Source organism: Sceloporus occidentalis, unplaced genomic scaffold (genome assembly GCF_023333645.1).
Source record: "Sceloporus occidentalis isolate IW3139 unplaced genomic scaffold, rSceOcc1.0.p SCAF_2, whole genome shotgun sequence".
NCBI lineage: Eukaryota > Metazoa > Chordata > Lepidosauria > Squamata > Phrynosomatidae > Sceloporus > Sceloporus occidentalis.
Window position 1 is genome coordinate 245,012,311 of NW_028316982.1, and position 72,089 is coordinate 245,084,399.

Genomic DNA, 72,089 nt, shown 5'->3' on the forward strand with positions numbered 1-72,089 from the left:
ACAAGACAGCTTGCAGTTGGGAGGCAACTGCCCTCTCGATCACTTTGCCCAGGAATGGTAAAAGGGAGACCGGTCTGTAATTGTTTCTTACCAGGGGGTCCAGGGAGGGTATTTTTAAAAAGCGGTCTCACTATTGCTTGTTTTAATTTGGGTGGAAATATTCCCTCCTGAAAGGATGCATTAATTATGAGTTGTAATGTTTTCATTGCATCCCCTCCCTGGGTGGTCAACCACAATGGGCAAGGATTGAGAGGGCAGGTCATCCTCCTTACACTTACAAGAAGCTTGTCCACTTCATTGGTATTTACCAACTCAAACTGATCCAGTTTAATACAGTCCACGGAGTCACTGGACACCTCTCTTACTGTCGTACTGCTGGCATTCAGATCAACCCTTATCTCAGAGGTTTTATCTGCGAAAAAGTCATTGAAAGCATCACAGCAGGCCTTAATTGGTTCCAATAAAAAGTTCAGGGTGGGAGGCAGTTGAGTTAGCTCTCTAAGCACCCTGAACAGCTCTGCTGGAAGAGACTCTGCAGACGCAATAGGTGTGGCATAGAAATATTTCTATAGTGTCTATAGCCCTGCAAATGTAAGACCTTCAAGAAATATGTAGGACATGGCCAAATAAATGCACACCAAATTAGGAGGAGGAGCTAATAGCCCAGAGGACAGGATTAAAATTCAAAATGATCTGAATAGACTAGAAAAGTGGGCCAAAGCTAGCAAAAAGAAATTCAATACGGAAAAATGTAAGATACTGTATTTAGGGTGGAGAAACAAAATGCACAGATATAGGATGGGGGACACTGGGCTGAATGAAACTATGTGTGAAAGGGATCTAGGAATCCAAGTTGAACATGAGTCAACAGTGTGATGTGGCGGCTAAAAAGGCCAATGCGATTTTAGGCTGCATCAATAGAAGTATAGTATCAAGATCAAGAGAAGTAATAGCGCCAGTCTATTCTGCTTTGCTCAGGCCCCACCTGGAATACTGTGTCCAGTTCTGGACAACACAATTTAAAAAGGATGTGGAGAAACTGGAGCATATCCAAAGGAGGGCAGGTAAAATGGTGAAGGGTCTGGAAACCATCCCCTATGAGGAACGACTCAGGGAGCTGGGGATGTTTAGCCTGGAGAAGAGAAGGTTGAGAGGTGATATGATAGCCCTGTTTAAATACTTGAAGGGATGTCATATTGAGGAGGGAGCAAGCTTGTTTTCTGTTGCTCCAGAGAACAGGACCCAGCGCAATGGATGCAAGATGCAGGAAAAGAGATTCCACCTCAACATTAGGAGGAACTTCCTGACAATAAGGGCTGTTTGACAGGGGAAACAAAGTCCCTTGGAGTGTAGTGGAGTCTCCTTCCTTAGAGGTCTTTAAACAGAGGCTGGATGGCCATCTGTCTGGGATGCTTTGATTGAGAGTTCCTGCATGGCAGAATGGGGTTGGACTGGATGGCCCTTGTGGTCTCTTTCCAACTCTATGAAATGGAAATTCAGGCTTAGTTGTGCTCAGAATGTAGGACATTTGGGAACTCCTCCTGGACAGAAGGTGGAAATAGAGGACACATGCCAGAAAAGGAGAACAGGGCACTGCAAAATGTAAGGTCTTAAGGAAAAATCTTGGACATGACTAAATAAATGCTAAAAACACTCCTAGAAATCTAAATTGAGGCTTCTTAGTTGTGCTCAAAATGTAGGATGCTGTGGAATTCTTCCTGGATAGAAGGCTTAAGTGTAGGACATGTCCTGGAAAAGGAGGACAGGGCACTGAAAAATGCAGGACATTCAAGAAAAATGTAGGACATGACCAAATAAATGCTAAAAACACTCATAGAAAGCTAAATTAAGACTTCTTATGCCCAAAACACACTGCAGAAATCATCCAGTTTGAGACCGCTACAACTGCCCTGGCTCAGTCCTAGGGAATCCTGGGAATTGTAGTTTACTGTGACACCAGAGCTCTCTCTGTCTCTCTCTGACAGAAAGCTAAATGTCTCACAAAACTACAGTTCTCAGAATTCCCTAGCATTTGCCAGGGCAGTTAAAGCGGTATCAAATGGGATTATTTCTGCAGTCTGCTTTGGATCACAGATTGTGTGACTTTTTATAACTCCTAGCTGTTCTTTTAAACCTCAGGGGTTTGTTAGGTTTTAATTCCCCCAGTTTCACCTCAAAATATCTACAACTCCCATCAAGCCCAGTCAGCACCATCTGGGACCCTCTTGGTCCCTCATCCCTGAGCCAGAGACAGACCTAATGGGTTGGGCTTCAGTCTTGGCAAACTAAGGCTGCCAACTTCTTTCTTTCAGGGTGCTCAAAGGTGCTACAGGATCTCTACATTATTGTCATTATCATATCCAACTGCATCTGAGGAAGAAGACTGAAGCCCAGGAGAGCTCAGGCTGCCAACTTCTTTCTTTCAGGGTGCTCAAAGGTGCTACAAGGTCTCTCTGCGTTGTAGTCAAAACACTCTGCACATGCCCAGAGGCACCCTTGTTGCTGGTGCCTCACAAAACACCTCAGTTGAAAAGAGGTCCAAAAAAAAACCCCAACCCAGCCTCAAGCCCTGCCTGAAACCTGCTCCACATCAACCTCTCAGGGGCTGCCTCCGCACTGCAGGAACATAATCCGGTTTGACACCGCTTTAACTGCCGTGGCTGAGTCAGTGCCATAGGATCCTGTGGGCTGTAGTTTTGTTGTGGCACCAACAGAGAAAGCCACACAAAAGTAGTGCAATCACAAAACCCACAGCATGGAGGTATCTATGGCAGTTAAAGCTGGTTTCACAATGGATTATTCCTATTGCTATTATCTCTGCAGTGTGTTTTGTACCTTAAAATGGAGGATAGGTCTGGAAATAGGAAAGATATATAGGTCCACCTCTTCCCTACACTTCCCAATGCACCCCGGGGGAACCTAATAAGTGTGACACACAGCCCACGTCCTGTCTAAGCCCCACCTCTTCCTCTCAGTCCTCCCCTTTTTCTTCCCATCATCCACAGTGGAGTAGTTATGATTCCTGCCAGGGGCAGGTAGGTTGGCAGAGAGCTTTGACTGGGTTGCATCCGCACTGCAGGAGTAACCCTACTTTGACACCACTTTAACTGCCATAGATAGCTCCATGCTGATGGCATTCTAGGGATTGAGCTTTTGTGTGGATTTCTCTGTTGGTGCCACAACAAAAACTGCAGCCCCCCAGAATTCTGTAGCACTCAGCCATGGCATTTCAAGCGGTTCCAAACCGGATTATACTTGCAGTGCGGAGGTTGCTAAGGTGCATGTTTCAGGCAGGACTTGAGGTTGGGTTGGACTTCCTTTCAGGTGAGGCATTGTGTGATGCTCCAGCAAAAAAAAAGTGACTCTGGGCATGTGCAGATTGTTTTGACTGTTGATATATATATTATTAAATAATAATAATAATAATGTAGAGGGATCTTGGAGCTTTTTTGAGACTCCCTGAAAGAAAGAAGTTGGCAGCTTGAGCTTGCCTAGGCTTCAGTTTCCTTCCTCAGATGCAGTTGGATAGAATAGTGATTTAGATCCATGTCAAAGACCCATATACTTGCAAGGCAGCTTGGATTTTATTGAATTGCAAGGCATGCAGTTGAAAAGTATAATAAGGAGATGTATGTACATAATGAGTATATAGAAGCGCTTGAGTAAGGAACATCGGTCAGAATTAAGTATATGAGAAGCAAATTTCATGCTTGGTGTAATTTCCTTTTACAACCAATATGCTTTCTTCATTTAAAAACAAAAAAATTAAATTGAGCCATGTGAATGTTGCATTCATTTCATGTTGTGGGTACAGATGCAGCAGAAATTAACAACAGTGCAGTTTGGGAAAGTGAGGTTGTAGTTGCATATTACATGTATGAACTCCTTGTGGTCCCTGTGAACAGTATACACAACGACTTGTGGATGAAGCGACGCATGCACTCATGCCATTCATTCTGTGTTCCCACAATGTGGCACAGCTTTCCAAGACGAATGAGGGAGGAAGAGTTCGGCCTTTTGAGACCCTTCCTATTTCCAAATGTAACACATCTGTATTTTGATAGCTACTTTCTACTGGGGCACAATGAGAGTACTACCGTACAGTTTGATAAATGTATAAATTCTTAAGGAAGGAAAATTTGAAAGTTAAAGCGAGTCATCCTCACAATGACTTTTTCGTCTTGTTTATGCTCCTTTTATTTTCTGAAATGACTGGGTTCTTCTGACTTTTTTCTCCAATTCTCCCAGAATGGCTTTCTTGTGCTTAAAGAAACTGATAGATCAGACCAGAAGGAATCAAGTGAACTATATCAGCAGATACCTTGCCAGTTTCGGGGTGCACCCTCTGAAAAGGATGGCACCCTCTCAGACATGGCTGGTGACTGAGCATGCTAAAAAAGGACTTCTTCCTTTTCCCTCACAAGCATTCTGTACTCATGAAGCTGCTGAGGAAAAACCAAAACCAAAGAAAATGAATCCAAACGCCAAAAAGTCTATTGAAAGTGTTGGAAAGAAAATTCCACATCGAATTATTCAGTTAATTGATGAGAACGGCAAGAACGAGGGACCAATGCACAGAGCCGATGTGATTCGAATCATGGATGAAAGGGGGCTGAGGCTTGTTCTACTTACAGAGAAGGCAGACCCTCCAGTATATAGACTGATGTCAGGACAGCAGATTCATGAAGAACGCCTCAAACTTAAAGAAAAGCAGAAAGTTAACCCACCAAAGGGTGTGTATAGCTCTCATTAAAAGTTTTGTGATTCTGAAAAGTCTTTTTTCAAAAACGATTGAGACACATCCCATGGTGTTTTATCTCCCGTACATATAGAACAGAAGCACTGACTTTCGATTTCTGTTATTTTAGTGGCAGAGAACTCTAGGTACTTAAAAAAAAGCCGGTTTAACCGGAAGCCTATAAACTAAATTCTTGTCCATTCTAATAGATTATCAGATACCTATTCATATGGAGTGGAAATCTGCAGTTACTAGCTGTTCCATGATACCATACATGATTGTACAATCTTCTCAGGTTTAGCTCAAACGGTTGATTAGCTTTGTTTGCAGTTCAAATAGTGGAGGGAAGTAGCTAAGTGGGCTTTCTAGCAATCACTAGTTAGGATATTCTTTCAATGTCTTTCATATTCCTTTGCTTTTTATCATAGTCTGAATATACTGTGCAAATATGCACATTTTCATATTTGAGGTAACAGTATTTTGGATTTTCTTAGTGTCAAAGTCTATTTATTTAAGGGATATGCAGTACATCATAATCTGGCAGGTCATATGAACCCCTCTTAGCTGTCCAATATGAAGCCAGCCTGCATGGATTGCCTGTCTGCCTTAGGGTGGTTTAGCTCATGCAATAGTGTTGTGCGATGCCTAAAAAATTATTTGACAAGATTGGGTATTCTCTGGCTTGTAAGGGCTTTTGTACGCTGCCTCTTTGCCAAAACGAACCTAAAAAAACTATATAAAGAAAAAAGAATTGTATCTTTGGATAAATCCAATTGTAGTCCCTTGCAGACTAGACTCATGGAATCAACATGATCTTGAATCAATGGGTCTACTGCAGCTGGGACTGTGAATTGGATTTAGGGACACTTCTGGTCATTTCCAGCTTTATAAGAAACCTAAAGTGCAGCCAGCTGGAATATGGCAGTTAGGAAATAGGTTGCATATAACCTTAGAGCCTCAGGTGCAAGTCAACCTGCTCTGTTGCAACCACAGTGGCTGCTATCAAAGAACCTGAAAGAAAATATAGTGTGACCATGAATCACAAGAACTAGAAACTCCCAAATCTAAAATTTTATTTGCTACAGATGTACCATCGTATGTTGGTTATCTTGCTAGAAGTTTGTTTTTGTTTTTTCTGGTTTTTCTTGTAACTTTTAATTCTATTGTTTAAAATTACACTTTTAATTTTTTAAAATGGTTTTTAGATCTGTATCTGTTTTAACATTTGTAAGTTGCCTTTAGTTGCAGACTGAGGGGAAAAAATCAAGATATAATAATTAATCAAGCTTATTGACCAAATGGAATTATTCCCCTTTCACCAATTTGATAGAACAGTTAAACAGTTGAGTAAACTTTTAAAATGATTATCCTTCCCAAAGATGGGAGATTTGTGTATCTGTACACAGGAATGCCTTTTTCAAGTCAACAATGTTCAGTAATTTAAATAAGACATATGTCTTATTTATACCTACATTAACATGTCTTATTTGCATCTAGTTAGTAATTTATGTTGGGGAAAGTCATTCTGCTAAGAGAAAAATCTTAAGAAAGAAGGGGTGATGGAGTTGTGTTTATGCTTTTAACACAAAAAAGATGTTTACGAAGTTTTATAAATGAGTAGAGCATTTGGGACAAGCTACAATACAAAACTTTGTAGCCTCTTTGCTCTTGAGTCACATGGGCTGAGCAACCTCCCCACATCCCAGCAAGCCTGCCCATGAGCATCTAAGTAGGAGACTAGCTTTCCCCTTTCTGTGCCCCTAAAGCAAAGGCTCCCCAGCTCTACATGATACTCGGGTGTTCTTGTTTTTCTGCAAAAACATGACCACCACACTTTCTGTAAACAGATGCCACATGGGGCGTGGTGATTGTGCACCTCGTGTTGCAGGATGAAGTGTAGCCTATTCTGTCCAAAATGCTGGCTTTGAGAGTCTTACCTGGACACATCTGTATGGTTGATTTTCTTTTGCTCATAATCCAGCCATACCACAACAACCCATATTGTAATTTGCTCAAGAGAACTTAAGAGTGCGGATATATAACGGGATTGTTTCTTCCTTTCATCAGAACAGACGAGATCCTACAGTAATACAGCCTGAACTTCCAGTAGCTACATGAAAGCTTTGTGGCTCTCATTATATGAAGCTTATACATCCATGTGATAGATGTTGGGGTGGTGGGTTTTGGCTGTCACTCACTTCTCTGTAGCTTTAGTCTTGTGTATGGTCAGATAAGTGCCAGAAAACACAGCTTCTGATTCTCAGACTTGAACAGGACTGCCACTTTCTCCTTTCACCACAGTGCTGAAATACTCACCTGTTCATCATGATAATTTATTTCAGTGATTTCTATGTTGTCACCTTTCCGATCATAGAAATGAAAGGAACCAAGTTGGGGTAAAATTGCTGAATAAAAAAACTTAAAATCTGCTTCCTTTATTTTTCATAGGGCCTGTTCAACAGAAGGAGATAACACTTTCCCCAACTATAGCACAGCATGATTTAGAGACAAAGATAAAACAAATACAGCAATGGATTGACAAGAAGCATCACGTGAGGGTAACAGTGCAGCAGAAGAGGGGTGCTGCTGGGCCAAAAGATGCAGTAAGTTGATAAAAAGGTTTTAAAGTATGGTCTTTCATTGATGGCTTGCATAACTAATGGCACCTTAAGTACTAGTTTTAGTCAACAGTGAAAACCAAGTTTAAGCATCTTATTTATTTTAGATACTGTAATAAGCTTATGTATAGCTATCTCTTCCATACCTAGAAGTTTAGTTTATAAAGCAGGAGTGAGCAGAACGTTTCTTGTAGGCTGTATGAAATCGAATGCCTTTTTCTTTTTTGCCAACTTCCCAATGCCTATCCTCTCAGCTCTTTTTCAAAAATAGGGCTTGCAGTGCTTTAAGGTTTAAATGGAGAAGATCCCTTCTCCAAATTAAACTAGAGATGGCCTTCCAGTCACTTCTGGATTCTTTCTTTTTTCCAGAATTTTGTTGGGGGGGGGGATTTAAGGGGATGGTGTGAGTCCTCAGGCCCAAAATTTGGTGCTCAGATTGAAAGAAATTGCTGACCCTTGGTTTAAAGTGTCTTGAATGTTACACTTTGTTGAATTTTAAGTTGTCCTTTTTATGGTTTTAATTTTTGTTTTAACACTCTGCAGTAATGTTACTTGAAGGAAGGCTCAATACAGTCAGGGATAATATATACTAACTTTATTACACACTACAAATACAAGAGAACAGAAACAGAAGATCTCCAAGTCCAATCCAGCCCACTGAGGACGCAATAAGTGGCATTTCTAGCAACAGAATTTGCCAGAAAGAGAATCATAATATAATCATTGGCAATGGGCAAGTCTTTAACTCCAGTCACTGTCACTGAAATAATCCTAAAGTACTATAAATGTTGGTCAGATGTAAGTGTCATCCTGCAGTATCTTTTACACACTGATTTAAAATTTATCATATTATTCCTGTCCTTGATTTGTTGTATTTTAGTCGAATTCTTCTGCTAAACCTCAAAAAACAAAACAAAACAAAACAAAACCACAAACCCAAGTAATACATTTGTAACATCAGACTTTCTTTTCATTTTTTAGCTAGCATTATTTGGTCAGATTTTGGATGCAATATCTGAAAAAGCAACATACCTTTCAGAACCCCGCATTGTTAAAGAAGGAAGGAGTACATGTGTGTTGAGACACATGTCAGACAAAGAAATCCGTGAACACAAGACAATGGAGAAAAGCAAAGGAGTTCAGGGGAGCACTGGGAAGCCCAGTAATGATTTGGATGTTCTCAAACAGTGATTGTAAAAAGTGGAGGGACTGAAATTGCTTCATTGGGGTTTTGATTATCTGTACAGACTCATAAACTTGCTGACAATGATCAATCCATAAAGACTCCTCCTGTTTCATGCTCACAAAACTATTGTTCAGGGTCATCTGAAAATCTAGCCAAGGGTCAGTGTTTCCACTGCCAGCACTGTATTGTTCATTGCAGGTTCAGTCAAACTATCATTGGTGGACAATATGTTTCTTTGGTGTGATTTCAATGGGATGTATCCACTGAGGTGAGAGGCTAGGCTCCGCTTAGGTCGTGGTTTTTTAACCTTAGGAGACAAGACAAACAGAATTCCAATTGATAACTGTCATATAAAAAGAAAGCTTAGTCTGTTTATATTATTGTTGCGAATATGTGAGCAACATTCTTAAGAGCTAGCTTGTGGGAACTGAAAAAATACTGGTTTGGACTCTGCATTTCCTCAGCATGAGAGTTTAGTTTGAGTTAGGAAACACTAGATGCTTATGCTGTTTTCCTACAATGTGCTATATTTAAGATATGCAAAGAAACATAAGCAAATGCAAACAGGCATTCCCACAAGCAAGGAGAGCTACTATTTCACATCTTTCCAAAGAGGGAATCTGTACTTTCACCATTTCCCCCACCTGCTTCCTATCCCTTGCATTTTCAATTTTTGATTGACCTGCCTAATAGAATCACTGAAAGACATGCTCCCAAATTAGTTTAATTTTTCATGTAGCCTAGGGCAGTGGGAGTCTCCAGAAATGGTTAGACAACTACTCCTAGTATCCCTCACCACTAGCTATGCTGACTGGGGTTGGTGGAAGCTGTAGTCCAAGAATACCTGGACAGCCACAAGTCAACTATCTTGATTTTAACTTCACTGGTCTCTCCTCGTGCACTGGGGTTAGGGATGAAGGACTCCTGTGAATGTGGGAAAATTGTAAATTAAAAAAACCCACTATTCTTTTTATCTAGAACATCTTTCTAGGACTACCCAAGTCCTCCAGTACAACTCTATGGTCAACAACTGCCAGAAGTTGATTATTGAATCATGCTGGAAGAAATGCTGAGAGAAGTGTTTCCTTTAGGCTCTTTAGGTTGTGATCTAGGTTCTCCAGCACAACTCTGTGGTCAACATCTGGCAGAGTTGTGCTGGAGGACCTAGATTCCTAGAGAGAACATACTAAAAATCAAAGCCACAAATGTACAGTGCCAACTGTATATGAACTACCATCAATTTTTACATGAGTGGATTGTTACTTCAGTTGTATCCAAATATTCATCCTGTATATATTATTGTTAAAAGTATGGCTGGGGGAAGAGTACATGCATGCAAAGCCCAGTCACAGTGAGATCTGAATATCTTTGAGCACTGGCCATTCAAGTTGGCAATTTGCTATCAAATCAACATACAGTATATACACACTTCCCTTTGACTGGGAAGCCTGATAAGACAGGGAAAGCTTTTTAATTGCAGGAAATGGAGTATATCTCAGGGTGTTAGTTCTTTGGGGGGAAATATGAAGACTGGATGTGTTGGGGAACAGTCGCCCTCAGTAGATGTAATGTGTGTCAGTCTTCAGTACTTCCCTGGTTGAGACTGACTGAACTAAAAAAAAACAAGCAGGCAGCATCACGTTTACAAACTAAAGAACTTTACTAATTGCTTTTAGCATGTACATACACTTGAAGTCCCTACATCCTAACTAACTAATGAAAAGATTAGGTAAAAGGAAGAGCACCACTGAGTTTAAAATTTTAACTTGTCATCTTGAAGCTGAGGTCAAAGGATGGAGAAAAGAACAAAGAGAAAGTTGATAGAGAAGGGGGAGTTTTTATATGACCACCAGCCCTAGAATTTTCTCAGGTAACATGATTGGGTTACTTAGATAAATTATGACCATGCATTGCAATATATATATATATATATAAATAAATGGGAAAACGTGAGCTAAAGATTCAGGATGAGTATAGGCATGCAGGAGGGGTCCTAAACTATCTAAAATCCCCAACTGCTCTAACAGCAATGAAGGGGTGAGAGAGAGAGAGTGCTTGACTTTCCAGTTCCCCTTCTCATTCTCTTGCACACAATTCAGCAACTTGCATCTCTTCTCATAGTTTCTGGAAACACTCTTTTGAGAGAGGTCTGGTAAAGATATCAGCTATCATAATTTTAGTGTTGCAGTATAGTAACTGAACAAGTCCACTTTGATGTATTCTTTGCACCTTGTGAAGGGCAATGTCAATATTCTTCCTGAGTGTGTTGTTACTCAGAAATTTTGATGCAGCTTTGTATCAAAGTGGTTAGCTTGGATTCTGTTATTCCATAGTACCGAAGTAATATATGCAGCCACTGTATTTGAGTACACACTCCTTTGTGGATATACACTCAGCACCAGTGAAAAAAATTTGCAACTGTAGATTGTTTCTTACTTGCCCAACTTATTGCTCCTCCACCATAAAACATCAGCGACTGGCAAATGTGAAATCTTGGTTGCCTTTGCTCATTCAATACATCTTTCATTGTTAGAGCACATTTCAAAATTAAAGTCTCTTGCAAGTTCATGACTGGCCATGCCCCAATCTGTGCTGCCCAAATTCAAACAATCTTCATGATTGTACTGAGTCACACTGTTTGCAAATGAAACAACAATTTCCACCTCATTGCATTTATTCCTTAAGACTCCTTTGTTAAATCTTTGCCATGAAAATCAAAACAGGACTCCTTCCTGAATAGCATTTGATTACCTCTTGTTGTGGTGGTACGTACACTATACAGAGTCTCTATTCTGTTAGTGCCAAGTCTCACAAAAAGACTGTGTCTATTCCTTGTGTATTATCTGCCACTTGTGAAATAAATTGAAAGTTTTACATTCCTATGAAGGTGTATAAAGAACTCTTTTTGATTGAAGTAGTGTTTACTGGTTCCACTGTCTATAATAACTGCACTGAGACTGTGATTCTCAGTAATTTGGAGTATTTTTGTCTTTAAACAGACCAACATTAATTTGACATTTGTCTTTAAAGTTAAAGGCTGTTTTCTCATAGTTGCTTTTGCAGCTGGCTTAAAATATGGCCTCTGATACCTTTGAATTGTTACATTTTCTCCCCATTATTCTAGAAGTCTTTAATATGCAAATTCTTTTCAACTAAATGGGCTAATTCCTCTCCTGTAATTTTTATTTCACAAGTTATATTCTATAAAATTTTGTTTGTTTGGTATTCTACCTGTTCAGGTATCGCCTTTTGTAAAGTCACACTTTCTTTAATTTGCAAAGCCATAATTACTGGAATGTAATATTTTGGAGGGCTAGCCAAAAATAATCCAAGTTTCATGGGTTCTGGCATAAATTCTCCAGGAATATCCACACACAGTGTGGATATAAATTTATTAATGTGTTCATCAAAAAACTGAAGAACAACTTTGTATTCACAAGCCTCATGATAGGAGTAGCCTAATTAGTGCTACTTGGAGAATCAAATAAATCCTGTAGTTTACCCCACATTTCTTTATTTGTCAAATCTTGGGTGTGATAAACTATACTTGTATCCACTGCCAGGCAAATATAAACTGCTACCTTCCATCATTTATATCAAAAGGTTTTTGGTGAGCATCTGTTTTTTCACAGCATTAAATAGGCCCATCATAGTGAAATGCATCTGCTTATTCCACAACCAGGACTTACATTTACTCCCCTTTAGTTTTCATTGCCAAGAACTGGGTCAGAATTAGCTGTGGTCATTGTTGCTTAATCTTCTATTGTTTAAGCAGCAAAGCAGGAACCCTCAGTGAGGTTTTGTAAAACAGCAGCTGTGTAGTCTCAAAAAAAATCACTAAGAGATTGAGACTGGGCCCGTGAACCCAAAAATGTAGGAAAAGCAGTATATCCCAGGGTTTTAGTCCTTTTGGGAAAAATGAAGACTGGCTTTGTTTGGAAACAGTCTCCCTCAGCAGAGTTTAGCCGAAGTAATCTTCCTCAATCTTCAGTACCACTCTGGTTGGAACTGACTTAAGTAAAGAAACAAGCAAGCAGCATCAAGTTACAAACTAAAGAACTTTACTAATTGCTTTTAGAATGTACATATACTCAAAGTCCCTGCATCCTAACTAATGAAAATATTAAACTCACCATCTTAAAGCTGAGGATAAAGAAGGGAGAAAAGAACAAAGAGGAAGTTGATAGAGAAGGGGGAGTTTTATATGATCACTAACACAGATTACATGGTCTGATTGCAAGATATACAAAGTATGTATGACCATGCATTGAAATAGATAGGTGAGCAAAAAGGGAAACTTCCCCCTTGTTTCTTCTTTTTATGTTGGAAGAGACTAATATGGCTACCTCTTTGAAAATTATCAGGAAGGGTATGCATGAGGCAGGGTGTGTGTGTTAAAGCATTTAACACTAGGGCGCGTTACAGACCGCCGAAAAGCGGTGGCCTGCACCTGCCCCTTTCCCCGCCGGATCGGGGCCTCAGCCGCTGAGGCCCCGATCCGCTGCTTTCCAGGCTGCGGCGGCAGGGAGGAGGAGAAAGGGGCGGCTTGGCCACTTTCTCCTTTGCGTCACTGGGCGCAGCCATCTAAAGGCTGCACCAGCGACGCAAAACCAGGAAGGAGCTCAGTTTCGGAGCTCCTTCCTGCACCCACAAAAGGGTGCACTAAGCGCCGTCACGCCATCATGGCGGCCCCCATGTAGATGGGGCACCGCCATCTTGTACGTCCTCAGGACGTATTAGGCTTGGGGGCGTCAAGAAGTGATGCCCCTTTTTAAACCTAGGATGTCCTGTGGATGTCCCTTATGGCGGTCTGTAACACGCCTAAGTTTCTCTAGCAGCAATGAAAGGTGTGAGTATGAGAGAGAATGCTTCATTTCCCAACATTAAGAATACTGAGTCAAACATACTTATAGTGTAAATCCTTCCTTAGCACCAGACATGAAGCACCTACTACGGAAAGAAGTCTGGGGCAGGGCCTTCCACCCCTATCACAAAAAGCAATTTCAGTAATTCCTCCAAAATATTTTGTCAGAATAAGAACTGAAATTTCACTTCAAGACTTGCTTTTCAGGCATAATTTAGTGTCAACTTTAAGACTTTTAGGCTACAGCTGGACAGGCTGACTGGGAGATTCAGGAAGATGTAAAAGGAAACTTATCCAAGTTCTGATATAAATATTTTGCTAATTATTGTCCTCCATCAGACAGAAAAGCTCATTTTTAACTGAATCTGTGTAAATAAAGAATACATTTGAATATTTCTCAAATATCAATATTTACACTATACCTACCAAGCACAGAAATTTCCTTATGAAAATTGTTCTTGTAGTTTTCCCAATAACATTTGGACCTTCCTTTAGTATTACTTGTCAGTATTTCATAACTACTTCAGTTTTGTGAAGGTGGAGCTGGAACAAGGCAAAAGGAAGACTAAACTGTCCACTGTATTGGCCCCTATATGCCTATACTTCACTTCACAAATTGTCATGGCCGTTGACTGCAAGATCAATACTTTGTAAAAATAGTTTAGAGACATTACCTCTATGGGTTAGAAAAAGGAAAGGTTGCAACACAGTGTGACAAAGCGATGCAAGTTCTGGTAGCACTAATGAGAGTGCAGATAACATGCTGTTTAGCAGCATAATAATCTAATTTATTAGATTTGCATTACCATTTTGAAACATAAATTAGGAGCAGTAGAAAGATAGATTGTATTTTTAATCTAAGTATTCTTATCCCATACCATTGTTTGAAACTAATCCTACTTAGCTCTTTCAATCTGCATTTCTCTTACCACATTGTTGAGTTATATAGTCTAACATGACCACCACCACCCCACCCAGAAACAGTTTAGCAAGTCACCACTAGACATTAGTGATTCACAGAAACCTTTGTTTTGTTCCTAAAAAAAGAAAAGAAAAGAAAAGGGAAGACAGTGTAACTTACTTTGGCGTTTCTCCTTTCAGGATCATGTACCACAGTGTGCCTCATGAGACTTTGCTGTGAAATAACAAAATTTCTCTTTATGTAAAAACCCCAAAGAAGGATGAACAATGTGAGTTTGACAGTAACTTAAAAGCAAATGCAATTTATTCATGATAACCATATATGGGTTATAGCCATCAAACCATAATCTTTAGATATTATAGAACCAATTGTGGTTTTAAAAGTTTTATAATTTTGTAAGATTGTAATTTGATGGCTATAACTTGTATATGGTGTTATGAATAAATTGTACAGTGGGCCCTTGCCTTATGCGGGGGATCCGTTCTGGACCCCCCGCATAAGGCTAGTTCCACATATGCTTGAGCCCCATTCAAAATAATGGACTTGTGCATGCAGGGCTGCGCTGTGCATGCGCCATGGGCATACGTGCCATTTCCTTTATGTCACCTGGCTTTCAGCATAAGCTGAAAGCTGCATATGGGGCGCTCGCCTATGACGCGGGCCCACTGTACTTGTATTGTACCTATAATTTAAAAGCACCTACTTTCATTGCAAAGTCTCTTCCACAGCCAGGATGGTCACATCGGAATGGTCTTTTTGCCTCATGAAATGAGAAAATATGGCTCTTGAGATTGAACACTGTGGTATATGTTCGTTCACAATTCTCCCTTGGACATTTTAGTACTTCTCTGTTGGCAGCATGAATTTTTTGGTGGCTTCTCAGGTAATCCTTGCGTGTGAATACTTTGGAACACACCTTACAGATCACTGGTTCTAGATAAGGAAACAATAAGGAAGAGAAACTGTGTGTATGTGCCTTCAAATCGCTTATCAACGTAGGGTGACCACCCATTAATTCCATAGGTTTTCTTGGGCATGGAATACCTAGAGGTGGTTTTGCCAGTTTCCCATCCAAGTACTAACTAGGACTAATCCTGCCAAGATCAGATGGAATCTGACACCTTTAGAGTATTCAGGCAGCTTGAAGAGAAACTGCCTGAATACTCTAAAGGTGAAATTTGACAGCAAACACTCTAATTTATCTCACAGCGCAGAGCAATTAACTTCAGAGTATTAATTCTACTTCTACACTTATCAAGTTTCATAGCCTTTTTATACTGATTTCTACTTTACATTCACAATATTTGAATACTGGTCAGTAAAGATGAATTGGGAATACGACAGACAGAAAGAGAGACTTTGAGGTGAGCAACTGTGGGAGGCTAGGGGGCTGCATTAGCCTGCCTGGTGACCTTGGAGGGATGAACCTTGCACAACATTTCTTTTGCCCCCAAATGCCTTCTAGGGGATGAGAGAAACATTTTCATCATGGAATCACATAATCTTATAGTTGGAAAATTCCCCAAGGGACATCCAGTCCAAACCCCTGCCATGCAGGAACACAGAATCAAAGCACTCCTCACAGATGGGCATCCACCCTCTGTTTAAAACCTCCAAAGAAAGAGACTCCATCATACTCCAAGGCAGAGTACTCCCCTGTCAAACAGCCCTTACCATCAGGAAGGTCTTCCTAATGTTCAGGTGCAATCTCTTTTCCTATACTTTTGACTCATGAATCACTGGTTAGGGACATTTTAGACTTCGGACTTCTTTAACAAGAGGAAGTGAGTCCAAGTCATTTCCTGACGATACTCCTAATTAAAATACAAATCCTGGGCCTAAAACAGCCCAGGAGGGCAAAAAAGTGGTGAAAATGGGGGCAAATTCCTTTTGATCTTTGGGGGTCCTAGGGGCCCACTGGCCCATGAGCTGCCCATTTCCCACCAGCTTCCTAGAATAAAGCACACATTTGCATGGTCCTACATCTTTCTCCAACCCCTCCAGTGGTTATCAAGTGTCAGGAGGGCTTTTTAATGGGGAGGGAGGCAATTCAGACTATGAAATAGCAGCTGCACTAAGCTGGGGTGGGGGGATGAGACTGTGTTCACAGAGTCGTCCTTTCCCTTTCCCTGGAGCAGCTGTATCTTCATGGTCTAAATTGGATCCCCCCCCCCCCCAACTTCCAACTGGTTAAGTAGCAGCCGCAACAGCAGACCTTCCCAGGGACTTCCCCCAGCTCTCTTTTTAACAAGGATAGGCTTATTATCCTGATACTTTTGCTATGTACACAGCCTTATATAGTATTCACCAGTGATTTCTACTTTATTTGCTCAATTTGTCTTCACTGTAATCCTGCTCTGCTGACCAATAAGGTATATGGCAGATGGTGGGGCTGGAGTTGTGAGGTTTCAGGAAAGAAAAAAAAAGCTCCTTGCAACCCATCCAAAAAGGGACACACAAGCTGACTGATGATGTGAGCTCCTATCACTAGTCCCAGCTTCTGCCAACCTAGCTACTGTATTTGAAAGCATGCAAATGCAAATAGATAAATAGGTACCACTTCAGTGGGAAGGTAAACAGCATTCTGTGCAGTCATGCTGGTCACATGATCCACAGAGTAGTCTCTGACAATGCTGGCAACACACGACTTAATAAACTTGTCAATCGGGAAAACCTTTACCTTTACTTTTAAGCTACTTATATATGTGCATGCCACTAGGATGGCAGCCCACAAACTACAGTATAACTAAACAGCGGAATTTGCTGCATGAGACATACTAATGGTCCACATTTTTAAATATGGGATTAGTCAAATTTACTTCTACGTATGGCTACTAGTTAAAATAATTATATACTACTTTCAGAATCCAAAGCAGCATTTCTTCAAATGTCAGTTGCTAAGGAACAACAAAAATAGCGAGCTATTATTCGTATATTCTGCTTGTAGCATTCCCAAAGGAAACTGCTTGTCCATCGTAGGAAGCAGGGGGCTGAATGAGGTAGGTCTTTGATCTCACCAGGTCTCTTCTTACATTCATAAAATACAAAACACACGCTTCTTCCACCCAGGATGCAAAAGCTAATGTATTATGAACAGTCTCTGCTGTGAAACAAATAGTGTCTAGTTCAAACCTCATCTCTGCAGTGAACTCAGTAGATGGACAGATATATCAGACCCTTCACCTATAAATTGAGCAATAATATTGATCTAAATTACATTATTGTAGGACTACAGAGAACATATGTGGTGCACTTGTAGTGTTCTAAAGAACTGCATAAGCTGTCAGTGAATAAACACCCATGCTTATAAATATACACTAAATCTTAAAAGACTCATTACCCAAACATGGTATATAGAACAATATCCATTGCCCTGCAATTGTTACTGCAAACAAAGAGGCAAGAGCAGATAAGTAGAAGAAATTATAATTCTTCAACATACAGTAGACCAGTATAGATGAGAGCCAGCACACTGTAGCGGCTTTAAGTACTGAACCAGGAGACCAGGGTTAAAATCCCTGCCCAGCCATATAAATCCAATGGTTGCTCAAGCTAGTCACATTTTCTCAGCCATAGAGGAAGGTAATGGCAAACCTCCTTGGAATAAATCTTGCTAAGAATAAGAGTTGACTTGAAGGCATATAGGGACAAGTCAGTATAAGATTGCTAAAAAAAAACTTGAATCACTTACCCGTATGACAATATCTCATATGTTTCAGAAGCTCTGACCAGGTTTTTGCAACATATGAACAGTTATCTTTTCTGCATGTATAACCTAGTTTTAAAAATCAACAACACCAAATAAAGTTTGGAATTTTACAAACTAAAATAAAAAATGCACATTCATTTGTATAGGGGACCCCCTCTCCAACCTATAGAGAGTAAATAAATTGCCTGGGCTTTCAGGTTACCTATCCCTTATCAGAAATGCTTGGAGCCAGAAGAGTTTTGGATTTTGGAATCTTGACTATTGGTATATACATGAGATATCTTGGAGATGAGACCCAAGTCCAAACACAAAATTCATTTATGTTTCATATACACCTTATACACATAGCCTGAAGTTAATTTTATATACTATTTTTAATAATTTTGTGCTCAAATCAAAGTTTGTGTACACTGAACATCAGTCATTATCTCAGGCCCCCATGAAAAAAGTTTTGGATTTTGGAGCATTTTAGATTTCAGATTTTTGGATAAGTGATACTCAACCTGCCACAGTCATGATTTGTACATTATTCCTCAAAACAACATTTGCTCAGCAAGTACTATTGTTTTATGTGCCTTCTTCAAAATTATCATAATGAAAGTCAGCAAACTTCTACAGAAGACAATCTTACACTTAAATAATGTTGGTTTAAGAAGACTTTAGCATACCCTTGTCCCTACGCCACTGAAATTAACAAATGCTCCCTTGTCATATGACTGAGTCAGATTTTCATTAAACCAACAAATGCATTGCTTCTAGCCTAGCCCTTATATCTGAAGCCAACATTAGATTTGTCAGTCACTTATAACACTCTTCCAGCCTAGCCTTCTGAAGAAAAATTGCTATATTTGAGTCTCCCATTCTTCCACTCAGACTGCACCGTTCGTCCTGTGCTACAAATCTGCCAGTCTTCTACATTTTGTTGGTTTGGCACAGCTGAAGCAAGAAAACTATTTACCTTCGTGAGTTTTCCCATGACGTTTTAGGTGAGTGAGTGTAGCAAAACGCTTTCCACATCCTTCGTAGGTACATCTATGTGGCAAACATACACATATATTCACTCAAAAACTACAATTAAAATCACGGCTTACAAACTATGAGGCAGCAATTTTTCAAGTGGACTGTTCTTTTCACTACTATCATCATAACACAATGCTGTAAGGATACCGTACACACTGCCTTCATAGAATTCTCCACAAGGAGAATCAAACCCATGTTTGTTTTTTGTCTGATACATTTAACCTACATCTTCTAACAAATCATTTGGTGTGGAATTTTGGTCTTAAACGAGTGACAATTAATCAAACGATTAATTTTATTGACATGTTAACATGTTAACAGTAAAGCTGTGCTTAACTGATTTTCTAGAGAAACAAGTGACAGGTGCTGAAGGCTGAAGTGCTTACAAGTCTACCTGAAATAGAGGAAAAGGAAAGAAGATGAAGGAGAGACATTGTTAAGATGGGATGAATTTAAGCCAGTGTGGTATGTGTACCTAAAATGTTGTTACAGTAACTTTCAGAATTTTGATACATTCTTAAAACTATAAAAAAATCAAGATGCTCTTAGTGATGGTATTTCTACAAAGGAGACACTGAAGATGTTTTAGCTTGTTTGTGGAAATACGGAAGACAGACTAAATAAAAAAGAAATATCAAAGCACATTATAAGGTGAAGCTGAGCTAAGGCTGGGGACTTTTGAAATGCATTTGAAAACAGCTGAGAAGAGTCAGGCTGGGCCCAAAAAGAAGGAGTAGAGCAAGAGTTGGGATGAGCATCATGGAAAGATGATTGTCCAAAAATGATGACTGGGCATTATAATGAGTAGCACTTTTATAAAGGTGCTGATGTTCACACTAAGAACTGAAAGCATACTGTTGATCAGTACAGGGTGTGTGAAAAGGTATGAACAGCCTAAATTACTCCTGGTATTTCACGCTATAAATCATACAAAATTAAACTGCTGCAGAAGTAACCAAAGACCCCCAGTAATATATATACCTATCATCTTCAAAGTAATCATTTGTAATTCTTGCTTACAAGCACTCTGAAAACCTCAATACTTATTGCTAAATGATTCACCTACTTGAAGACTGGCTCCCCGGTGTGTTGAGACTCATGGACTTTTAACTGCTGGTGCTTCTTAAAAGACTTCCCACAGTTTTCAAATTCACACTGTTTGGAAAATCAAGTTTGTTACCATCAGAGGCAGGCAAAGGTAAAGTAAAATATTAGCATATGAGGTATTTTATGTCTTGCCCAAGTGTTAATACATGAATGTGTGGCAAGCTGAGGAAAGGATCCAGTGACTACATTGGCTATCATATTTTGGGAGTAGCAGCCCAAAAAGTAACCTTTCTCAGCTCTACACAGCATATAGCAAGGCTGTGGTCTGAGTGGTCTCTTCAATAAACTGGGTTTACTGAATAAACTGAGACTGGGTTCCCACTGCCACCTGTGTCAAATTGCACTTTGCAAGTAAATAGGATACCTGCAATAGCTGACAATAGGGAAAGCTGACCTAAGCATATTGTTTCATAGTGCTTAAAAACAGTTCAGACATGCAATATAAGCACTAAGGTTGAAAACAACAGATTAATCAAGCACATTTAGGGGAATGATTTTCCAATGACCAGCACAAAATAACAAAGAAAGTGAGATACTTACTACAAATTTCCTCAGTAGATGCCTGCGTGTAATATGCTTGTTCAAGTTCGCTTTTGTTATGAACTTGTCATTGCAGCCAGCTACTGTGCATCTACAAATACACACATCTGTTCTCAATAACAATAAGCAAATAAAAGCATGGGTAATTAGTTATCAGAACCATTCCCCTGTTCAAAGAAATCCCAGTCAAATAGTCATTTGAATAATCAGTAATTTTGCTCCCACTCTCATAACATTAGATCCCTGGGCCATCCACTGAAGGGAAACAGCAAAAAATTCAGAACAAATAAAAGGAAGTACAGTATTTTTTTTAACGCAATAGACTGCTAAACTACAGAATTAACTGCCACCAGATATAGTGATGGCTGCCAACCTGGATGTCTTGAGAAAAGGATTAGATAACCAGGGCCATCAAATGGCTACTAGTCATTGCATTATACCCAATATCAGAGAATGCCTCAAGAACTTCCTGCAGAATATGAGAGGATACAGTCACATTCACATCTTGCTGATGCGACTTCCCATAGACAAATAAAAAGCCACCGTGAGCAAAACGCAGAATTAAATAGAGCACTGGTTTGATCTAGCATGACTTCTTACATTCTTACAAAAAGTTTAAATTAACTCACTAAGACACATTTAAACAAATAACTGAAGAAAAAGCAATGCTCCATGTGTCATTGGATACTTCATATATATGTTTCAGGGTGAATAAAAGCTGACAATTTTTAAAAAATTTAATCAACATATTTAAAATGAAAAATAATAAATTACTAAAATTCTTGCAACTCTCATTTTAAAAGTAAAAGTCAAAATTGTATCTCATCACAAACATATGAGCTAAGCCTACAGTTACAGTTCCATAAAAATAAATTAAGAGCTTTGTCAAATTTGCATATATTGAGTTGCCTGCAGGAAAACTCATATTTCTGCTTTAATGAGTAAAAATGATAGCAGGTGTGTGAAAAATAAGATCTAGTTGTTGACATTTTAAAGATGTTGTAAATTTATTTGTTGCTGTTTTGTGACTTCAAGTCATTTCTGACATATGGCGACCCTAACATGGGGTTTTCTTGGCAAGAGTTGTTTAGAAGAGGTTTGCCGTTGCCTTACTCTGAGGCTGAGAGCATGTGACTTTGCCCCAAGGTCACCCAGTGGGTTTCCATGGCTGAGCTGGGAATTGAACTTTGGTCTCCAGAATCGTAGACCAAGACTCAAACCACTATGGCACGCTGGCTCAAATATTTATTTATATTGAGATTTTAAAAGTAGAAAAATTAAAGCCAGAACTTTCTAAAATCTATGCTCTGGTTCTAAGGACAACCATCTGCCAGGAATGCTTCAAAGGTAAAAATAAAACATGTGTGTAACATTTAAGACTTTGGCTGGAATTCTACATCATCTACATAGCTAAGTATGCATAAGTTAGTAGTGTCTCCTGGTCTGACCCACACATCTACTTTACCAGGCATCAGCTACTGGGGCGAGGGTGGACATTTCCAGCTTTTCCTTCTAGCAAGCAAAGCTGCAACAAGGGCCCTGCTTCTGCCTGGCACAGACTCTCTCCTGGTAGGAGGGAAGTAGGAACACCTGTGATGCTCTGGACTTTTCAGGGGAAAATGTTGCTTTACTTATTACGCATTAAAGTAATCTAGCTATGGATGTATCATAGATGTAATCAGGTAAGGACCTGTCTTCACAGAAAATCAAAAATATTTCATCTAACCAATCAAGCAAACATTGCCACCTTCGTAAGCAAATCCTGTTAATTACACAAAAAAGCAATTGTTATCCTGACAACACTTATGTAGATGGTGGTATCCACCAAGTCTGTTTTTATAAATCAAATCAATAAATGATACCAGCAAAGAACAGACTCAAAGATTTCAGAGTGTGGTCTGAAAATCAATTCAGGGTTTGGATGTTGTCTCGGCATCTACCCCTTCACTCCCTGCCCCATTGAAAAGCATACTCACTCATATGGTCTTTCTCCAGTATGTATAAGGTAATGGCGCTTAAGATGAGCATCTCTCGTGAAGCCTTTACCACAGCCTTCGTAAGTACAAATAAAGGGGCGCTGATAAAAGAAAGTTAATTTATTTTTAAAAATTACTTGCTTATATTTTTACATGTCCTACAGTTTTTCTGGAATAGTGCCTCTTTCACAGAGCATACCAATATTTTCAGGCAAACAAAATATTACACATACTGTTGAGTTATTCACTTCCTCTCCTTTCTAACACATTCACGGCACTCTGCTCCACTTTCCATTAATGGTGAGCATCTCCCCCCCTCCTCTAAAGTTATGGTTGTGGTTTCTCTCTAAGTCAGATCAATCAATTGCTTTCTTCATCAAAGCTTCATTGTTAGTCATTGTCTGTGACCAGTTCTTGGAATGCTGAATAATACTATGCCATGTTCATTTGCTTTAGTCAAATCAGAGCAATTCAATAGGTAGAACCCCTTTTTGTTTTTGACCTATGATATACCAGTCTACAAGGCCTCCTAGTCATAAATAAGTGACGAGATCTCTTTAAACATACTGAAATTACAATTTGAAAGGAACGTTGTGATGTGTCGTCTAGTCATTTCTGACTTATGTCGACCCTATCATGGGGTTTTCTTGGCAAGCTTCTTCAGAGGGGGTTTGCCATTATTGCCATTCTCTGAGGCTGAGAGAGTGTGACTTGCCCAAGCACACCCAGTGGGTATACATGGCTGAGTCAGGATTCGAACCCTGTTCTCCAGAGTCTTAGTCCAGCATTCAAACCATTACGTTCTCTGAAAGAAACTATATGTATTCTTTTCTCTCAAGTTAGACCTGTGAGCATTTAAACAGTACTGATATGTGGAAATTACAAGTGGAGTATTCCTGGCAGAGTAATGGAACAATGCAATGTTGCTTAACTAATATAGCCCTTGTGACTACTTTGTGTAATAGGCACTGAGGAGGCTGACACCAGACTGTGCGAACAGATGGCCTACACCAGTGTTTCTCAAACTCTGGTGCTCCAGGGAGTTGAGACTTCAACCCCCAGAATTCCTAAACAACGACCATGATGGCTGGGACTTCTGGGAGTTGAAATCCACAACATTTGAAAAAACAAACTTTGAGAACGTGAAGTCAAAGGCTTTCATGGCTGGTATCCATAGTTTTTTGTGGGTTTTTGGGGCTCTGTGACCATGTTCTAGAAGAGTTTCTTCCTGATGTTTTGCCAGCATCTGTGGCTGGCATCTTCAGTGAATACTTGCCTGGAAAGGAGTTGGGTATGTATATACCGTGTGACCCTGGGAAGGCAGGAGGGATTTGCATGTGCCTTGTTCTGTTGCTAATGGCAGGCCTCAGGGTGGGAAGGTCTGCAAAGGAGGATGAGTGTCTGCTTGATAGGTGCTCATTGTCTGCTGGGAAACCCGACTCTGGGAGATTTCTCATTTGGACTTGTTTTCTTCAGGACTGGTAGCCAAACCTTGTTTACTTTAAGGGTTTCCTTTCAGAACCACTGCATTGCATCATACCAGCTTGCTGTTCGACTGTCTATGTGTGTTGTTGTTGTTATATGCCTTCAAGTTGTTTCTGACTTATGCAAACCCTAAGGTGAACCTATCATGGGGCCATGGAAACCCACACGCAAACCCCCAGAGAGTGGTGGAGTCTCCTTCTTTGGAGGTCTTTAAACAGAGGCTGGTTGTCGGGGGTACTTGGATTGTGGGTTCCTGTATGGCTGGCGGTTGGGCTGGAGGGCCAATGGGGTCTCTTCCAACTCTATGATTCTGGAAGTCACTCTCTCTCAGCCTCAGGGGAAGGCAATGGCAAACCTCCTCTGAACAAATCTTGCCAAACAACAACAACACAGGACTTGTGGTCCTAAGTCAAATGACTTTATATATGTATGTATGTAACATATATTCAATATATATTAATTTAGAATGATAATAATAATATAAAATGTATAAAATAATGAAATGAAATAATAAAATAATAAAAATATATTTAATGTATATAATTTATAATGATAATAATATCAATGTAACATTTATAAAATAATGAAATAAAATAATAAAATTATACAATAATAATAAAATAATTTATTGCTGGTATTCCTCGGCGGTCTCCCCTCCAAGTCCTAACCAGGGCTGACCCTGCTTAGCTTCCAAACCTAGAAGGGAATCTAGCTCTTGCTAGAGGGCAAAAATCAAAGGCTCCGCCTATGGAGCCTATGCGTCACTTCCGGCAGGAGCGCTGCCCGAGCAACAGCGCGCACGCGCATCTCTCTCTCGGGCCGCAGCCAATGGGAAGCCGCCACGCGCTGATTGGCTCCGGGGAAGAAGCGCCTCCGCCTATGGCCTGGGGCGCCTCAGTCGGCCGGGGGCCCTAGAGAGGTGCCCGCGGGGTCCTAGCGCCGCCTTCGCCGCCGCTCACCTCTTGGGCATGGCCCATGTGCCGGAGGAGGTGGGCCTTGAGCTTCCAGGGCCGGTTGAAGGTGGCGATGCAGTCCGGGAAGGAGCAGATGAAGACCTTGTCCTCGGAGGGGGCCCGGCGGCGGGAGCCACGCTCTTCCTCGCTCAGGCTGGACGACGGCGCCGCCGGAGGGGAAGGCATGGGCCTCAGGAGCGCCTCGGAGTACTCCTCAGTCGCTCCATCCTCCTCCTCCTCCTCCTCCTCCTTCACGACGACGAAATAGTCCCCCTCCATATTGTGTCTCTGCGCCCTTTGAGGGTGGCTCGGCCTTGCACTTTGTGCGCAGGCGCAGTGTGCCTTTCGTCGGGGCCTTTTTGGCTCCTCCTGCGCACCGTCCGCCCTTCGAGGGCGTGGCTTCGCCTGCGCTTCCGCCCTTAATTAAGATGGCCGCCGGGCGGAAGCTTTAATAATATTAATAAATATTTATTATGAACTAGATAGTCAACATAAAAAAAGTGCAGCAAATAAATTAAGCATTACAGGGATTGTTTATCATTAAAATCTAATAATAGTAATTTATTATAATGTAATATGTTATTCTTATTCTATATTATGATATTTTATTATATACATATATATTTATTACTATTATGTTTATAACGTTTTATTAAACAATATATTATTACATTCTTATATGAATAATAATAATAATAGTAATAATAAATATTTATTTATACCCCGCCTCTCCCTTCCGGGAAACTGTTTATTACTATTCTACTCGATGCTTCTATTGTTATTAATAATAGTTAATAATAATAAAGTATAAATTTAACATCTCCCCAGAGAACGTTCTGCACAATATTGCTTTATGGGCCAAAACACACTGCAGAAACAATCCAGTTTGAGACCGCTTTAACTGCCCTTGGCTGGGAATTGCAGCTTATTGTGGCAGAAACAGAGCTCTCCGACAGAGAAGGCTGAATGCCTCACAAGAACTACAGTTCCCAGAATCCTCTAGGATTGAGCCAAGGCACTTAAAGTGGTCTCAGACTGGATTATTTCCGCAGTGTGTTTTGCCCTGTGTTCTGAAGACCTCTTTGTGTGTGTTAAACATATTGCAATACTTCTATTTTTAAAATGTTAACTTTGGGGAAATTTTAAAATATGCTGGAACAAAAAAAAACCAAATGAGTAATGATATAATCTGACCTCCCTTCTCACAGATACTTAATGTATTTGCTGCAGGTTTTCACTCTGGCTATCAGTAGTCCATATGCAGCCTACCTATAAGGCCCTTATTTTTTCCTAACCGTAACTTTGTCAATTGGACGATGCACTTTTTGGTTCGGTTTCAGGCACATTGAAACAAATGTTTTCCCCTCAGTTGCAGATAAGTGATTCCCAGGCTCTGGCTTTCCAGATGTTTTGGACCTTGGTTCCCAGAATCCCAGACCGTTGGCCAAGATGGCTTTTGGAAGTGGAAGTCCAACACACCTGGAGAACCAGAATTTGGGAATCACACTTATACTCCCTCTAAGACAACCCTATTATGGGTTACCATAAGTTGGAGCTGACCTAAAAGAAGGCAACTACTATAACACAAGGCCCCTCTCCACTGTTTAACATTTAAAAAACACTTTCCCCTGTTATGTTTTGCTGTCCTGTTAAATTGACCCACTTTGGGCAAGGCAAAGGATATTTGTTGTGATATACAGTCTTTGTTTTCACTATCACTAAAGCAGCTTGCTAATAGAGTGACCAGGTGTCCCACTTTTCCAGGACACATCCTACATTTCAATCCTCTGTCCAGGAAAAGTTCAAAATGTCCTCCATTTTGAGCATCACTAAAAACCCCATTGAGTAACACCATATTTCTGTTCCCCTTTGTGGAATTTGTATATTTGGCAACCATCCTTGCTGCAAATAGGGGGATAGGGTGGACCCTTCAAAAGTTCTTTTTCCTTGGAGCAAATTATAAGAAAGGTATCATTTTAGAACAGTAAAATTTGGGGGGAGGATTAAGAGTGGTGTTCTTAATTCTCTTGGGTGAGGTCAGTGATGTCTAGATGTGCCAGGCATCTTTATTTGCAATTCATTGAGCAGTCCGATTGACCATTTTGTGGCAATGCTATCTCCCACCCTTTTACCTTTATATTTCCATCTCAGCTTTGTTCCAGGATAAGGAAGCAGGAAACTACTAATCTAGCCCAGATCTCAACTATCTTGTATTACAGTGGAATCCTCACTTTCCTGCATTCCCTTGCACTCCCAAATATAACACAAAGAGATAGAATATATAGTTAAACATGTATTCATGTTTGGTCTCTTACCGGGCTTAGGGTGGGTTTTTGATGATGTCAGTGTCCTTAGATGTCCTTTGTGGTATTAGGTAAAAGACAACATTAATCAGTTCAGCTTTTCCCTTCTGCTGTGTTCAGCCAAGAAAGCCGAGTCTTAACAGATGTTTCAGCTTTCAGGACTCTGGGAATTTCATTACCTATTTGTCCTTGCAGCGGAATCAGTTAAACAGAGACGGAAAGAGAGGTGAATTGTGATATATCACAATAGGTATATCAGACTCAAAAGATCAGGTTGTGTATGCTCTAATATTGAAGAATGGAAATGACAGCCTTGAATTGAGAGTTACAATGTTTAATGAATTAATTGTCTCAATTGATCAAAACTGTTTGTTATTTTATTAGATAACAGACTTTTATTTATTTAGACGATTTAATCTTATACAGCATAACAAATGGACATGCAAATAGCAAACTACAAGCAGAATAGGGGTGCAGTAGCACCCTCCTATTCTTGCTCCTGAGCCACTGCTACTGAGACATCCTTCTCTGATATTAGAAGTAGTGTATAGCCATCATGGCTAGTAGTAACCATTGCTGAGACATCCAGCATGTTGTAGTGGATTAAAGTGTAGTGGACTGTTCTCCAGAACTCTTAGATACCTTAAGGGTACCAGATCCAGCTCTCAGGGACTCTGAAAAACAAGGTTCAAATCTCCATTTAGCCATGCAAACCGATTGAGTGACCTTGGGCAAGTCACACTCTCTCAGCCATAGAAGAAGGAAAAGGCAAACCCCTTCTGAACAAATCTTGCCAAGAAACCCTATGATAAATTCAGTTCCTCTTAAGTTTGCTGTAAGTCAGAAACAACTTGAAAGCACACAACAAGAGCCACTGCCTGCATTAATATATATTTTGTCAGTTTATCTACCCCTGAACTAGGATTTGTCTTCTCAAGGATTGCAGAGGAGATGGTTATACATGTCAGCAAAATTCAACTAATGCACTCCCACTATTTGCTGAACAAGGTGGAAAGAGACTTGTTCTTTTGCTTAATAAAAATAAGAATACAGATGACTGTGCCACCTCCACTACCTGTCATAGAAGTATTGAAAAACCACTCAAAAGCTATTCTCTGCCCATAGGACTGGAAGAAAAGGTTTGAACAGCTAACATTTTTTACATATTCTTGTATGAGCCACAAAGTGCAAGTTACTTGTGGCAAAGTTGGGAAACTTTCATTTCTCTAGAGACTGATGTACTGTACTACCATTAGTACTACCATTAGTACCATGCCTTCTTATAGGCTGGTCTGGCTAGGGCTGATGGAATCTGAAGTTTAAAAGCATGGGGGGAGGTATCACAGATTTCCAGCCCTGTCACTTCCAGTGCATGTAACAACTCCAAAGATTTTTCTTGATTGTATGCAAAATGCCCATGAGAGGGAAGAATTTGTATCAAAGATGAACCCTCTTTGATTCCCATTGTGGGAGAAAGCTGGGGTATAAATCATTGAAAAAAAATAATTAAATAAATATATAAAATAAAACGCTTAACCTTTCCTCTGTCACTCCTGAACACCACCAACCCACATGTTTTTTACTACTGATTGTGTACCTAGCAAACCTAAATCTGTAACTCTGTATGTGTTGGAGAGGAGTGGAACTGTAACAGCAGCTGGGGAAGTTTGGGGGTGTATGGCTAAGACTGCAGCCACACTGCAGAATTAAAGCAGTTTGACGCTGCTTTAACTGCCATGGCTCCTTCCTATGAAATCTTGGGATCTGTTATTTTGTGAGATATTTAGGCTTCTTTATCAGAGACCTCTGGTGCCACAGCAAACAACAAACCCCAGGGATCTATTGCATAGAGTCATGACAGTCAAAGCAGTGTCAAACTGCATTAATTCTGCAGTGCAGATGCAGCCTAAAAGCTGCATTTTCCTTCCCTCTTTTGCATCAGATAACTTGATGCTCAAGGTCATTTTGCACAAGAAAATAGATGTTGGGGTACTGGCTGCTCAAGGTACATATAAGTCCTTCTGCCGATGTGATGAGCAGACTGTTTTGTCTGCAACTTTAGATCTGCAGAGATGGGAGGGGTAGTCAGAGAAGTTATACAAACCCAATTACCCCCTCCCTATAAATTTTCCTAAGAAGTTTTTCTGCTAGAAGCAAGACTCTTCCATTAGACCAACACTTAACATTATTGCTACACCATTTGGACATCAATAAAATGGTGCCTGCTGGACATTTGAGTAAAGGAGATGAAAAGGCAAAAGCACCTTCATATACAAAATTTAGACCTGGGAAAAGAAAAGAAAAAGTTCTGCCACAAAAACTTTTGGAGATCAAAGAGAGCCATCTTGTGGCAATGGAGGGCCATTATGGGTTTTTAAAGATTCCTTTCAAATTAAACCAGAATTTCTGCCATGGACTTTGAATGCATAAACAGACATTATTGTCGCTCTAGTATATCAATGATGTTATAACCAAAATATATCCAAAGCATGTACACTCAAGCAGAGAAGATGCATTTCCCCTGAACTATACAGTACTTCAGATAAGGATAAGAAAACCTTATTTTAAAATATCACTGCCAAATGTCAACATAAGACACTTGTGAGGATTCCAGTAGTGCTGGCAATGTGTGTCTGCATAGATCTTTGCTTCATATTTTGATATAATTATTATGCAAGCTTTCTGTCCCATTCACCTACACTTTTGAGCGTGTTGCTGCAGTTTACAGTTGTTAGATCTTAGGGTGCCAACTGATATCTCGGGATTGCTGTGCTTGAGTATCTATGCAGGGAAAGTTGAATGAGAAAAAACATTGATTTTTGTATCTGAGGAGGTTTAAAGCCTGGGTTACCCATACTAGGTGATGTTGTGATTGATTTGCTTAGATACATTAAGGTACCAGATCCAGTCTGATCTTGGAAGCTAAACAGGGTCAGCCTTGGTTAGTACTTGTGCAGGAGACCACCGACAAATACCAGGTTCTGTAGGCTGCATTTCATAGGAAGGAACTGGCAAAACCACCTCTTGAGTATTCCTTGCCTAACAAACCCCCATGGAAGTCATGGGGGCACTATAAGCTGACAGGAGACTTGAAGGCACATACACATCATGGACAGCAAGCTGGCGTGATGTAGTGCAATGGTTCTCAACCTTTGATCCTTTGGACAGGTGACTTGAAGCTATGTGTGTGCGCATGCATGCACACACGCGCACACACACACACTCATCCATCTACCCTACCCTTTCCTAGCTGGCACCAGGTCTCTGGCTCAACACAGAGATCTTTGTATATGGATTGCCTTTGTTCACATTGGTGGATCAAAAAGCCGGAAACAAAGAGAAAGGAATGGGGAGAAAAAGGGTGATGTATGTAACATTGTTTTGGGCCCTTTTGAGCAATGAGGGGAATGGAGTGGCACTGACAGTATTGGGACTCATGAGTCTACTTGTTTTACAAGCCTTGGAAGCAGTGGTGCAGGTTTAGGGGAGATTATCCATGAAAGCTGGTACTGTACTTTCCATAAGCCATAGAGATAGTGTAAAACTGGGGGAAACTCCCCATGTGTCATGTATCTTCACCCTACTAGGAATGGCAGCAGCTGCTTCAGCTGATGAATAAGCTAGTGGAGCTTCAAAAGCTTACATGGTATATGTTTTGTATTTTTGTTGGTCCAATAAAGGTATTACTGTTTTGTGGATTTTGGATATTATTGTATTTTGCTGTAGGGCTAACACAGCTATTCTTGGATATGTTTTCTGAATTGTCCCAGTGTGTGTGGGAGAAGTCAAAGCCTTATTTTGTTCCCATGTCATAAGGGACTGCCTTTTCTTTAGCCCTATCTCTTCCTGTCCAAAAAGAAAACATACCATTCTTCAACCTGGATGTTTTCTTTCCTTAAGTAAATAATTAATACATGAAATAACTGGAGCTTTGCCTGTTCTATACATAAATCAAGTAATGCTTTCTTTGCACAGGGGTGAGAATGGCAACATCTCATGGGAACCAGAAAGGCCAAATTTAGCAGACTGAAACGCAACATTCCTCATGAAGCATTTATGTGTGATATATGTGGGAAATGGGCCAAAGAAAGGCCAAAGCAAGAATGACAGTTCAGTAGGCAACTACTGTTACAGCTTAAAGTCTAATGGGATTAGGATCCAGGGGCTATCAATATCCCAGCATTCTCATTAAAAAGCCAGTGTGCTGTAGTAGCTCAAGTGTTGGACAAGGACTTTGGAGATCCACTTTCTAATCCCCCTTAACATAAAACTCATTGGGTGACCTTGGGTTTAAATCCTAACCAATCTCACAGTACTGTTGTGAGGATATATCAGGGAGAAGAGACAACATATGCAATATTGAGCTCCTTGTGAAAAAGGCAGGATATAAAAGTCACTAATAAGCTACGATTTATTCTATGAATAATTATTCTGATTGAGTTCCCCACAAACTAGTTTGTGTATAGTTTCAGTGAATAGCCCACAAACTAATTTTAAACATTTACATAACCTTTGGTTGTTTCAAGTCAGCCTGAATGTTTTCTCAGTTGCCTGTCTAAAGGAAATCCAAACTCCCCAAAAATGTCAATTGTGAAGTTCGCATTTTCTCTCCATTTCATCCACAGCATCATCATCTTTATATTTATTTATTTCCTGCTTTCCCCCCAAAACTGGGACTCAAAGCAGCTCACAGTTTAAAAGAACAATGCTATTAAAATAAAAAAAGAAATCATTAAAGTGGAATTAAACTATGTACAGTATTATAGCAATTCACATTCAGTTGAGGAGGAAAATGCAACTTCAAAACAAAAAAAAAAGCTCTTATAAACAGTTCAGTTAAAACAATACAGCATCCCATAGCCTATTATTTAAAAACTTTGTGGTTTAAAAGCCATCTGAATAAAAAGTTTTTAGCCTGCCAATTGAAGGACAAGGAGGTCCAGGGGTAGCCACTGAGAAGGCCCCATCTTGCATTTCCACCAATCAGGCTTGTGAGACTGAGAGTAGGGCCTCTCCTGATTAAATCAGAGCCCAGGCTGGCTCTTACAGGGAGATGCAGGGGTGAAACAGATGGCCCCTTTGTGGCAGCTTCCAGGCGGCTTGGGGGCATGGTGTTTAGATGATGCATGCTCCCAAGTTGGCAGGAAGCTACCGTGAAGCCACCTGCCCAGTCACATGGTGGGCAGCTTTGTGGTGCTCCAGCGGCACAGTGAGCGCAGCGGTGACGGAAAAGCCAGCTTTTTTTCTGGCTCAAAAAGGAGTGGCTTATTTTTGTGCTGGCAAACAGCCAGATCAGCCAGATCTGGGCCACAGTGTGTGGTTGCCTTGGACCCAATCCAGCGATCAAAGGGGCGGCATCAAGCTGCCCCTTCAGGGCCATCTGTTTCAGCCCGCAGTCTGCTAAATAGCCTGGACCTGAACCATATAGTGCTTTATAGGTCAGAACCAGCACTATAATTTTGTTCGAAAATAAACCAGCAGACAGGGGAGCTGTTTCAACAAAGGCATAGTATGGTCTCTGTAACCTGTTTCAGTTAACAGTCTGGTTGCAGCTGAAGTTCCTGAACACTCTTCAAAGCCATCCCCCAGTAGAGAATGTTACAGTAGTCCAAGCGCCATGTAACTAAGGCATGTACCACAGTGGCCAGATCTAGTGACTCAAGGAACAGCCACAGTTGGCACAACTGAAAAAGGGTGGAAAGGAGTAGTAAAATTGGGTGTCATCCACATGTTGATAGTATTACACCCTAAAACTCCAGATGACCTCTCTCAGCAGTTTCAAGTATATGTTAAATAGCATGGAAGACAAAACAGAGCCCTGAAGGATCCCTCAGTACAATGTCTAGTGGGTCAAACAGCACCACCTTGTGGTTTGCCCCTCCAGGAAGGATTGGAGCCACTGTGTGTGAACCTTATCACACACATTTTGGTAACCAATCTGGGCACGTGAAGGGGACACTCAGGGATGTGCATTGCTGAGGGAGAACGGATATTACTGCACACCAGAGTTTTCTGTCAGACCAAAAGGACGCACCTCAGTACTGATTGGGACCGGCCTAGTGTGGGGTGATGGAATGGGGAGCATCCCACTATGCTCCCGTCTTTTTTCCAAGTGTGATGAACGCTTACGATTCTATGATTCTAAATCATGTGATGACTTGATTCGTTAGAAAAAAATGATAATGCTTGGTAAAGTTGAAAGCAGTAGGAAAAGAGGAAGACTTCATTATAGGTGGATTCTCAATCAAGGAAGTCACTCCCCTGAGTTTGTAGGACCTGTTAGCCAGACTTTTAATGACAGATGTCTTAGAGGTATCTCATTCATAGGGTTGCTATAAGCTGAAACCTACTTGATGGCAGTCAATACAGTCGGCCCTTCTTATACACGGATTTTTTATACACGGATTCAAGCATACCCGGTTTGAAAATGTTCAAAAAAAGTATAAATTTCAATGATCAAACCTTAATTTTCCATTTTTTATAAGGGACACCATTTTGCTATGCCATTATATTCAATGGGACTTGAGCATACACGGATTTTGTTATACACGGGGGATCTTGGAACCAAACCCCAGCATATAACAAGGCTCCACTGTACAACAAACACCAAGGGCTAAAGAAACAATGTGGTACCCATACCAGCGCTTTGCGCCGGCATGGATATGTACTAAGGTTGCCTTGGGGTGTCCTTTACAGACACCCCACAACCCTAGCACATAACCGCGGTGTCAAAATGGCGGTGCCCTGTCTACATGGGTGCCGCCATTACGACATCACAGCTGTGCTGCAACCAGTGTGGCGCGGGCGTGACATGCGCGCCGCTGCAGGGCGCTTGTGGTGCCCTTTCTGCAATGCCGAAAGCTCCAAAACGGACCTACTTTCGCCACGTCTTTAAACGGCTGCACCAGTGATACTGAAGAGAAAGAGGCCAAATGGCCCCTTTCTCTCTTTCCCCACCATTGTCGGGGTGTCCTTGAGGCACGAAGCCCCAAGGACACCCCTTTCCAGGCCACGGGGAAGCTGCATTTTGCTGCTTCCCCGAGGCCTGTAGAAGTGGCAGATCGGGGCCTCCAGGGCTGCCGCTGTGGCCGCTGAGGCCCTGATCCATCAGGGAAAGGGGCAGGTGCTGGCCGCCCCAAAGGGGCGATCTGTATCCCGCCTAAGCCTATATGGTAAGAACTCTATTAAAGATAGGAAAGCTATCTAAATGTGATAAGCTAACAGTATCGTGGAACTAGTTTAACTTTCACTAGAAGTGAGAGAATAAGAGGGCAGAAAAAGAAGAGGTGGAAAGATTCCTAAGGAATCTCAGTGTAAGTAGATAAGAGATTAGGAGACTTTGGGGCTCGACAGACCGACTTGAAAGGGCAGGCTGGTGGCACCCATTTTTGTTCCTTAAAGACGCTGCAGCAGCCAAACCGCACAGCTTCCCTCCGCACCAAAAAGAACCTGCTAAAAGCGGGTTCTTTTTGGTGCACATGGTAGATGCCATGAGTGCGCCATTGGCACATGTTGTGCATTGATGACGCAAGTGTGGTGCCATGATATGCTGATGCTGCGGGAGCCCATGTGGATGGGGCTGCACCATGATGGTGCTGCCGCCAAGCAGTACAGCTAGGGAGTGTGTGGTTGCACCACAATCCCAAGCCCTAAAATTGACCCCAGACTGCCGTTTTTGGGCAGTCTGTACTGGGCCTTTGGATCACTGAAAAGTACTTAACCCTATCACTTCTACTCTCTCTTTACCTCTATAACTCTTAAAGGCTGAGTGTTCTTGCATTTCAAACATTAATTTTACAATGTATAATTCATCTTCAAGGCAATCTCTTCTTGTATCTTTCAACAGTTTTATATGGCATTAATTTAGATGTTTTCATCAATCAGTGGCCACACTAACTGTGGACAATAGTTGTAAATAGTCCTCCACGTCTGAATGGCATCAACTTGGGAAAGTCAGCTGCAGGGTATGAACAATAAAATCTGTGTCCAACAAGTGTAGTCTGCCAATGTTTTGCAACAACAAACATCTTTAAACTGGAAGATATAATTGTTGTTATCATTATTATTAGGAAGCAGAGGGTTGAAAGTTCCTCCTAGGGTTAGAGAACACTCTCAGTTTCAGTTTCTCTGTTATATGTAAGTTCAAACATAATGTGCAAGAAAAAAGAAGTCAAGACTATCAAATTGAGACTGTCATACTTTGGCCCAATCATGGGAAGGCATGGCTCATTGGAAAAGATAATAATGCTGGGAAAGGCTGAGAGTAGCTAGGAGAGGAAGTCTATTGTTAGATGGATAGACTTTGGAGCAAAACAGCTCCTTTAGACAACACCCACCCACAAGTCAGCAGGAAGCTGCTATGAGGCCACCCGCTCACCCACCTACATGGTGGGCAGCTTTGCAGTGCTCCAGTGGTGCAGTGTTTATACGGTGCACGCAGCAAAGCTGTGGCAGTGGCAGAAAAGCCAGCTTTTTGCCTGCTCAAAAAGGAGCGGCTTTCTGCCACTTCTTTTTGGGCTGGCAAAACACCAGATTGGGCCCATGGCATGTGGTTGCTGCAGCCCCAATCCGGCCATCAAATTTAGGGCCATTGTTTTGGCCCTAAGTTAGGGAAATCTACAAGACTTAAGCAGAGTAGTGGAGGACAGGGGGTCTTGGAGCCGTGTCATCCACAGGGTCATCATGAGTTGACGTCGACTCGAGGGCAAATAATAACAACAAATGAAAATTTGCATGTGTTTTTGTGTGCATTTCTCCTAAGACATGTATTTTTGGTAGGCAGTTATTCTTAAACATACATTTTTTGCAAGCCGTTTTAATACAATGAAGTTTGCAGTTATTTTCACTCGTATAGCACTTTCTTCTAATACATCTAATTTGTATAGATTTTTAAATTTGAGAACTCTGTTGTAATATTCAGAGTATGAATTTAACAAAATAATTGATTTTAATTTATGTATTAGTTTCAAAGGGCGAAATTAGGTACATCTTAATTAAAATGTAGACCAAATAACTGCTCCCCCATTCTTAGTTCCACCTATCTATTAAAGAAAACTATGCCAATGAATCTTTTTCAATGAATAAAATTTTCTAATGAGTAAAAGTAGATCTTTCCACTTTTGATTTGTTGAAGAGGCTTCAAACTGAATGGTTTGCTATCCTCACCATACTTCGATAAAAGTTATCAAGGAATCAGTGGAATTTACTCCTAGTCAGATGCTTAAGATGGAGATGAAATTTCCCACTGTTAAGTGTGTATTTATATTTGTCGTTGACACCTTTTAAAGCAGTGTAAATAAAAGCATTTGCAAGTAGGCACCATAAAAAGCCATTCCATATGCTGAACAACTGAACGCTAAGCTAGTATCTACATTAGGAAACACATCTGTCCTCTGTCCTTCTCTGAAATGTCTCCTTGAATCAGGTTTTATGGGCTGTGAACGTAAATATCCCTTTCTGTTTGGATCCTCAGGTTAACAATGCCCCCTGTGACTACCAACACAAGATGCTGTATTCAGGAAAGAGGTGCACTCAAGTAAGAAGAGATCTTTGTGACAGTATCTCTCAGTATGGTCCCCAGTGCCCAGCTAATCACATTAGCATGAGAGTAAAGAGGTGGCCACTAGACAGCCACATAAAGAGCAGGAGAAAAGCAAGACTAATCTTGTTAAAAGGGAAGCAAAGATAGACGCTACTTTTACATAGCAGCTTATGATGGCCTGGTTTTCCCAGGATTGGCATCACCTGTACATCTTTGGGGAATGCAGACTGGCTGCTGGGCAGCTTGCTTCTCTGCCGCTGTTATCCAAAATCTTGGATATTCACCACCTTATCTTCTAAAGGTTTAATTTTAAAACAATCCTCTATTACCATGTTCCTTTGGACACTTGAGTTACTAGCTTTCTTCCAATGTTTCCCACCCTCCTTCAAATACATCTGTGCAAATATTCTAATAGTCTCAGTGTTGCTTACCATTGTTCATATTTCCTGCTACACAGTGAAAGTCATACACTACAATTTAGATTATATAAATCTTTTAACCAAAGCTTCCTTGATGTTCTAAACAGCAAATAAGACAACAGCTCATTGTTGAAAAGTATGTCTCTCATGTTAAAACAGCATGGTTTCTTATTCCAGAACAGTTGAAGCATGTCATTTAGTGACTGTAATTTGGCTATTTTTTTTCCAATGCTAAAAAGATTAAAAACATTAAAGACCACAAGAATTGGGTCTACCAGTATACAACACAAACTTAGTAATGTTTACACAGAAATGTCATCTCAAGAAGGCATACTTTTAACACAAATGCATAGAATTTCAGCCTTATAGTACAATCCTGTGACTGTCTACTGAAATATAGCTCTGATTGAATTTGTTTCTTTTTTTCTCTGTTACATATTTAGGCCAGCCAGTTAGTAGAGTTCTATGTGTTGTATACAAGACATAAATATATGGGATATTATAAAACAATAAAGAGCACATAATACAATGTGCAAAGAATTAAAATGCCATAGTAAATGAAACCACAATAAAAGCAGCAACAAGATGAAATAGTGCTGAAAGCTAAAAGCATTACAAACATTTCTTAAAATACTCGGGGGGATTAGAAGCTGGCATCAAAATGACATTTCAAACAATTCTTAAGATATTTAGGAGAATTAAACTGTAGCACTAAAAAGACAATCATGAGGCACCAATTGGTTCAACTACTGAAAATACCATCTCTTTGGTAGGTACCCTATTCTCCTACAGACATTATTCTAATGTTCATCTGGAAACATTTTGTGCAGCAGGGAAACAAAATGTGTAGTATGGCAAGAGCATCCCAATGCATACTGACACTCCTTAGCAGGTGTTCCAATGTATATTAGTTCCGTTGTTCATTGGTAATTTTGCTGGTTGCCCTACATAGTAATAACAGAAGCCCTTTATTTGAAATGGACGTCATAGAACTGCCAAGTTCTAACTCCTACTGATGTAAATCCACTTAGGAAGACCTAAATCCCCAATAGGATTCTGGCCATCTTTTTCATTTCTGTAATCAGCCATGGAAACCCAGTAGGTGACCTTGGGCAAGTCACACTCTCTCATCCTCAGTAAAAGGCAAAGACAAACCCCCTCTAACCAAATCTTGCCAAGAAAACCCTATGACCTTAGGGTCACCATATGTTGGAAATGACTTGAAGGCACACAACAACAACCAAGAATAAAGAAAGTAACTTTTAAAAATCAGTTTTATCCAGGTGATGTTCAATTAGTGTGGTTTAAAAAAGCAGCACATTTCAGTTCTTTTGTGGGCATCTTTGCTTACAGTTGGGCAGCAACGTTAGTTGTGATCTGACCAATCTCTTCACTGTTTCATCTCCATTTTGCCCTTGTTTCCCCACCTGTTTATGCTTTGTGGGCCTCACAGTCTCTTTCTGCTTCTTCCCATTCATCCTTATGATTTTTTTCCTCTTCAGAAAACCTCCCTAGAAGATTAGTGCTGAGGTGTTAAGCTGAAATGCTGTCAGTGTGTGTGTGTGTGTGTGTGTGTGTATAAATCAGGATTGTATTTGAAGGGGGAATTTGACAGAAAGCAACATGAGATTATTTTAACTTATTTTTGCCATACCATTTAATGTCATAGAATCATAGAATCATAGAGTTGGAAGAGACCGCACGGGCCATCCAGTCCAACCCCCTGCCATGCAGGAAATTCAATCAGAGCAACCCCAATAGATGGCCATCTAGCCTCTGCTTAAAGACCTCCAAGGAAGGAGACTCCACTACACTCCAAGGGAGTTTGTTCCACTGTCGAACAGCCCTTACTGTCATTTTTGTCACTTTTCTCTCCAAATGCTCTCTTGACTTTTTTCTGGATAAGTCTTATATAAGATAAGAGTTCAGTGTAGCTTACTCCCATACCAGTAGGCAAGGATTGTAGTCTAAATCAGCTTACAGGCTATTACATGTCTTGGAGACTGAATTATTTGTATGCTGATGTATGTGAAACACCTTGAACATTTAAAAATGCATTACAGATGCTAAATGTTGAAAACATAAAACAGTCAATTTTTACTCTAGATTCTCCTTGATAACCAGAAGCAAAAATTTTTAAGTGCAACTCTCACATTGCAACTAAACTATAAAGCACTCAGCATTAGCTAAACTATGTTGTGGAACAGCAAGAGTAATGATGGCAATAGTAATTTTTACACTTGTTCACTAAATAAACACAATAGTATATATACCTATGGCTACAATATTGTGCAGAGAGATTTGTGAGAAGTTGTTCTTACCAGTATCCAGAGTCATCTGCAAAGGCTGAATAGCAGGGCATTCAGGGGTGGGGAAATTGCAGCCTGTGGCCTGCGTATAGTCCCCAAAGCCCCCATGGAGACCACCAAAGCTCCCTGCACCTCCAGATAATGCTTTGAAAATTTGGGCTGATTTTCAAGCACTTTTTTTTGACCACAGAAGGGTTAGAAAGTCCTGAAACTGCCCACAAATGTGGCAGTTCGTTTCACTCGCACCAATAACTTCTCATCCCCGAATGTTTGTGTGTGTGTGAATATGCCCTAAAATGATAACAAGAAATGATGTAACATCACTTCTTGTGTGCCCAGATGTTCCAGTACACCCCACAGAGTGCTGGGACAGTGGTGTTAGAGGGAGAATATTGGTACCTCCCTTTCCATATTTGCCCACTCCTGGATAAAAGGAAATACTTCCATCATATTATATAATTGAATTGTAGCATCTGCTGCTGTAAATGTAGTGATGGCCACTAAGGCCATTAGTCATTTTCATGGATGATGGGATCATCAGTGGCTAGTAATTTCTCTGGATATATTTTAATTGCAAGACCTAGGATAGCATGCCTCTTTGTATATCAGTTCCTATGGAATCAAAGGCCCAATACAAACAGGTGCCTTGTGGTGCCTTTTTTTCTCATTTGTACCGGGCCATAGAATCATAGAGTTGGAAGAGACCACAATGACCAGAAGCCCTCCTGTCCTGCATGTAGGCTTTCTAGGGGTATCTGCTTGACTACCATGCGGACCTGTTTGAAACAGGTGTGATCCTTCACCTCTATCTATTTATCTAGGTCTAGAGCATAGGAAGAGAAGTGGTAGATCAGACCAAAAGTTTATCTAGTTCAATCTAGATCAAACTAAAGGTCTATCTACTTCTAGATAGCTCCTGAGCTTTAGGGTGGAAAATACATGGGATGAATCTATATATTCTATATAATACATAAATAAATGTTGCTTTCCCATTTGTAATCTGGTATAGAATTGTGTCGCTTAATTATGGATAATGCATATCTCCAGAAATTCTGTTGGGGGAACATAGTGGCTTCCCCACCACATTGAATCCAGACCCCTAATCTTTTCTTCAGCTTTCTATATGGCTATGTTCTTCAAATTGGTGCCAGCAGCTCCAGAACTTTGTACAATGTCATTCAGCATGCCACAGTTGGATCATGTCCCAGGAACTGAGTGTCACACAAAGAAGTGCCATAAACTTTATAACTTGCTGGCCAAATCTTCATCTTTCTATAGTTTTTTTCCCCTGCCTGTCATAAAAATGTTGTTATTAAATAGAGTGTGCATTTGTAATCTAAATAAATAAACTATTTTTGTTTTACAGCATATTTGCCAACTGTAAATTTTTCAGTTTCTTATGCTTCCTTCTCTCTCTCTCTCTCTCTCTCTCTCTGGTGTACACAAACTCAGTTGTTGTTTGGATGCCTTCTTCCTGGTTAGCTCATTTGAATGGTTATCTCTCACACAATTGCCTGTTCACTAGTACACAAAAGGCAGCAATGTTCCTGTAAGATAAAATTAAACATAAGAAATTATGCAATAAAGAAGCACAGAGGACTCAAGGCCACTGTGACTTTATCTCTCATCATGTGAACTGATTTTGATTTTAGATTAGATAATCTGGTTTATTGACAAAGTTATGACTGTACATGCAGAGCATGTGGAAGAATATCGAGTGATCCTGGTGATGAACCTGTAGGAAAGATGTCATCATTAAATGAATTGTTTCCCTAACAATACTTTACCATTTAGACAAATTTTTTAAAATACGTTTAATACATTATATGTTTTATATATTGGATTGGATCCAGACTGGAAATATAAATCCTTCCTTGATTAATTTTTATTTGTTACAATGAGAAATCACATTTTTTCCTCTTTTCCTGTAAAATGCATGAAATTTTTTCTTAGGAACTGTGCAGACAGCCCCTAAGGGATGGTCTGCAGCCACCTCCTTTTTTGCTGGATCAGGGCTACGGCAACCACACGCCACAGCCCCAATTGACCTTTGCAGGGCACAAAAAGGAGTCGCAAAAAGAAAAGGGTGCAAAAGCTGAGGGGCTGTGGCTTTACAGCACTCCTCAGTGTTGCATTGTGCAGACACAGAGCCAGAGGAGCACCGTGATGCCACGTGCCATGTGGAGTGGCATGCAGTGTCATGATGCCCTGGGGGGTGGAGTCAGGGCATATGTCATGTGGATGCTATGCCCTGACTCTGCCCCCAAGCTGGCCTTTAAGGACAGTCTGCACAGTACCTTGGTCTCAAATTCCACCATTTTACTTAGAAATCATATATTGGAGACTGGGCTGTAATTTTCCAGTATAGGCTCTGTTAGCAAAGCCTCTGACAAAGTTGCTCCTTTTTACAAACTCTTTTTCACTGCTGCCCACCCCTCCTTTCCTTCTCATCCCCTGTATACCTGGAAGGTTTTTTTTAGCAGCATCAACAATGAGAGGATGGTGAAGGAGAGCTGAAGAAACAGAGACTTTCACTGTCAGGTTACAGTAGCATGTATGCAAGAAGCAATGCAATAAAGTTTGAACTGGAAAGGAATTCTAGTTTATCCTATTGTAACATCTCAGGAACATGCACACATACACACCATAGCATTTTCCTGTCATGGGGCAAGAGGTGCATGTTCTCCAGTAAGGTCAAATGAGGACAAAGTACAAAGATGCTGCTGGTTTCAGGCAATCTAGAGGGGCTGAGGGCTGGCTAGCTTGGGGAGATCATTTGCTGTTGCTGCTTCTAGCCTGCCAAGCCTTCCATTGCAATCCTTTGTGAGGAACGAGAGATTTCTGTCACAGCCATTTCCCCCACCCAGTATCTGAGAACTGAGCAAGGGCCAGGGAATCACAACAGGCTCTCACACACTATTTGGTTGCTAGTAGAAAATCCAGATCCTCCTCTGCCTCTTTCTCACCAAAATAAAAGGAGGGTTGAGGAGAGAGCATTTACGTGTGGGGTAAAAGGCAGTATTTAAAATGCAAATGACAAATGAGCAATTTGACAAGAATCTGCACATAAGTAGATATATACGTGTGTGTGTGTGTGTGTGTTGTGTATGAACATAAATAAATATATTTCTTTATAGAGCCAACGGTGCACGCTAGGAAGTTTTATTTAAAAAAAAAACCAGGGCTGCAGCTCATCATGATCCATATGGCCATGGCAATACTGGATTTCATGCTAATGTGAGACCTGCATGCACATTGCTGACACAGCCCCTACTCTGATTTTACATTTCCATTTGGCTTGCAAGACCAGTTCAAAGCTGGACTATAAACACTAGTGTAACATGAAAGGGACTGACTTGGATCACAAATAATCCAAAGGACATTCAGGAGAAGATCAGAGCATGCTGTCCTGTAAATTCTACCTAGGAGGATTACACACATACACACCTGAACGATTAACTGTGAAAACTATACAGGAACGTATGACTGTAGTGCTTTTGGGTCAGATCAAAAGCAGCAGGAGAGAGGTGAAAAGAAGGTAGAGCCACTCCAGTGGGTGTTGTACTAGAAATTTGCCACTGGGGATCTCTTGCCTAAAATGCAGGATTCAGGATGATCATCAGCTTAAGGTTAAATAAGGGTCAGGAGGATGTGACATTTTTCCGTCACAAGAGAGCACAAACCTATTAAAGGCGCATATTGAATTAAATACACTGGGTGTTCTCATTAAGATTCAAAATGAATCTCCTGGTTTGTTTTCTTTCATACTGTGAGGCTCAAAATACAGCATTATTTCTACACAAACAATTTCCAGCTGAACCTTTTCTCTGTTTTCCTTTTTTGTGGTTGGACACAGGGGCATGATAGACCATCTCTTGTAGCACTGGATTGGGGGCGCAGCAACTACATGCTGCAGCCCCGATCTCTGCTTTCCACAGTGCAAAAAGGAGCTGCAAAAAGTGGCTCCTATTTGCACTGTGGAAAGGGTGCCATAGCCACTGGCACATGGCTTTTCTGAACTCTTTTGGCACTGCATCATGTAGACACAGTGCCAGAGGTAGCTCTGTGATGCTGCACGCCATGCATCATGTTGTCGTCATGCTGGCCTTGGTGCATAGTCAGGGCGTAAGTCTTGTAGATGACATGCTCCGACTCCACCCCAGGCTGGCCTTTACCACTGGTCTGTTGAGCCCCCAAGTTTCCATTTGCTCCTGGGAAGAACTGATATACAGTATTAGCCCATATATTATTTTCTCTCTCCCTCTTTTTCTCACTGTCTCTTACACACACACACTGCACATGACTTACATATCCTCATGACCAAGTGAAAAGTTGAAATCTTCAAAGTCTGCACTTTAATATATCAAAAATCAAAGGCAGCTGAGGGCTTCCATGCTGGGCACATTTGGGGATGGGGCTCAGCACTTGGGTAGAACCTTTAAAGCATGGTCCCAAACCTGGAAGGAATGCACCACCAGCTGTCATTGTCAAGATGTCTTTTCCCCTCCTCTCCCTGAAAACAACATTGTCACCAATAAAATCACTTTATCTTGTGAGACAATGAAAAGCAATTGTATCACCTCCCTTGCTGTAGATTTGCTAATGGGAAGAAGCTCTTCAAACTCCCTTTTAAGAGGGGAGGACTGAAAAAGGCCATGCCATTCACCATCAATACCATTCACCAGATCAGGATTTTGCAACCATGACAACAAACAAACAAGCAAGCACACAAAAGTGTGTCAGTAGTAATTATTATCCTTCTTCAGATGTGATTACCAGATGCTCTGCACCAAGACAAAGCTCTGTACTGGAGGCAAAAGAATAGAAGCTGTGGCTGTTCTTGCAATCCAGTACATTTTCTACACTGAAAAACGTACTTGGTTCCAAGAAGGGCTGAGGACCCCTTTGTACCATATTGAAATAGTTCAAGACTTTCCATATCTTGGCCCAGTCATTAAGACTGGAGACCACAGTCAAGAAATCAGAAGAAGACTGGGACTTGGAAAGACAGCTGTGAAGGAACTAGACAGGATCCTGAAGTCTCCAGATATATAATTGGCACAGTACACACTGCCTGCAAAAAGTGGGTTGGAGCCGCCTCTGCTGCGCAGCATTACCGCAGCAACCAAATTTGGATGTGGTGCAGCCGCAACATTATCAACGTGTGTGACGTGTGGGCAGGGCCGCGCAGTCTTGGTGCCCCCCCCCAGGGTTAGGGAGCATGTGGTTGGTGTGCGCTCCCTAACCCTAGTATCACCGGGAGCACATCGCTTTATCGTGGTGTATACTGGCCCATTGAATACTAAAGTTACAATTGTCCATACCATTGTATTTCCTATTTCTATGGTATCCTTAAGATGTGCTAGGCTTGCTGTGGAAGATGCAGGTTGTCTCTCAACATATTTGAAAGGTACTGGCTTGAGAAAAGCCAGTTGAAAGGAAGCAGTCACAAATCTACATTTATGCTACAGCATTAATGATTTGGAGATTAGAGAACTGCTCCAAGGACTCATTCTTTATTCAGTGAAAAGACCAGTGTTGGAGAGTAAGCGTCACTGAAAGACAACTTACTTATTCAGTACTGAATATCACCTGAATATTACTGTCCAAACCATCAAACTGTTCCCTTCGCTATAAGTGCCATAGGTATGATTTTATATGAAACCTATTTTATTTATTTTGCCTTTCTCCTGCTATGAAACCTTAAAAGGCTTTCTACATTTACAAATATTTCAAGAGTCCACATTTGCAAGAGTGAGCTTTAGTTTTGCAAGAAGAATTGTGATTATATATAACTTAAAACCCACACCATCTCTGCAGGGTACTTTGTAACTAATCATTTTAAAAGAAGAGCAGACAGGTTTTCTCCTCCCACTGCAAGGATGCTTCTGTGTCAATTGCACCAAGGCAATTATAATGGAAATTGACATTTAGAGCTAGGGCATTGACAGTGCAGATGAAGCTGGTCATCCCATTGTTAACAACAAGAGAGGCTTCTGTCTATGACCCCTAATAAAACTGTGAACAGTAGTTACTTCCATCCTCCTGTCCAAAAGTGGCCTGTAGCAGCTGGGAACTTCTGTTTACATTTTTAGAGTAGACATGCCCCTCCACCACATTAAGAATTTCAAGATGACCAGCTGCCTATAGCTGTGAAAGACCAACTAGTTTGATAGCTTAATGACATCCAAATGGGTTGTGAAGAAATATTTTTAACCACTAATCTTCTCATGTATGGCCTAAATACCTTAAAGGCACCAGATCCTGTCTGATCTTGGAAGTTAAGCAGGGTCAACTCTGGTTAGTACATGGACAGGAAACCACTTACAAATCCCAGGTGCTGTAAGCTCTATTTCAGAGGAAGGAACTGGTAAACCATCTCTGAAGATTCCTTGCCTAAGAAAACCCTATAAAATTAATGGGATCACCATAAGTCAGCAGCCAATTTGAAGGCATACACAGACAGCCTTGTATTATATTATAATCCATATTATCAGTAATGTTCCTTAGAGAGTAATAGGGCTCTCAGTATCTGTCATCCTGCACAAGTTTTTGTTATATCAGCTGATAAACTGAGGAGATGGAGCATAACTTTGTATTTATGTAAGGGTGTAGATGCAGGGATGGGGGTGACAAATGAAGGCTTCCCCCTCAAAATAAGAAATTTGCCTCCCAAATCAAATTTTCTTTCAGTCACAAACTGCTAGTGTTGCAAAGAGACACTAAAAATTGTTCACAATCACACCTAAAACGAATATTTCCTGTGTTCTTCTTCCCTTGGTATCGTGGGTGCCTAAGCAGTATTTCTAAATGTTCAACTGAAGTTTTAAGTTACTAAAATCCTGGAAATTTGGAGACTGAAAGAAAAATTCATTGGGGTGTGGGTGCAGAATTCTCAATGGAGGCAATGCCTTCATTTTGGCCTCTCCGTTGGTACCCCCCTCTGTTTAAGTGTTATGTAGCTGTTGTTCAATTCTGCCTGATTAGCAAATTGTGATGTTCCACAGCAACATGTGCAGCCAAATGCAATGGGAAATAGAAAGAGCAATGCACCCGTACAATGGCAATCCACGAGCAACTCCATCTCTGCAACTTTGAATTTCATCAGACAAAAACATCCATTCACATCTGTAGAGGAATTTACTCTCACATCAGACATCAACAGGAATCTGGCTATAGTTTTTGGAAGGAATAGCAATGACTACAAAATACATTTATGTACTAACTGTCATTTGCCAGGAAAACAATTGGCAACCAGTCCAGGTCTTTCAGGATTTATGGACTTTACGACACAGGGAAAATCGGGGGTTTAAACAGCAATTATCCCATGAAAATTATGCAATCATGATTAACATTTTCACACATATTGCGATTAAAGAGCCATTATCCTGGGAATAAACAGGCAATAAACATTCAATAAACAGCAACAAACCATTGGACTTTCTCACACAGGGACAATTGAAAGTATAAACAGTGATTATCCTGTGAAAATCACACATTCACAAGTAAGATTTTCACACAACATTGCAATTAAAGTGCCATTATCCCAAGAATATCCCAGGAAAATCACGCAATCACGATAAAGGTTTACACACAACATTGTGATGAAAAGCAATTTCCCATGAATGATTTGCTGCTGTTTATTGCCTGGTTATTCCCAGGATAATTGCTCTTTTATCGCATTTAATGTGAAAATGTTAATCATGTTTTAGTTATGATTGTGTGATTTTCACAGGATAATCTCCATTTAAACTACCAATTTCCCCCTGTATGAAAAAGTCCACTCATGGGATTTCTCTATGAATGATTTGTTGCTCTTTATTGCCTGTTCATTCTTGAGATAATGGCACTTTAACTGTGATGTTGAGTGAAAATATTAATTGTGATTGTGTGATCTTCATGCAATAATCGCTGTTTAAAACCCCAATTTTCCCCATGTGATAAAATCCTCTGTAACATTATCAGCATCCAATTAAGAGAACAAGGGAGAATTTGTGGTCTGCAAATCTTGCAACCCCAACACTGGAGGGTGAGGGTTTGTTTTCCCAGGTTCAGCTTCAACACTGCCCATAGGTCACACTGGCTGTGTGGAAGGTAAGTTGTTAGAATTCTTCTGTAGGCCCAAATCTTCCTGTCCCTTTCAGGATGTACTATAGATAGGTAGGTGAGAACAGCCACTTAATCAGGACAAAAGTGTGTCAACGTTGCATAGCCAAGATGTTTCCCTAAAGTACCCCCTTCATAATCTTTGCTTCCGCCTTTCTTTGGCTAGCAAGCGTCCCATCCACCCACCAAGATGATTAATGAAGGAGGTAAATGATCTGGTGGCGCCGTCTTGGAGGTGGGTGTCTGTTAATGAAAGGAAAAGACAAGGGAGAAGGTGTCCTTTGACACTACTCACGACTCTCCTATCAGCTCTGGAAAGCAAGGTAAGGCGAGTGGCTTGTTTAGGGTGGGATATTTGCTGACAAAAGTCTATGCAAACAAGAAGCCTTGTGAGAATGTCAAGGGAACAGCTGCTCCCATCTGGCAAAGGTGAACACCGTTTGCAGAGCAAACTTTCCTCTAATTCAAGCAAATACTGTTACAAGAGCTATACCTGGAAAAGAAAACATGTTGACTGGGAAGCTAAGAGAATGAAGAAATAAGGGTGAAGCAGGGGTTTCATAATGGCAAAAGAGAATTTCCACACCCTTTCTGAATTTACGTGGGACTAGCTTGGCATTTTCCCCTGGAAGATGAAGCCCAAAAGGCCAGATTTGGTTTGAGCCAATGACTTTTGGTGTCACGGTTGTATCAACCTTAAGCTTGGCATTTTGGTTTCATTTAAGGCCCTGAGTTTTCCAGGCTAAAACCCAAGACCTAGGAAAGGCCCCATGTGATTTCATTAAGCATTATGTCAAGTGCCAACTACAACTGCTCACTGATTGTCATTAAAACATATTTATTGGCACACATGCAGAACATATCTTCCCATTTGGAAATTAAGCTTTAGCTAAATGGGCTTTTCCCAAATCAAGGTGGAATGAAGGGATTACTCCTCACTTATTTACGAAGACAAGATAGGCAACATTTAAATGTAGCCTGGAGTCAGCCCTTGTTATCCGCTGGGGTTTGGTTCTAGGATCCCCAATGGATACCAAAATCCTTGAATGCTCAAGTCCCAGTAAATGCAATGGCATAATAAAATCCCTTATATAAAAAGGCAAAATCAAAATTTGCTATTTGGAATTTATACCCTTCACAAAGTGGACTCTTGTTATACCCTGGGGTTTGGTTCCAAGACCCCCCATATATAACAAAATCCGTGTATGCTCAAGTCTCATTAAATATAATGACATAGCAAAATGGTGTCCCTTATTTAAAAAAATGGAAAATCAAGGTTTGATATCTGAAATGTATACTTTTTTGAACATCTTCAAACAGTGGATGCTTGAATCCATGTATAAGAAGGGCCGAGTGTATTTTCAAGTTGTGGATAATTGATGTGGATAAAGAATCCATGGATATGAAAGGCTGACTGTACTTGCTTCTAGGCAAAAGGTGGATGCAGAGTAGAATGGAGAGTGAACCCTCTGTGCCACAATGACTGAGGACTTTATCACACAAGGCTAAAAAGTCAAGTTTTAACATATTAAAAGTGTTTTGGGCCTGTCTTGTATTCCATTAGTGCACCTTTTCATTGACAGGTAAAGCTATCAATAGGCTCAATCTCACTGCTATTTTGTTACTGCCTTGGCGCGGTAGGTCCCTTTCACTGCAGTTCTTCTTATCAAACAGTTACATGGTGTGAGTTGCCATGATTCTGCTCATCTCTTCCTCTGCCCCTTAATCGTGTAGTGCTTGTGTCTGCCAATGTTTTCTGAAGAACACAGCAGTTGGCTTCAGGAAGGTGCTGGGATCCAGGATTGCTTATCCCCCCTGGCTTCCTTCCGCTGCTGTGTGAATGTTTACACACCAGTTGGCTTGGAGGTGGTTGGCTCCCATGACCACTTATCTCCCCCTCCTCCTGGAAGGTGGCATTTGGCAGTGCTGAAAACAGAAAGTGTGAACTTGGATCACATGTTGCACATACTTAGCTGATCACCCCTAATATTCTGAAATGCTTGTATGAAAGTCTCACCATTGTTTTTATGTTTACCTAATAGGAGAAGTGTCATCTGGTGCATTTCTATAGGTTGAGTTCTTGTCAAAGGTCCAACAGGAGAGACCAAAAAACAAAAACAAAAATCTTTCAACCTGAACAGATCTGAGAAGCTACAAAATACAAGACCATTCTCCTTTGTGCTCCATTTTATTTTTCATCCATGTATCCATACAGATAACAACAACAAAAAAGATTATTGTTTTCAAAATAATACATCTCGTTTCATTCTTTCAAGAATACATGATACATTGATTGTGAAGTTGTCTTGAGTTCAAAGTTGATATGATGTATGTGAGCCCCATAAAGTGTTATGCCCAAGATTGTAAGGGCAACCTGTTTATCCTGAGAGCATGTAATGAAAACCTCTCCCTCCGTGGACCTATTCACAGCAAGGCTGAGAAAGACATTGAGACACCAAATTTGGTTTTAAACACCATGCATGTAACATTTATTGAATCACACAAGTAACACAAACATTGATTATCAAGAGCTCTTTCACTCACACATTCATACAATACTCACACACACTTTCCTTCCGCCGAACATTGATCAGTTGTTCTCGAAGGCTGGGGATGACACCGTTGCCGCGGATGGTGCCAACAAAATGGAGATGAAAGTCCAGGGTCTTTATACTTTTTCTTCTCTCTGGCTCTTGGCTGCTGAAGTCTTGCAATATTGCAGCCCATTACTCAACTTCCTCTTTTGGGAGGACAGACAGGTTGTTCAGATCAGTCCGTGTTCAAAGCAACTCGTTCTGTTCAAAGTTCTCCATTGTCCTGTCAGTTCCTCATCATGGCGACTCAGGAGATAAGGTTCTTCCCGGTCATGGTTCGTCACACCTGGACGGCACCCCGCTTCAGCTTCCAAGTTTTCAGACTTTCCTCGCCTCGGTTGCCAAATACCTTCGTCACATCAGTGCTTTGCGCGGAACCATCTTGTTTGTTCCTTTAGCTATGTTTAAAGCACAATTCCTTGGTTCTTCGTTTCTTCAGCTCTGAGTTTAAGTCAGAACTCACGCATTCGTCTTACAAAAGAATCTCAGAAACAGCTGTAGGGTTACTAAGAACAGGGACAACAATTATAGTAGGGGCCAATTTTAAACCTCATTAACCTGCAGTGGTCTACAGTGTGCTATTTTCAGCCAAAAAGACTGTTTTGTCTCAGAATGGAACAGATTACACTCCATGTAGGGTGACTGCAAGTCAAATATTTGCCAACAGTTACAGTCTGGATACACAGCCATGGGACAGGCAACCTGGGAGGAGAGTAATGCATGGACATTTTTTGTCAAAATAACCATGTAGGAAGGAGAGCTTGGACATGTTACTTTTTTTGGAGTAGAATGCCCAATGTCCCCCCAGACAGCATGGCCAGTGGGCATGTTGGCTGAGGGATTCTTGGTGTTTTAGTCCCCAAAGGTAACATGCCCAAGCTCTGGAAGTAAGTCACATAGTGAAGCAAAGATGGGGCAAATATTTTGGTTGGGATTTTTGGCCATGTGAATACCCATGGCTGGCATGGAAGTTGCAGTCTAACCTCTGGGAAGGTGACAGGCAATGGTGGTTCATTTAATGCATGTGTTTTTCTCTCTTTCACAATAGCAACTGCAGAGGAAGGTTGCCAAACAGTGTCAAGACTATAGCATGCTGCCAGTGGGATTTAATTCTTTTCCTAAAAATTGCCATCAGACATTGCCCCTGTAGATCTAGGATAGGGCCCGTGTCTGTGGGAAAGAGCTCAGGAGAGACTGGGGGATGTAGGGGCTGTACAGATGGGTGGCAGCTGCCCCTTTTCTCCATGGATTGGGGCCACGGCAACCACATGCTGCGGCCTCCAGAGGACCCAAAAAGAAGCCACAAAAAGCAGCTTCTTTTCAGCATCCTGGAAGGGGTGTCATAGACACGGCTATGCACCATGATGATGCCCCTTTCACACTGCGCCGTTTGGGCATTGCGCCACAGTGGTGTCATCATGGTGCATGGCGTGTAAACAGGCGCATGCCAAAATGGTGCCATGGGGATGGGGTCACGGTGTTGAGCATGCGGATGCTACACCATGACTCTGCCCACAGGGCAGCAGATTATCATGCAAAAAGGGTTTGAGTATGCCACAGAGATTACCTGGCTGACCTTGGGCAAATCACACTTTCTCATCCTCAGAAAATGGCAATGGCAAACTCCCTGTGAACAAATCTTGCCAAGAAAACCCCATGATAGGTTTGTGTTAGGGCTGCCATAAATGAGAAACGACTTAAGGCATACAGTTATAACAACTTGAAGGCATACAGTTGCAGCAACAATGCAACAGTACCCCCTTTCAAAAATTAGTCTAGGATTGCCACCTTGTGGTTACTTGAGAAGCTGTCTGGAGTAGGATATTTGTGTTCCTTTCCTCACAGATTCTTCTATTCACAGACACAATTTTTGCTTGTTTCCAGGGCCCTTTTGCACTACAGAGTTATGGCAGTATGATTCTACTTTAACTATCATGGCAAGATCCTATGGAATCCTGGGACTAGTATTTAGAGAGCAGGTATCAAAACCAGCATGGGATAATGGTCTGAGTATTGGACTACAACTCTGGATTCAACCAGGCTTTGAATCCCAGTTCTGCCATGGAAACCCATTGGGTGACCTTGGACAAGTCACACTCTCTCAGCCTCAGAGGATGGCAATGGCAAATGCCCTCTGAAGAAATTTGCCAAGAAAATCCCATGATAGGTTTGTCTTAGGATTGCCATAAGTCAGAAATGTCTTGAATGCACACAACGACGTGGAATTCTTAGCCAGAGAGATTCTAGCATTTCACACAGCCACAAGGATATCATAGGATGCAGCCATGGCAGTTAAAGTGGACCTGTAGTGCTATAATTGTGTAGTATGAAAGGCCCCTATACACATTTGCAGTCACTTGTCTCATGATTGTAGGTTTAGATTCCTCATTTATAAATACTGACTTTCTGAAACGTGCATTGTATTCATTTAGCTCAGCACCTCATAGTCAAATATGCATAGATACTTTAGAATTCATTATCAAAGGCAGCACTTGGAAAATTTAGTTTTGGGGATGACAACTCCCAGGATGCTCATCCGACAGGACCACAGGTTCCTCATTTCTCCAGCAGGCATTTCAGAGCCTTCTCTTTTAAACTTGTGCACTATATTTATAATGGCCTCATGAACCGGGTTCAGTGAAGCTCATTTGACAGGCCTTGAGCCTGTTGCCATCACTCAACTGACACTACCTTGCAAGGTTGTTGTATAAAGCTTGCTTGCAGACTCTCAAGTCCATGGGGGAAGGAGGGAATATAAATACAGCAGATTTTTTTTTAAAGTATACATGCTTGCTTGAAGAAAACACAATGATTTTAAAAAACAAACATACTTGCTTGGAAATAACACAGTGATTTTCACAGCAATGGCCTGTCTCATTCTGCAAACAAAATCCATATCATTTCCCACAGGGGAAAATAATTCTTTCTACGGAAGAGTAAAAGTGCATTATGCCACAGAGGGATATTGAGCCCAACAGAGCTAACATTCCATCACCCGTCAAATGGCATTATTAAAGACAGCTGAATCCAGGCTTTTGTCCTGAGAAATGGAGCTTGCCCTAATCTTGGCTATCTCCCCAAACTTGTTGCATTGAGAGATAGTAGCTGAAAGGTGTGTTTATATTGAGAATCAATGCTAGACACTCAGAGACTGGACTACACGGCATTTTGTGTTCAACCTGTTTACAGAAAGGCTGCTCAAACATGATTAGTCAGCTCGGCAGCCATTAATAATTAAGCTGAACAGCTTTCAATTGATTTTGAGGCTGTTTAAGGTATATTTTTTAAAGAGTAGAGTCAGAGAGAGAAATAGCAATATTTCATTTGTGCAAGATATACATGGCAAAGGCTGAATCCAAGATATGGAATAATTCCAGCCCAGTCAGTGGAAAACTAACATAATTATCTGGTTTCTTACTTTACCATGGATGTGTACATTCAATGCAAGAGAAGCTGTCTATCTCAGTTGTATGGGATAAATATATTGACACCAAAGATAAAAAAGGCTATTCTCCCACTGGCTGCTTTGTAGATGGCAACCAACTAAAGAATAAGACCTGCTACCAAGATCTCAGAATCTGGTTTTAACCAGGCCAGGATGCCATGATGTCTGAGGCTGCATCTCCACTGCAGAAATAATGCAGTTTGACACCACTTTAACTACATGGTACAGTACTATGGAATCCTGGGATTTCTAGTTTGTTCTGGCACTAGAGCTCTCTGACAAAGAAGGCTGAATATCTCACAAAACTAAGAATTCCATAACATGGAACCATGGCAGTTAAAGTGGTGTCAAACTGTGTTAATTTTACAGTGCAGATGCAGCCTAAGATGTTATTTATTTATTTATGTACTGGTTGGTTGGTTGGCTGGATGGTTGATTGGTTTGCTGTATTTATTTATCGCCTCTCAGCCTGCCAGGGTCCCAAGATGATATACAATAGCTCATAACAGACCTAAACCATTTAAAACATTAGTTTAAAACACTGGAATGACTTAGATACAATATAGTGAAGACTGCAGATGGAAAAGCAGGTTTCTTTCTTTCTTTCTTTCTTTCTTTCTTTCTTTCTTTCTTTCTTTTAAAATCATCTCCCTGCCTGAATTGAAGAGCAACTTAGAATCCAAACAAATGTGCTGGAAGATTGAGACTTAGAATGGTGCAATTAAAAAACAGTTCATTAAATACATAAATTAAATAGATATTTATAAATATAATCAGATTCAATGTACAACTAAAGTGATAAGGATATGATTTATCTCCAAGGCTGACTTGGTTCTGATTGCCTTCAGCTAGCTTAGTACATTTTGGGATGTACAGAGCTCTTTCTTCCAACACCTTTCTGCCAGGCTCCATCCCCTGACATCTACTCCCCTCACTCTGCCTAATAAATAGAGTCCATGAGCCATCCACTTCCCAGCCTTGTTTTAAGAGGTTTTGTAACAGGAATGTACATATTCTCCATCAAAATGACTTGAGCATTTCCATTATCCCTCCCATCAGAAGGTGGAAAACCTTCACAGACTCAATCCAAGAAGTCTGCCAGTCCAGAAAAATACCTGGATAATTGTATTCATGTCCATTAAGTAGAAAGTCCTACTGAGTTCAAATGAAGGGTTACCCTGGCATTTTTATTTCTGTTTTTAGGTTTTTTTATCTGCCTTTTTACATAAGTACCTCTGAAAACCTGTGTGTGGCATTCTATGGGATTACAACTGTGTATAAAATAGAGTGAGCCAGAGTGGTATAACAATTTGAGTGTTGGACTAGGACTACAGGAGGCCAGAATCCCCCCTCAGCTATGGAAACCCACTGGGTGACCTTAGGCAAGTAATATTCTTCTTTCAGAATGCATCTATACTGTAGAAATAATGCAGATTGATACCACTTTAACTGCCGTAGCTCCATCCCACAGAATCCTGGGATTTGTAGTTTGGTGAGGCGCTGGCACTCTTTGGCATGGGAGGCTAAAGACCCTGTAAAACTAGAAATTTCAGGATTTCATAGGCTGGAGATACAGTACGTAGTGGTGTCAAACTGCATTATTTCTACAGTGTAGATGCACAAAGGAAGGAAGGCAAACTTCTTTCAAATCGTTTTTAAAATCTTTTAAAATCTTTTGTTATTATTCATACTGATATTAATAAGGATATCAATTTAAAAAATCTTGCCAAGAAAACTCCATGGTAGGTTACCATAACTTAGAGCCAACTTGAAAGTACTTAACAACTGTAATAAATCAAAGGGCTATGGAGGGGCTGTCTTTCCAAGAGAGGCTTATTGGTGTAGTTGCTAAATCAAAGGTTCAATTGCAGTAAATAAATACATGAGAACTAACTGCAAATTGCAGCAACAAAAATGCAATTGACATTGCTGCCTCTGGGTTTAGTCCTTGCAAAGTCAGTACTGCATAGAATTTCAGTCTATGATTTGGGTGGGCCAATTCAGTTTCTGCAACTGCTATAACTTTTTCAAACAATTGGAAACTTGTACAGTTATATGACCGATAAATCCTACTGCTTTCAAAGTAGGATTTAATTCTGGATCCAGTCCAAAGTCCTAATTGTATTCAATTTTTATCTTTGTTTTTAGAACGTCAAGCAAGAGTTTTGCATTTCCATGCCTTACACAAGAGTGACATCTACTGGTTGGTTGATTGACTAAGCCTTTTCACACTACACAATTATACTGTGGTTCCATTTTCACTGCTATAGCTGCATCCTATAGAATCCTGGGGTTTGTAGTCTGATGTAGCAATGGAGTTTTCTGGCTGAGAATTCAAAATACCCTTCCCTAAACTATGTATCCCAGGATTCCACAGAATGGAACCATAGCAATATAATTACGTAATATGTAAGGGCCCTTAACACTCACTAGAGGAATTGTTAATAATATATAGTAAAGCACACTGAGATGTTATACCAGCCAACATGGCTCCCCAATGTATCAATTAACTAGCAGGAATCAGCATGCAGTGTGATTTCAGCAATTCATTCTTTCAAAGGACCCCAAGACCCATGTTCATTTTACTGGGAAAATGTGATTTAGAGCAGAGCTGGCTTCATAATATCAACTTTCTCCGTGGTGAAAGATTAGAAAATAAACATCCCAGCTGCCATTGGCATTAAAATGGGATATAAATAAATCCATAGACATTCTGTGGAGCCAGCATGGTTTGGTGATTTGAGCATTGCACTATGACTGGAGACTAGGGTTCAAATCCCTGCTTGGCCATGAAAACCCACGGAGTGACCTTGAGCAAGTTACATACTCTTATTGTCAGAAAACCCCATTGGGGTCAGTGGGACTTATTTCCTAGGTAAGTGTGCAAAGGATTCCCAATAGTTGCTTTAGAGATGGGCCAATTCTACACGGCTCTACCACAGTGGCTAAAAGCAAGATGTAATGCAGATGTGAGTTGGAGCATCTGTATTACATTTCATCTTAGCTAAGAAGACGTATCTGCCAGTCTCCAACTCCTTGATGTCTACCACCTTTGGTGGCTACTTCCCCTGTCTAATGGTAGAGGTAGGCCAGAGCTAGGTAGAGCTAATGATAGAGCTAGGTCTTGTTTTGAAAAGAACATCTAATGCAGAATTCCAGATGAGTGCCCTGCTTGATTACATTTTTTTTTTTGTTAAAGCAAATTATGAAGGGACTCACTTGGACACCAGGAGATGGCGCCAAGAGACTATTCTATATGGTCTTTTGCCACAGTGACAAACTGAATGGGTTCTGTTTTGGTCAATGATGAATTTTCACCCTTTTAGTTGTTTCTTGTTCCATTTAAAGCTGCTAACTTAATAATATGATCAAAGCTGCTAATTGTTCCTTCCTTCCCCCCAAGCCATCTACATTTCTGCTTGCACCTTGAGGCAAAGATGCTCCTTGCACCCAGAGCAGTAAGCCAACCTCTCTCTGCCTTGCCCCCTGCCATATTCCAAGCTACTTCATCCTGTCCAGTCACCCAGGGTTGTCCTGATCTAATTGCTGTTTTTGTCACCTTAAAATTAAGGCCATGAACCAGTCAGAAATTTCATTGTCAATTCCTGGGAAAGAACATTGAGTCTTTGTTTACCTTACAAAATAGTGCATCACCAGAGGCCAGTATTCAGGTATAAATGTTGGTGTGAAAATCCCAGTCTCTGTGCATTCATAGTACACATAGCTGTCCCCTGCTCCTTTCTGTGTATGAAACTGTACCACCCAGTCTGAGCTCCTCCAGCTTTCTATGGTCTACTCTCTGGACAGGTAATTACCATCCCCATTTGAACGCCTCTATTCAGTTTCCATATTCCCATTTTGGTTAGCTCTGAATGCTGTGTCTGTATGAATTGCTGTCATATGATTGCACTCTGCATTTTTCTAACTACAGTGCGCCCACATCATACGCGGGTGCCTTTTACACAGCTTCCAGATTATGCTGGAAGCTCCGTGCCATTGAATGAATGTCATGCACGCCCATGACACTCACACCGCTCGCGTGCATGAACCTCATTATCCTTAATGGGACTCAAGCATAGGCGGAACTTGCCTTACGCAGCGAGGTCCAGAACAGTTCCCTGCGTAAGGCAAGGGACCACTGTAAAACCCTCTTGATACAAACCTGAAGTTATCTGAATTATTACTGATATATACAGGTGTAAAACAGTCCTAATGATTATACAGCCTCTTGCAAAGCTAATTTCCCCATCATTTAAAATAAAACTGATGTATCGGCGAGGGATCTCCTGGTCTCCCACCTTTCTTTGGATAACACAGTGGCAGGTAGCACAGCAGGATATACGCCAATAGCAGTCAGGTGTTAGAATAGTAACAGGGGGAGGACAGGAAAGTTACAGGGCTTCTGGGCTGCTTCCAGAGTATCCTGGCCTGAGCAGACACTACCTCAGAGATAGGAAACCTATGAAGGCAGAGGATGGGTGTGGGGCTCAACTCAATCTTTCCAATAACCAAACTGTGCAGAGGCTATTGCTAAGGCAACAGTTGGGTAAATTTGATTTATTTTGCTGCTAGTCACAAATGGCAAACCCAAAACAGACTCAAGCTCTATGTCAAATTCTCCAAAGGAAACATGGGTCAGAATTCTGACTGTGTTTTAGGCTGCATATACAATGCAGCATTAATGCAGTTTGACATTGCTTTAACTGTCCTGTCTCAGTGCTTCGGAATTCTAGCATTTTAGTTTTGTGAGATGTTTAGCCTTCTGTCAGAGAGCTCTGGTGCCACAACAAATTATAAATTCCAGAATTCCATAGCATTGAACCATGGCAGTTAAAGTGACGTCAAACTGCATTAATGTGTGACAGCTGCCTCTCACATAACATACATTTCCTTATGGAAATAGTTGCACATTTTTATCCAACATGGAACATCTACATTCAGTTCAAGGTTGTGAAAGTGGAGTTCTACATGTGGTGCAATTGTGTGGGCAGATGTCCATACTCATGTGAGTGTCCATGGGCATTCACTTGTATATCTGCTTGCACATTTGAGGGTGCATTCAGTTAGGCAATGATGCCATTCATCACAAGGGCTGTGTACAGCAGGGATGAGGGAGTGTTGCTCCTGCAGATGTTTTGTTTCACTGTTCCCACAATCCGTTACACTGGTTATGGTAGCTGGGACTTCTGGGTGTTGAAGATCCAAAACATCTTGAGGGCTAGAGGTGCTCCATCTCTGCTCTATAGATATATAATCAGATAACTTAATTGCTGTTCCAAGGTCTGTGAACTAAGAAAGACATAAGATGAGAACTTCGTACAGTAAATAAGGAACCTGCTGATGCTTTGGGAAGTGTAGTAAAGGATGCTTTCCACCATACTTTGGAACAGCCCTTTTGTTCTGTACACCATGTAATTGATCTGGACTTGCTTTCCATCTGTTTACTTGCTTGTTTAAAATTTGGATATTTATGGATAAGAAACTCAAGCCTGTGAAGCAAATATTATCCATTACATGACCTCCTCCAATGGAGGTGGTTACATGATGGGAGCAAAGTCCCAGGTATAGTGAAAGAGGACCTGGAGGTAGTTGATAATCAGATCCTCTACTGAAGCTTTTAGAAAGCCTTCTTTGTTACAAATGCAAATTTTGAAGTAGTGTAACAGCAGCTCAAGAGAGTATTTTCAGGACCGAAATAATGAAGTGTGTGTGTGTGTGTGTGTGTGTGTGTGTGTGTGTGTGTCCAAGCAGGGAATTGAACCCTGATCTCCAAAGTCATAGTCCGACACTCAAACCACTATACCACAAGATCTTTAGTTGCATGTTATATATATAACACAGCATGTAGTTTGACAGAAAAGACTTGCAACACCACTGGCTTTTGTGAGCATCATGTCGCCAAGTTGTCAGGTTGGCTTCCAGATATAATGAGTCTGCAGTCCCAACAGCCCTGACTAGTATGGGCAATGTTCAGGGATAATGGGAATAGTAGTCCATCAACATCTGGAGGGCACCTATCCTCACTTAGGCTGTTTTTTGTCAGAGATGTGGGAGAGGAAAAAAATCCAATAACACGGGTGAAGGCACAGCTTTCATCTTTTAAATCAGCTTGCTTAGAAACAACCTTTATTCTTACAGCACTGAATAGTGTGCTAATTCATGGTGGATATACACGTATTTCTTCTATAATGCTGAACAATGAAGCAATCTCAACTACCAACGCATCCCATTTACTATGATTACAATTTTACTTTTTGTTTCTAGCTACAATTATCTCTTTTGTCTGGTATTTCTCAAGAGCCTCCCACACAAAGGACTCCGTAGATTCTTGCTAAACCTTACTGGCTTCTCATCATGACCCCTTTAATTTCTTTTACGCACTACTTCTTCACCTCACATGCTTAAAGTTCAGTGTGGCAGATGGTCCTGTCCCAGCCTTGTAACCACCCATTTCCTCAGCCATGAGGTACGAAACCTTGTATAGATCTCAGCCACATTTTTTAGAGTGCTTCTACCATCAGAAAGAAGGCAAGCTGTGACAAAGAGGTATAACCACTGGTAATTTACCTGTAATGGACCTACTCCCAAAAGAAGTTCACCTGGTGCTCTCATTTACTCAGTGGCATCCCTAGGGTTGGTGTCACACGGAGGAGTGTCACACACCCCCATTGACCTTCTCCAATTTCACACCATACGGAATCCTTAGTAATGTTCTTTTTTTGCACTAATGTTACTCATAAGTTATCATTCCCATACACCACTGAATATAATGCTAATAGTTGTGACATAAAACAACTAGCAAAATTAAAAGTATACCTTCACATTACAATCATATGCACAACCTAAATAATAAAAATTTGAAATTTGCAAGTTTGATTTTAAAAACTTCTGGGGCCTCTCCTTTCTCCTCCCACTGAGCTTTGCCCCACTCCCATTATCTCTTAAAGGGAAACAGACGAATGTCATAGCACATTTCTTACAAAAGGTAGGTGTCTGAGGAACAGTGGTGTCACCTTCCCCTTAGGGTGTCACCTAGTGTGGTCCACACCCCTCTAGTGACACCACTACATTTATTGACTTTCAGTCAAAATGTTTTTGAACTCTCAGACATTTTAGGATCTTGTTTTCTTTTCAAGTGGGTGGACAAGTGTAGAGGGGGCCACTTTCCCACCCACCTGCATGAGAGGAGGCTGAATTTGGTAGCCCTTCCAACTCTATGATTTTATGATTTTCTATGCTATAATCCCCCCCCCCCCCCCCCCCATGGACTACACAGTCACTCCTGGCATGATCAGATGTGTCACTTTCAGCTTGGGGAACTGGCTGAAACACAGCTGATTTTTGATGTAGGGGAGTTATTTGGGGACGGTGTTAGGCAGGGGAGTTCCAACCACCATGTTTTTGTGGTGATTTGGGCATCTCCCCTCCTGTGTTTTTCAGCTATTTTAGCTATTATGCCACAAAAATAGGTCCCATGGCTCACATGCAGCTAGCAGGCCTCCCTTTCCTCATTAATTACCAGATTGTTAAAAGACTTGCACTTTGCTATCTTATTGATTTGAGATTTTTATAAATAAAGGTTAATAATAATAATATATTATTGTATCATCAGTGCTGTTTTAAGTAAGATAGCTATTTGCATGTCTTAGAATCATTCTGTAAACCAATCTGGGCTAAGGTGTGATGAGAGGCAGTTTAAGAAATACCTTAACACTTGAATCCTAATCTTCCTAGGAGCAAGTCTGCTGAGCCAGCCTAATTGCATGTTCCAGTATCTCCAAGACAATAAGGCACAAAATGAGGATGACCTGGGATGGGAGAAGGATCTGCGTCAGCCACCCGTAATGACACCGCAGACTCACATACAATCATGTTTCATGAGGGAATCACACTAACATGAAATAAAATGTCTAGAATAGGAAGTGCAATTGCAAAACAGCACATTTATGAAAATGTAATTATCTGTGAAACAGAGGTGGAAGTTGGCAGGGAGACTTACATAGCCAGTGTAACCAGCACATAACAACTGCAGCTATGGCACTGAAGATGTAAAACAACCATTTGCCTTCAGTGCCTAAAGAAGAAGCCAGACATATTTCACACTGAGGGTCTGTTTAAATGCATTGAATGCTGGAGTCTACACACAACTACCACCTGTGTGATGACTTGTCCCACTGTTATGGCATCAAAAGTAAGGACCTTCTAGATTCCCTCATGGTTTCTATCATCCTATGTGGCTCTTTATTCACTTAATATCCCCACTGGGTGCCAATATCCAATATCCCTTATATAGCGTTCTTAGAGGAACAAGTGTATAATACAAAAATAATTTATTAAACAGAAGTTGAACATAACATCAAATATTACTTACTTAATACATCTACATCCTAACTAACCAACTCACTTCTCTTTCTTGTATACTTAATGCTAACATTCATACCTCTTACTCTCTAACTCATATTCTAACTGACATAACTAACCTATGTCCCAGACCCGGACCAACTCCCCTGCTGTCTCTAACTCCTAATTGTAACCTTGATGGACCCAACTTTCATTCTAACTGTTGTACAATCTAACCTTTTAAAAATACAATTCAAACACTCAGCCAGTCACTCCCAGCATTCCATACTCTCCCGCCCTCCCAACAGAGCCTTACCTGATTACAACTATCATACATTACATATATTACCATACTTTATCATAATTTACTACATAAATGCAACAACATTTCTCTCCAAAAGGGTCCATAACTTCACAAAGACATTTTCTACACTTCTGTAATGCATTTGGCTATATCTCTTAAAATGTGATGTTCTATTAAATGTAGCATTTGTTATGCTTCCAAGAAACTTGGCTAGACTATGTGTGTTTTCCCCTCTTGGACTCCAGTAACATTGAGCTCATGCTAAGCGGCATCCATAGATTTAAGAAACAAACAGGAGGAAAGCATATTTTGGTGAGGTGTTTGAATCCATCCAGGCTTTTAGTCTAACCTTTGAAGTCTAACCAAAAATTGGTTCAGGAATTTGGATTCACCACCCCTCTGACACTGAAGACACCAACCACCACAGCTTCTGAGGAAACATGTAGTGTTTCTTCTTTTTGTTGCAGGATTGCTAGATCTTCTTCCAGTTGAGGTGTCCATACCAACTGAGAGACAATTCATCTCAAAGACCCTCTCTCAGTGTCAATGGTTACATTGTATGTACACCTAGGGCTAGCCCAAGACATTTTGCTGCCTAAGACAAAACCCAAGATTCATATCCAACATCACTTCTTTTCTCAAATTCTGTTTACAAAAGTGAATGGAACTAACAGGTGAATTTTACTTGAGTTCTGCACTTGTGATTGGACAGTGTCCTCCACTACACCTGAGAAATCTGGCAAGTTTACAGTAAGGGTGGGAGTTGAGGAGCCCACTAAAGCCTTGCCAACCCTCATATTTAGAATATTCAGCTCTGTCCTCCAATAGAGTAAAGGGGCTGAGTGGCTCAATAAAAATGGCAAGGATCTATACTTCTACTGCCCATGTGCCCTCAGCCTCTGCCACTTGAGAGTTGTCCTACCCTGCCTAATGGAAGAGCTGGCCCTGTCTGCATCAGTATATGGGTACTGAGAAGCAAATTCCACCGAGTTAATGAGATTTAATCCCACATAACTGCACACAAGTTTGCAGCTTTAAAAAACCCCACCATTGTTTCATTTTAATTGCCAAACTTGTTATGCTGGAAGTACTGTACAAACATTTTTGCAATCTAAGTTTGTTGTATGTTTGGATAGCCTGCAAAATACATTCTATAAACCAGTAATATTTTCCCTCTAAACTGCTGCGTGGGCAGCATTCACATATGAGCAAGCTTGTCATTCTCCAAAGAGCATTTTTTTCAACTAAAATGAATATGTTGACAATTAATCTTTTATAATTAGCTCTTCTGATGAACAGCAGTGTCTTTTCAAACTTGAGTAGCTAAAGTTAGGCACTCCATATCGTCATCAACTTGGAATATTCATGGCCTGGCCTGTCAGATGTTACATCACATATCTCTCAAAAACAATGCTTCCTATTATTTACGGAATTAAATATAGATTTTTAAGTACCTCATTGGAGATGTGCTCATTTTAACAATTCTGTTTTTAACTGTGCAGGTGAGTGACTAGTTGGTAAAATGTCAACAAACTTAATGGCTCATTTTTGTCAATGCCAATCAATTCCTCGGTAGTGTTTGTATAATGGTTAAAGTTAAAGTTAAAGCAAATGCATAGTCCTTGTAATTATTACATTTTTCATGTCATGGGATATATTCCTCATATATATGTGTCTCAGCAACAAGATTTACAGATTTGCCCACTGTTATTTTCCAGTAACCAAACACAAAAGAAGGTATGATACTCCCTAGACAAGAAAAAAAATCTCTGAAAGTCCCTGATTTCATTCCAGTACAAACCAATTTTATTTTGAAGATCTACATGATGTTTCTGTTGGAGCAATGCACCTTTAAACATCAGAAAATACTTTGAGTGACAGATAACATGGAGTGACACACATTCCATGGGACAGCCACATACTGCTGAGTCAGAGCACATGGCATGATGCAAAATTGCTGCAATGTTGCATTATGTTATGTGGAACTGAGTGATGACTCAGGAACGCCCTACTATGTAAGTGGACCAAGAGGGTAGATAGTTGTGGGTTAGTTGGAGCTGGTGGAGTTGGTTTGAGCAAATATTGGTGTAGTTGATTGGAAGCTGACTGAGAGGAATGTGTAAATATTGTATCATATTGTACACAATGCAACTGAAGATAAAAGCCCCCAAAACTTTGGATGAATCAACTGCCTGTGAGTCGTCTTCTTGTGTGTGTGAAAAGTGGTCAGTGCATTGCCAATACCAATAGCTGGGAGTCTGTGTTTTTGGAACTCTGCTATGTTATTGTTTTGGCTGCATTTGGGTGATTTGTCCACAGACTGTGCCAGGAGTTGGCTTTCCCCTTCCCAACAGTTTCTTCATCCTGAATAGCAAGGATTAATCAAGCATATCCCTAATGAAATGTATCTCTCCATGGTTGTCACTTTGTGGTATACCAGGACCAGCTAAGATTACTGCTGCCTGGAAACACAGTGATTGTTTCTAGGACCCAGAATCAACAGAGATCAAGCAAGGGAAAGAGGAATGTTAACAATAATAATTTTTTAAAAATGATCCGAATGCTTAACTAAGATAACTAAGGTCGGTACAGATGAGCGCTTTGCGCCAGCCTGGGGCTGTAATTAGGGCTAGGTAGGGCTGGGCGTCCTATGCATCATCTTGCCAAGCCCCCATCCACATGGGGCATACAATGATGATGTCCATGTAGCGCAGGGCTCAAACAGCACAACACTACATGGACTTCATGATCACACACGAGTGCGTCAATGGTGTCCTTTGCGCAGCCTAAAAAGAACCCTCCAGGAGCTCTGCTCTGGGCCCCGCAACAAACTTCTAACTCCCAGAATTTCATAGCCTTCAGCCAGACAAGTGAAAGCACTGCCAAACCGGGTTATTTCTCCAGTGTGGATGCAGCCATAGTCAGCTCATATTCTGGAAGAGGAAGGCATATCAACATTAATCATAAGCTGTATATAAAAATTAATAGTTTGCTCAATGATCTCTCCCCACTTTAATGTGCTGCATTCAACACAGGAGACTGAAGAAGAAAATCACAGCACTGTATTTTGCACTGTGATACACAAATGGACTTCCATCTCATGAAGGCTGGGCCCAAACAGTCTTGGGCTGCATCTACCCTACAGAAACAATGCATTTTGACACCACTTTAATTGCCATGGGTCAATGCTATGGAATTCTGAGATTTGTAGTCTGTTGTGGCACCAGAGTGCTCTAACAGAGAAAGCTAAAGATCTCAGAAAACTACAAATTCCAGAATTCAATAGCATTGATCCATGGCAGTTAAACTGATGTCAAACTGCATTAGTTTTGCAGTATAGATGCAGCCTTAATCAACTGAGTTCTGAACAGAAAACTGACTAAAATGTACTTTGGCCATTATAACTATTTGAAATTTTAATCTCATCACTATCCAGACTGAGGACAAATCAACATACCTCCCCTTCCCTCCTGTTTTCAGATATAGTTAACAAATGAAAAAAGGAACTAAATGTTGCATAATGGAGTACTTCCATTCAGGGCTCCAAGAATTCAATTTCATTCAAATCCCATTTCTTTCAATGGTGTCATAGTTCTGTGGCCATTGATCCACACTGTTAGTAATGTTCCCCGCACCCACCCACCTATTTAGGATTCTTTCCCCTAAGTTTTTTGTACTTTTGCAGATTTTGGGATCCCCATAAGCTTGCTGATAACTTTTTGTGTGTGTGCATGTTTGTGTGTGAGAGAGATGAAGAAAGAAACAGAGAGAGAGAGAGAGAGAGAGAGAGAGAGCGAGAGAGAGAGAGAGAGAGCAGGGGCATAGCTAGGATTTTAGGAAGGGGGGGTCCAGACTAAGTGCCACCATTATAATGGGGCTTGGATGTGGCAGCGCAGCAGCACACACCATTCATTTTTCTAATGGAAGGAGGGGGTCCGGACCCCAAGAACCCCCCCCCCCTGGCTACATCCCTGGAGAGAGAGAGAGAGAGAGAGAGAAATGCTCTGGGATTGTACAACCAACGGCACTCACAACCTAGAAACAGAAGAGATTATGCTTACAGTAAAGGGTGCACCCAATGACTCCTTTGGAGTAGAAAAAAGGAACTGAGCTCAATTTACTTGGATAATTTTCAGAAGTTCTGTTTACTTGCATGAATGGGTTCTGTCAGGAAAATGAAACAAAACAGACCTACATGCTTTGTTTAGATGGCTTTTACAAAGCAAGGATTTATAGCTTTTGTGGGAAAGACCCTTGCATGAAATGATACAGACTTGCCAGCTCTGGTTTACTCATCATTTTGCATCATTTCGGAAAGGTCTCCCTTTTCAGTTCCAGCTGTCAAAAGTTGTGCTATTAATTTACAATTTTAAAAAGATGATTAATAATCTGATTTTAACCGATTGGTCTATTACCATTAGTATCTATCTAAACACTGCCAAAACACCCCCAAAAGGGTTGAAGCATCACTGGGTATGCTGTCTGAAGACTAAAACCCAGATTGTGCGTCTGTATCTGGTTTGGTGAGAAAGCCAAGCCCACTCTATTTAAAACACCTGCTTAAGGCACCTCGCAAGGCACTACCCCAAAGGACATCACCAATTTTGCTGCCCTGCCAGTATCCACTTCCCATAGAATCATACAATTGAAAGGAGTCCATGGGTGATCAAGTCCAACCCAGCTCAATGCAGGGTCTCCCGCTAAATCATCCCTGATAGGCAGCTGTTGGAGGACAAATGTGGTAAAATGGTTTGAGTACTGGACTAGGACACTGGGAGACCAGGGTTTGAAACCTATTGGGTGACCTTGGGCAAGCCACACTTTCTCAGACTCAGAGGAAGGCTATGCCAAACCCCCTCTGAACAGATCTTGCCAAGAAAACCAAGTGAAAGGTTCACCTTAGGTCAGAAATGACTTGAAGGCACAGAGCAACAAGAACCACAACAGGTAGATATCTCACCTGTTTTTGAAGAAGTCAAGAGAAAGAGACCTCACAACTTCTCTAGGCAATTGGTTCCATTGCCCAACTGCTCTTAATGTCAAGAAGTTCCTTCTAATGTTCCATTGAAATCTATTTTCCTATAACTTAAAACCACTAGACCTAGTTCTACCTTCTGGGGGTAGCAGAGATCAAGTGTTCTCCTCCTTGTGAAGCCCTTGAGGCATTTAAAGAGTGCAATCATGTCATCCCCCAGTTTTCTCTTCCCCAAGATGAACATAACCAGCTTCTTCAACCTTGCCCCATATTTGTTTTTCTCCATACCTTGTCAATTGTCAGGCCCACATTTTACCAGTTTGTCTGCAAGAATATCATGGGGGACCTTGTGAAAGACCTTACTGAAATCGAGATATCACACACACACGCACGCACACGCACACACACACACACACACACATACACAGCATTCCTTTTGTCTATGAAGCTGGTAATTTTATCAGAAAAGGAGATCAGCTTAGTCTGCCATGACTCTTTCGCAGAAACCCATGTTGATTTAAGGAAGGACCCTACCGCATGGGGTTAAAAGAGTGGTTTACCTTTCCCGAATTCAGTGCTAATTCATGAGGCAGCCGGTTCCTATCACACATAAATTGTTGCTGAATCACAGCCCAGGTCTGTCCCAGATCATCTAAGCTGCTTCTGCAGCCATTTTTAGAAGTCGAAAACTTCCGATTTCTAAAAATGGCCATGGAGGTGGCTTAGACAACCCTGGTTACATCCAGGTCAGACCTGGGTGGCAGTTTGGTGGTGATTTATGTTCTGCCTCCTGAATTAGCACTGAATTCGGGAAAGATAAGCTGCTCTTTTAACCCCATGTGATAGGGTCCAAAGAGGTGGAGTCTGGAAATGGTGAAATGGCCTTGGAGCATAAAAGGCTTCTGTTCCTTCTTCAACTTTCCTGAAGGCAAGCTAGTCATTTGGCACTTTCATGATGTGCCATTTAGGGCTGCATGCTCAAGATCATCCCAGGGTCTGGTATTTCAGAACCCAAACCCTGAACCATAAGGACAGTCTCTACTGATGTTAGGGAAGGGCCAACAACACACAATAATATATGTTATCTATACACACACATACACACACTTCCTTTCCCTGATCCTGAGGATTGTGGAAGAGGGTTGAGGCCTTGAGATACAAAATCCTAGCCATTGTGCCCTGTGGGTTTCTTGTGAACATTAGATCAAGACACGACATACCTTCAGAACCACAAGAACTTTTCCCCTACCATAAAAAAAGTAAAAATGAATACAGTAGATACTTGTAATTAGAGTTGCCTTCTCCTCTTAGTGGGTTGGGTAGATAGGCAAGAAATTAGCGGTGTTGTGAGGCATTTAAATATTTTCATTTATAGAATCACATAACAAGGTATTTGAATATTAAAGAAACTTCACAGTGGGGATGATAGAATCTAGTTCTCTGTTCTACAAACCATGGAGAAAGATAAACTTTAGTGAATAAAAAGAAAAAAAATCAGGACAAACACAAAATAAAACAAAAGTAAACCCTTAAGGACCCAGCTAACACATGAAGTAGTGCCCAGGCACAAGTGACCAGTTCTAGTTCCCTTTCACACTGCACAATTATAACAGTTTTATGCCACTTTAGCTACCATGGCTGTATCCTCTGGAATCCTGGGGTTTCTAGTTTGCTGAGGCACTAGACTTTCTGGCAGAGAATGGGACTATACATTTCAGTATTTCATAAGGTGGAGCCACAGCAGTTAAAGTGCTGCAATAATTGTGTAGTGTTGTGTAGTGTAGATGAGCCCTGGTTTATACCCTCATAACTGCCTTCTAGTTTAGTGAAATCACAAAACATTTATCTTTTGAATTCCAGTGATAGTTTGTGAGAATTTCTGAGAATTTGTGAGAAGCATGAAGCTTTGGATATCCAAATTAAGGTTTAGATTCAAATACAGCAGCTTCCAAATCAGTGTGTGAAGTGGGCTATTACCTGCATCACTCAATCAGGATCCGAAGTAAACACACATATTGTTTCTTCATAGTATAATCATGCTTGCATGGGCACATGCCTACCATAAATACATACATATAACTACACAATTCATAAAATGAATCTATGTACCACAGCAGATATGAAACAAGCCAGAATTTGAGGGGAAAGAGAAGATCTACCACATTTGAATGAATTATTTTACTTAATACTCCAATGCTGTTTTTTCAAAGAAGATGGAAACTCTCCAGCAGAGTGTTCCAAGAATGAAAGTTCAAGTAAATGCAGTTTCTGTTCTTTCAGTCAGTTGTGATAATTAATTTCACTATAGTTTTTCATTAAGAACCTACCACAGAAGCAAAGGATAAATGGCACTCCTGCGGGATTCTAGGTTTGGCTGTCCCAGAGCCACGTCACAGCATGTCTGAGACAGCTATGTTTTGTTGAAATACATTCCTAGCATTTGTAACAAAGTGTTCTACAGACCGAGCAGGCCTCATTAATAAAAAAAATCAGCCTCATTAATGAAAATACAGCTCTCGTCACAGAAAACATTGGCCCTGATTACAACAAAAGCAATGTCTTTCCCCTCAATTGATGAACATAATGAACTTTTGAATGGTTATTACACTTGGCCCTCCATATCCACAAAATTCTTATCCATGGATTCAACCATTCATGGCTTGAAAATACTCAAAAATAATATAAATTCCTAAAGTAAACCTTGATTTTGCCATTTATATAAGGGACACCATTTTACTACACCACTGTATTTAATGAGATGAACATCCATGGATTTTGGTATCCATGGGAGTCCTAGAACCAAACCCCAGCAGATACCAAGGGGGCCACTATAGTCTCATATTCTGCTTTTCCCAGATCTTGAAAAAGTTACTTTTTGGCATTGCTGCTTGGGCACATTCTGGACCAGTGACATCCCTACACTGGGTGTAGGGGCCTCTGGGGGCACACAGGGGGCACACCAGGTATGAGGCTTCTGGGGGCACACAGGAATGGCACTGGATCACACTAGATTGGATAATTATCAGGAAGTGTCAAATATTCCATTTTGGGGCAAGATACTTGAGCATGTAGTGGACTCCCATCTCCATGGGTTTCTGGATGAGATGGATTATCTCAATCCATTCCAATCTGGTTTCAGGCCTGGCTATTGGAGAGAGACAGATTTGATCGCCTTGGCTGGGAATGGTGAGACTATGTCCCTGTTGGTTCTGTTGAATCACTCAGTGCTTTTTGATACCATCAACCATGATATCTTTCTAGGGACCTTGCTGGGATAGAACCTGGGAGTACAGTTTTACAGTAGTTTCGTTCCTTGCTGGAGGAGCAAATGCAAAAGGTAGTGCTGGGGGACTCTTTTCTGACCCCATTGACTGTTGGTCATTGATATTCCTTGGGGATTGCATCTGTAACCTGTGCCTTTCAAAATATAGATGAAACTACTGGGAGAGATTGCCTGGGGTTTTGGGGTCCAGTGCATGTCAAAAATAATGGACTGAATGTGGGAGAACAAGATAGAGGTGCTCCCCATCCCACAACCAGAGATTTCTTTTCCTTGGTAGAAGTAACAAGCAATCTCCCATCCCTTTTTTACATCATTGTTGAAAAACATTTTCCAACTTTTTATAATTGCTTCTAATATTTTTTATTGGTTCATCTGTTTTACACTGGTTTGAATGACTCTCTGTTTTGTACATTTTGATAGAGCTTGGAAATGTTAACTTTCTCAAGCACAATTCCCAGAATCTTCTCCCAGTCAGCTTGGGGAGTCTAAAACCTACATTTTGTAAGCTCTGCTGCTCCCCCTCCCCACTATGTTGGCTCCTTTCACAGGAGCAAGCATAAAGAATTTTAATTACAGCACTGGGTGCTGAAACACCTAGTACTTTTTCCTAGAAAGCAGGGGAACAGTTACTTTTATTTTGGCTGCCCAGCTATCAGATTAATTGTTGCAATGTTCACTGCATGAGGCTTGTCCTCTGTACTTAGAATGCTGCTAGGCAGCATTCTCTCTCTCTCTCTCTCTCTCCATTTCCCCTCCTCATCTCCATGATTTGCTTCTGAGCACCACTCAAGACGCTACCTTTAAGGTTTACCTTTACTACCTGTAAAGCTTGAAACAGTCTCAACCCAGCCCTGGTTGAGGTCAGCTTATCCTATTTGAATCTCCCCATACTTCAGCACAGAATTGGACAACCTGCATCCTTCCACAAATTGCTGGACTGCATCTCCCACCATCCCCATCCATAGGCAATGCTCACTGGTACTGACAGATTTTGCAGTCCAATGAGCTCTGCTAAATATCCTTCCAATGTTTTAAGATCTGTTAGTAAGGCTCAGTGATGGTGAACCTTTTACAGACCAAGTGCCCAAACTGCAACCCAGACCCCACTTATTTATTGCAAAGTGCCACATCCCTCTGGCTTTCTAGTAAGAAACTCTGGCAAACTCTATGCTAGGGCAACAGCATGAGTGCCCACAGAGAGGGCTCTGAGTGCCACCTCTGGCACATGTGCCATAGGTTCGCAATCACTTCTCACCATATGAAAGTATTGTCTTAAATTCTGCTCTAAGTCTCAGCTAGACCAAATCCAAGAAACATATTCAGGGATAGCCATGTTGGCTATGCAGAAAAAT

General features: G+C 40.9%; 2 protein-coding genes across 6 annotated transcripts; one reads left to right on the forward strand and one right to left on the reverse strand.

Moving 5' to 3' along the window:
* The first annotated feature begins 2,960 nt into the window (after positions 1–2,960).
* On the forward strand, positions 2,961–19,588 carry LOC149319912 (translation initiation factor IF-3, mitochondrial-like). Of its 2 annotated transcripts, none has more exons than XM_089512583.1 (4): positions 2,961–3,035; positions 4,249–4,733; positions 7,187–7,341; positions 19,406–19,588. In XM_089512583.1, exons 1-4 carry the CDS (start codon positions 3,016–3,018, stop codon positions 19,415–19,417), a joined length of 672 nt encoding a protein of 223 aa, XP_089368709.1. In that variant the 5' UTR covers positions 2,961–3,015; the 3' UTR covers positions 19,418–19,588. The 2 variants fall into 2 exon arrangements, with proteins under 2 accessions (XP_089368709.1, XP_089368708.1); XM_089512582.1 differs by lacking the exon at positions 19,406–19,588 and adding an exon at positions 8,338–8,638 and having other exon boundaries at positions 2,962–3,035.
* LOC149319913 (uncharacterized) lies at positions 7,937–25,459 on the reverse strand. Of its 4 annotated transcripts, XR_016280256.1 has the most exons (10): positions 25,125–25,459; positions 22,681–22,781; positions 20,705–20,795; positions 20,124–20,212; positions 18,996–19,069; positions 18,020–18,103; positions 15,032–15,261; positions 14,488–14,541; positions 12,232–12,554; positions 8,761–8,849 (listed from the first exon to the last, which is right to left on the reverse strand). XR_016280256.1 is itself a non-coding variant. In XM_089512581.1 (9 exons), the coding sequence occupies exons 1-9, from the start codon at positions 25,395–25,397 to the stop codon at positions 8,691–8,693; spliced, it is 1,155 nt and encodes a 384-aa protein (XP_089368707.1). In that variant the 5' UTR covers positions 25,398–25,455; the 3' UTR covers positions 7,937–8,690. The 4 variants fall into 4 exon arrangements, 3 of the variants coding, with proteins under 3 accessions (XP_089368707.1, XP_089368706.1, XP_089368705.1); XM_089512581.1 differs by lacking the exon at positions 12,232–12,554 and having other exon boundaries at positions 7,937–8,849; positions 25,125–25,455; XM_089512580.1 differs by lacking the exon at positions 8,761–8,849 and having other exon boundaries at positions 10,179–12,550.
* Between the last annotated feature and the right edge of the window lie 46,630 nt (positions 25,460–72,089).

What these genes read in the sequence shown, in the direction of transcription:
- LOC149319913 (XM_089512581.1), bottom strand. Translation starts at nt 25,397, where the DNA reads ATGGAGGGGGACTATTTCGTCGTCGTGAAGGAGGAGGAGGAGGAGGAG. An exon ending in ACTGGAGAAAGACCATATGA is followed by an intron (nt 20,796 to 22,680) that starts GTGAGTATGCTT and finishes GTGTATTTGTAG; the next exon opens with ATGCACAGTAGCTGGCTGCA. An exon ending in CTGAAAGGAGAAACGCCAAA is followed by an intron (nt 8,850 to 14,487) that starts GTAAGTTACACT and finishes TTGTCTCCTAAG; the next exon opens with GTTAAAAAACCACGACCTAA.
- LOC149319912 (XM_089512582.1), top strand. Translation starts at nt 3,016, where the DNA reads ATGATTCCTGCCAGGGGCAG. An exon ending in GAAAGTTAACCCACCAAAGG is followed by an intron (nt 4,734 to 7,186) that starts GTGTGTATAGCT and finishes TATTTTTCATAG; the next exon opens with GGCCTGTTCAACAGAAGGAG. An exon ending in CTGCTGGGCCAAAAGATGCA is followed by an intron (nt 7,342 to 8,337) that starts GTAAGTTGATAA and finishes TTCATTTTTTAG; the next exon opens with CTAGCATTATTTGGTCAGAT.